This window comes from Podarcis melisellensis, assembly GCF_964234715.1.
Source record: "Podarcis melisellensis genome assembly, chromosome: 1".
Classification (NCBI taxonomy): domain Eukaryota; kingdom Metazoa; phylum Chordata; class Lepidosauria; order Squamata; family Lacertidae; genus Podarcis; species Podarcis melisellensis.
In genome coordinates, this window is record NC_138528.1 from 81,511,821 (window position 1) to 81,565,442 (window position 53,622).

The 53,622-nt window shown below is 45.2% G+C and overlaps 2 protein-coding genes across 7 annotated transcripts; both read left to right on the plus strand.

Annotated features, from left to right (window-relative positions):
- Nucleotides 1-740: 740 nt before the first annotated feature.
- Nucleotides 741-28,380, plus strand: TNKS1BP1 (tankyrase 1 binding protein 1). Of its 6 annotated transcripts, none has more exons than XM_081904907.1 (12): nt 741-834; nt 7,271-7,412; nt 8,258-9,023; nt 9,850-9,922; nt 11,151-12,599; nt 14,333-16,122; nt 20,647-21,055; nt 22,287-22,428; nt 23,007-23,140; nt 24,070-24,221; nt 26,465-26,540; nt 28,246-28,380. In XM_081904907.1, the coding sequence occupies exons 2-11, from the start codon at nt 7,283-7,285 to the stop codon at nt 26,523-26,525; spliced, it is 5,106 nt and encodes a 1,701-aa protein (XP_081761033.1). In that variant the 5' UTR covers nt 741-834; nt 7,271-7,282; the 3' UTR covers nt 26,526-26,540; nt 28,246-28,380. The 6 variants fall into 6 exon arrangements, 5 of the variants coding, with proteins under 5 accessions (XP_081761033.1, XP_081761034.1, XP_081761030.1 ...); XM_081904908.1 differs by having other exon boundaries at nt 784-900; XM_081904904.1 differs by lacking the exon at nt 741-834 and adding an exon at nt 1,286-1,305.
- Nucleotides 28,381-38,837: 10,457 nt separating this feature from the next.
- Nucleotides 38,838-44,322, plus strand: APLNR (apelin receptor). Its single transcript, XM_081920141.1, has one exon. The coding sequence runs from the start codon at nt 40,521-40,523 to the stop codon at nt 41,628-41,630; it is 1,110 nt and encodes a 369-aa protein (XP_081776267.1). The 5' UTR covers nt 38,838-40,520; the 3' UTR covers nt 41,631-44,322.
- Nucleotides 44,323-53,622: the final 9,300 nt, after the last annotated feature.

Here is a 53,622-nt window from a genome sequence, read left to right on the forward strand (position 1 = left end):
GTTGCCATAATCTGATCTAGCAGTATCTCCCTAGTAAGAAGGCGTGATGATACTGCTGATCGTTTTATGTGTAACACAGCAGCCGCGCGGCTCAGCCCTTCCCTGCAAAGCTTCCCTCGGGGTGGGGCTTCAGTTTCGGAGTACATTACAGGCACAGGGGTCGAGAGGCTCACTTCGACTCCGGAGTTGTTTGTTGTTTAGTCGTTTACTCGTGTCCGACTCTTCGTGACCGGAGTAGTGCTGTTAGTTAGCCCATCACTTGCAACACGTGGGAAAAGTGAGAGAAAGTTAAGGGAGGTGCGGATCCCGCGCCTGTAGGGACTTCTTTAAAGTTTTGATCCTCGGCCAAACCCAAAACAAAGGAAACCAACAACAAGAATGAAAAGCAATTGTTTATTGTGTGTACATAAAAACCACATGACTCCAAGCTCCTTGTGAGTCCGTGATGGGTTGCAGAAAAAAAAATAAAAATTAACAATGGAGAAATATTTCACATGCCAGTGGGGGGGCTGTGAGCTGGAGAGTGGGGTGGGGTTTCTCCAAAGCCCCGCCCTTTGGCCGTGCTCGTAAACCTCCTTTTTCCCCCTTAAAAAGGCGGAGGCAGCGAGGTTCTCATAAAATGTGTAAGCCGAAGCTTCCTTGCAAGCCCTGCCTCGTTGGAGTCCCTGCAAGTCTCGGGAATGTGACACGTGGGGGTGGGTGGCTCTGCATTTGCATGCCTCATGAATATGCATCGAAGTGGGCGGGGCGAGCCTGGCCTTGATTCGAACGTCATGAATATGCACAGTGCGAAGATCTGCTGCGCCTACGTCGGGCCGTAGATCGCCGAGCTTGGTAAGGGAGCCTACGCAGAAGCCCCCGCCAGCGGGGAGGGCTGTGCATTTTCGCCCACATCCCGAGGTGGGGCTGGCAGGAGATCCTCCTGGGGGTCGCTGGTGGGGGGGGGGAGATGCGTGCGGGGGGGAGGCGTGCGAAGGGAACGGACCGCGAGGATAAGGAGGTGGCTTCGGAGGGCCCTGGGGAAAAGAGCTTAGGGGGAGGAGGGCCAGGTGCCCCCCCTCGCCCCCCAAATCGGTAGATCGGGGGAGCTGTGGATCCGCGTGCGGGTGGGTCGTCTTCGGCTCAGCCCCTTGCCCGGGATTGAGTCGAGGCGAGTCATGGTGGCCGGGGCAGCAATTGTTCTTTGTAGCCCCTTCGCTGCTGCAGGGATTGTGGAAGGCCTGGCCTGGAGACCCGACTGCAGGATGGTCTAAGGAGCGGGGATGGCGGATTGGTCGTAGAGGGAAGGCCAATTAGGACCATATGGTATGCCCATATGCTCTTAAAGGTAGCTTGTATGCCTTCTCTGCTGTAAGCGGGGCTGTCATTTACACTGGCCAGGGGTAACTGTCCTCGGGCCGTCTCCCTGCTTCCTCGCTTCTGCTAACTGGCACCCCTGCTCGCCGCCTTTGTATGCTTTCTGCTTAATGCGTCCTGAAGCTGCTCTCCACCCCCTTTTGGCTGGAGTTTCCCGCAGTTCTGCCTCTCACCACTCCCTCCCTTTCTTGGCTGTGATTCCAAGAACACCCAACTTAGAAATACTTAGCTCCCTTTAAATCTTGCTGAAAACCAGTTACTGCACACAGACTTTATGAACCTGAAGTACACCCTGTGACCTCTCCTTGTACCCATTTCTGCACCAACCTAAAACACTGCCTCATGCTTGCTGAACTCCCATCTTCTTTCATGATATTTCCTTGTTGCTTGTGAAAATAGTGGTCTGAACTGGGCTATGAGGACTGTCTAAACTGGCTTTTAAAATTCTGCCATTTGTGAGTGTTGGTTGTTGCTTATTGTTTACAATGAAACTTATTCTCTGTTGGGAGAAATCCACCCCTCTCTTGTACTTTAATCACGTGTCAACATTCTCCCACATGCCTTCTGTTTCCTGTATTTCTGCACAATTCTTCCCCCTAATAGAATTATGAGTTTCTTAGCCCATTAACTACTAATCTAGTGGCCCCCTTTCCAATTGCTGTGATAACCTCTTTCCTATCTGCCCTGGTTTCTATTTAGGATTCTTTCTTTGATCTTCTCTGTTTCGAAATAGGAAGCAATACATTTTTAGAATAAATTCATAATCTGTGCCTTGTAATAAGCCAGTTTTGTTTCACAAAGGGCCAAGTTTACCTAAATACATCGGTTCCTGGTGCCGTTCTTTTCTACCGCTGCTCCTTGAGGAAGAGCCTCCTTTTTATTATCCTTCTGTGACTGTTTCCTATCCATTATTTTTTATTAACATGGTATGTGTGCATTCTATGGACATGCTGAGATTAATGTCCCCTTCATATGTGGACTGTGCAGACAAAGTGGCAGACAATGATTTGCTGCAAGGGTCTTACAGGCTGAAAAGGCAGGGTGGCATGGGAAACAATAGCCCAAAGATGGCAAGGGATTTGTCTGGATGCATTTAGTAGATCACTATGGCAGCTGGGATCCCTTGAATTACATTGTAGTAAGCGTGTGCTGTCTTTTTACTTATTCATTCCTTCGACTGCAAACTATCAGAATGCAAGTGCTGATGAAAAGCTGTGCAAGTAGTAGTCTGATTCAGTGCTAATTGCATAATAGGTAGTCCCTGCACAATGCAGCACCTTCAGAAGAGCGGGTGGGGAAAGTTGCACCCATATTACTCTCCACCCCCCACTAGAGCACCTACCATTGCTTCTTAGATACCTTTACTTGCTTAGCTCTTTTCCCATAACAGCTCCCTTGACACCATTGTTTCTGATGTTCTATGGCGGAAGAAAGCAGTTTAACTGATTTTTGTTGTTGTTGCCAAGTTTCACCTTCTTGTAAATGCAATTCAAAGGCTTTACCATCTTCACCTCCGCAGTCCTATTGCATCAGTGCTGGGAATCTGGTTATCCATATGAGGAAATAGTGCTACTTCAACTGAAACATGAAACATTTGTGCTTACAGTTGAAGTTGTTGAAGCTTTAAAAAATGACTACAAACCAGCATTTTAAGAAAGTAGTATGATCCTGGCATGGGCTGGGAATGGGAATGCAGCCATTTGGGAGACTTGCTGTCTGGATTCTAAAGAACAAATAAGTAAGCAACTTTTATTTATACTGGGTAGAGGGGCTAATGTAGAGAAGAATCTTATTGAGGTCCCAGATCTAAACCCACCTGTGGCATTAGAGACTCTTTTGTTCATGATGCACAGTTCTAGAGGAACAAAGTTATAGCCCAACTTGATTTGAATTCATAGTATGTTGGGAGAGTAGTCATTGATGCGTAGTCCAGCCATGCAGTGTTAGAAACTGAGATATGAAAGTTAGAAGCTAAATGGCACCTTAAACCCAGGTTATGGTGCAACAACGGAATGTCTAGGCATGCTTTTTTATAACAAGAATACAAAGCTGAAAATGAATGAACTGCAGCTAAAATATTATGTTCATTTTTCACATGGTCTAGTCCTTCCTCTGCCCACCCCCCTAATATTCTTAAGAGGGTCTCTTCTCCAGTCTTCAGAGAGTAGCTGGAAGTGGGGAGGCAGAAAAGGTCCTCCTTTCCTTCCACTCTGCAGTTTTAATCTGAAATCTTAGGCACAGTACTGCGCCCAGAACTCAGAAACTGCTCTCCCTAATGAAATTCCCTGTTGCAAAATGCGCCTAGAACAATGGGAGTTTTGAACATTGCAGCCATGGTGTGAGTTGTATAGTTTCCTCTTCTTCATATACCTTCTTCTGGAGAAGTTTTGTATAATGTCTTGGAGGTATAAATGCTTCACAATAAGAGCCTCTGTAGCTATCAAGCCATCGCCTTTAGGTATTTTCTCAGTTCTACTTTCTTGGCTCAGCTTTTGTACTTTCTTCTTTTTACCTACACCTATTGGTGCCTTTTTCTCCCACGTCGTATCTGCTGTTTGTTCATCCTCTGGTTTTACCTTAACCAAATCCTTATTATAGTCTTTCTGAGTGGTTTCCTTCCTGTGGCATTCCAGTTGAAAATCCCTGGGTTCCAGCAGGAGTGGATTCTGTTGCAAGTTGTACTCATTTAGAAGTCTGTGCCTTCTTCATCCTATGTCATAGGGTTGTGGAGGTGCAACTATATACATGACAAAAACAACTATTTTGCTTTAGATATTCCTTTCTATTCTTTACACTGTGAACTTGCCTGTCTTCTCTGCCTTCTATTGCCTCACTCTTGATCTTTAAGAATTGCCTTTCTGCATATCTCTGTTTCATCACGGTAGCCCAAAGCTCAGCTGTAATATTATGTTCTTCATTCTTCCTAAGCGGTTTCTAATTCTGATCTCTCTGTTCCTTTCTTGAAACAATTATGGATTGTCTTTAATAATGCATCACTATTAAAGTTAAAGTCTGGTTGGCATCCGTGTGTCTCAGGAGACAATGGAGGAGTGTGCCTCAGGGGGTGAGGTCAAGTTGTTGGAAGGTTGCATCGCCTGCTGTGGCTGTGGAGACCCATGTGGGAAAGATACGTTTTGTTGCAGCTGGGGCAGAAAGTACCATTTGGGTATATATGCCCCTTTCTGTTAGTAGTAGTAGTAGTAATAATAAATTTATTATTTATACCCCGCCCATCTGGCTGAGTAGAAAGTCCAGGTGCTGAAACTAGATTTTGCAACTATCTGAAAAGATCATAAATGGAATGTCACTTTATCTTATGGGTCTTGCAAGTTAATTTTTTTGATCAAGTGTGAAAGAATTCTCTCCTCAGGAGTCTCTCATAACATGAGATACACTCTTGGGAAAATAGAAATTGTACTGTGATAATTTCCATTTCAAGACTGAGGCTGTAATCTTATACCTGCTTACCTGAGAGTGAGCCCCATTCAACTCTAGGAGTTGCTTCTGAGTAGACATGTATATAGGATGGGTTGTCAGTCAGTGTCTAAATATAAAACAGTTTTTTCCTTAATATTCTTCCCCCCCCCTCACTTAAGAAGCCAAAAGTAACCACCCTCGCTTATCTTTCTTTTTGGTTTTTGTTTACTAGCTTATTGTGTGTATGCATATGTGTTTTACCAAGGCACTTCCTCTTTGAAGGCTGCTTTACTCTTGATGATTTTCCTTCATTGACATTGTTGTTTCTTTAGTACAGGAACAAGCATATACCATCTAATCTGACACATGTTTCTTTATATGTACCCATGGCAAAATGACCATGCATTCATTTCCCCACATAGAAATAATGTTTGTGTAGATAACAAAACAGCATGTTTGGCAGTTTTAACTGCTTGATGAAATATAGTTTGTGTACTTCCTTGTATTTTGTAGAAAGGACTTGTCTGTTTCAGGAGCCTCTTTGCCTGACAGGTTAAAACCCATACTTCATCTATGAAGAAAAGTAAGAGAGCTGAGGAAATAGGATTGGACTGTTTCTCTGCCTTTTTTTATTCTACCTTTATTTAGTTATACTAGTTCTGAATTTGGAGAGAGTCTCATCTTGTCTTGCGTATTTTATTGTGTGTCAGGTATTCACTGCCTTAATAGATTTTGGATGGGGTTCTGGGTACCTTAATGTGTTGCTGGTTTTCAATGTCCACTCAGGTTTCATCGACTCTCCTTCAGCTATCTTCTCCACTAAATGAACTCTTTCCCCCTTGCAGGGGATTCTGTATTCAGAAGCAATAGTTCACTCAGGAAGTTCTTGCTGAGTAGGATAAACAGAATGGTACCTCAGACACAGGGGTGTGCAAAGTTGCAATAAAGATTTAAGTTAAGGCAAATGAATATGAGGAGAGAGAGGTTATATGAACAAGTAGCTTAGGCAAAAATAAGGTCTGGGGCTTTGCAAATGTTGGGCTTAGGTGCTACCAGGCTAGAAGTAGGGGATGGGACTAAGGCGCTGTATCCTTGTAGAAATGAGACAGGGCCTTTTTGTGGCAGCAGCCTGTCTGTAGAGAGACTAGTCCCATTCTGACGACATTTCGACTGGCAGGGGAAACATTCTTATTCTGCATGGCTTTTAATGGTTTTCAGTATATGATTGAAGCTTTTAGCTCTGTTCCTTTTAAGTTTTCAGGTTTTGTTTGGCATGTTCTTTTATGTAAAACTGCCTCGGGGGACCTTGTTAGGGCTGAAAAATGATGTTAAAAACATCTTTTATAAATCAGGATTAAACTAGTCAAAGGAGGGGCCTAAGCAGAAAGAGCAGAGGCGGCTGATCTGCCTTCCCTCATCTAAGGCACTGTGCCTTTAAATCATCCTCGCTTTGGAAGGAGAGGCTTGATGGTCCTATTTTGGCATAATGTATAGATGGAGGCTGAGGAGGGGGCTGTTTACAATCTTGTGGCTATGCCTTAAATTCAGCTGTATGCGTGTTGTTCCAGCTCTTTCTGTCATACTGAGGGAGGGGGGAGTTACTGGTAGGCCCCTCTCCTCCTCCTGCCTCATTATGGGGATCAGTTCTGTTAGAACAATCTCTTGAGGCACACACTCCTTGTAACCAAGATGCTGGCTTTTCTTTTCTTTTTTAGCCAGGGTTTGGCCCTCTCCTGAAATCTAGCGGGAGGCCGTTGCCGTAGTGACAGGAGCAGGCCCCAGCTTTACCTCATTGAATTCCAGGGGCTGTGCCAAACGATTGAGAAATCTGGAGGGGGGTGGGAGGGGGAAGTACTCCAGATGTTTGCTCCCTGCTCAGTATATCCGGGTTGGGAGTGTATACAGCTGGGATTGGGTTGAGCAGAAACTCGGCTTTGCTGCGAAGGGGTGGGAGCAGAAAGGGACTTGGGAAGAGAAAAGGAGATTCTGACTGGAAAAGCAGCCAAATGTTCTGGCAAAGTGACTGGACCTGGCAAGAGAAAGGCAGGGAAGGAGTGATAGTGAATTGGCTGGGAAGGACAGGGCGTGACAGAAAGGTGGAGCAGGGGTGGCCCTGTGGAGAGTGGAGCAAGTCAGCTAGAAAGCCAAAGTTTTATAAGTTTGAGATTCCCATCCTTTAGCATGACTCATGGCCTGGATATTTGTGGGAGACTTGCTTCCTTCACCCTTGTTCCAGCCTGCCCTGGGAGTGGCATAACATGATACATTCTCTCTTTCTATGTGTGCGTGTGTGTGTGTGTGTGTGTGTGTGAGAGAGAGAGAGAGAGAGAGAGAGAGAGAGAGAGAGAGAGAGAAATTCCTCTCTCAAAGGAACAAAGGAGGATATTGGAAAACTTGCATTCTGGGAGGAAGCATCTACGGTCTGATGTTGCATTGAAGGTCTTTGCTATCTTTACAAGTTTTGCAGACTGCCTAACCTCCTTTTCCTGTATCCTAGGGGCTGACATTTATGCTGAGTTCAGAGTCCCAGCCCGGTGATGTGATGGACTCTAATCCTCAGTCGCTTTGCTCCCCATTTCCCTGTACTGCTGCTAATGGCCGGAGAGGACCCAAACAACTGGCAAGCAGTCCGGAGATAGGTATGCCTTGCATTGTGAGCCTTCAGCTCAGCAGAACTGAGTTGATTGTTTGAGAGAGCTAAATATGGGAGATGGTGTGCCAAGTTGCTAGGTATTTAATTTTTTCTGTTTATGTTGGGTGGTGGTGCACCAGAGAATGAAGAATGGAATCAAATAGCAAGCAGAAGAATCACTTAATGCAGCTCTTGAGGGATTGTAGCTCTTCATTCTGAAAGTAGGGGACAACATATTTGAATGTGTGAAAAACAAAACATGGAGGCTATTGTGTCCAGGAGAAGGCTAACCTGTGTGCATGGGGGATTCCTCTTTGCCCCAGGAGGCAGCCCTGCACCTATAATTGAAGTGGTGTCGTCCCTAAAAGTTGCACCACACGGTTCTGCTAATCATGTAAAGGCTCTGATCCCACTGCCGGACCTGAGAACAACGGGTGGTATGCAACTACGTTATATTCAGAGCAGAGCTGTTGAAAGTAATAGAGCTAACTTAGTAATGCTATTACTTTCAGTGGGTCTACTCTGAATACTACCATTTGCAATTTAAATGCATTCCAAAAGCATTTTCATGGCTTCTGTTGGTAATCTTTATTACCGCTATTTCTGGTTTAATGGACTAGAAGATCCTCTAGCCTGACCTGTGTCCAAAGCTGCATGCAGTTTTAGTGGCTTCTCTGTTTCCTGCAAAGTAGTTTGGAAATTTAGCAAGGATTATTAGTAGAGCTCATTTTATTTTTATTTTTTGTCTACTTAGGCAATGGATTATCATTTTGATCCATATAATTTAGTTGCCCTGTGTTCTGACTGAGCTCTGTATAAAATGCATCTTTCCCTACATCCTTTTTTCCTCAGGGGATGCCCGTCCAAAGCCACCCGTGAAGCCCAAGCCCTGTGTGTTGCCAAAGCCAGCCATGCCAGTGAAGCCTGTTCCTGGGCAGCGTCAGGCTCTCTCTGAGGTGCCCTCTGCTGAAAAGATCAACTTGTTGGCTGGGCCCAAGCCATATAGTGGTGGGGCTGGCAATGCTGTTAAGCGTCTTTCTTTTGGTCTAAAGACCTCTCCAAGAGAAGCTACCAATGGGAAGGAGGTTTTGTATCCATTTTCCACTACAGCCAAACCAGCTGGAGATGGAGAAGGAACTGGGTCTGCAAATAAATCAAGTGCAGTGGAGGGAGCAACCGGAGAGGAGTGTGGAGAGTCCTCCAGTGTTCGCAAGGGTGCTGTTCCCTTCAAAGTAATACCGGTGCCAGTAGCAGCCAAACCAGAGCGTTTTCCTGGGACCACAGTGGAGGAGATTTTGGCCAAGATGGAGAAGCCCAACAAAGAAGGGGCAAGCAGCCCTGACAGGCCTCGGCTGGTACGCTCCTTCTTCAGCCAGGATAGTAGCACAGCTGTCCACCTGGGGCCTAAGGGTTATGCTGCATTCCGGAGATATTCCAGTGGAGAAGGGGGTGAAACAGAGTCGGAGGGTCCTGCTTGCAGAGCCTCCTGTGAAGTTGAGGACAGCATATTGTCAAGGAACAAGGAGGAAATCACAAGCTCAAACGGTCAGCATCTGCCTGAATCTGAGCTACCAGCAAGAGCAACGGAGAGAAACTTAGATTTACTCTCTAAGGACAGGTGAGGTTCAGATTCATTCCACATAATCTTAGAAGATCAGCTTTGCAATACATCACAGAGTGCCCTCTGTCAAGGACTGAGATGGGATGCAGGTCAGCAACTATAGAACAGTGCTAGGAAAATGAAAGCAATACAGTAAATGTGTCTAGAAGGTGACCTGCTGGCAGTTCTTTCTTTGTTCTTTCACATTTGGCTCTAGCAGAGCTAAATTATTCTTGTGATTTAAGAATGAAAACTCAGGGTTGGCACAACTGAAGGCTACATTCCTGGGCATTACATACATGGCAATAAATACCATTGAATTAATTACAACTTGAATTCAATGGATAGAATTGGGCATGCTTCTCCCAACTATAGTTTCTGTGAAATCTCAGTAATCTTAAATCCTACAATGATGTCATGAGTGGTAGCAACTCTTGGGATTTATTTGTAGGTGAGCGGTTGATCAGGCACAGGTAACTGATTTTAGAAGAACTCTGATGATGCTTGGAGCATTTCTTCATTGTGGGGGTTGAATTAGATGATCCTTGGGGTTCCCCATCTCCCGTTCGTTATGTGATACCTAGTGTCAGGCAGAAAACCCTTTTGTGACAAAAGTAGCACACAATTCTGTTGAGCAGGCTTTGGGGAAACTGGATCTTCAGATGTTGTTGGACTTGCAGCTCCAATCAACAACTAGCTAACGTGGCTAATGGTTGGATATTATAGGATTTGTAGCCCAGCAACATCTGGAGGGCCACAGGTTTTCCATCCCTGCCTTAGAAATACATTTTTTCCCATCAGTAATCAGGCTTGTTTCCTAATGGTGATGTAATCTTTCTCTCAGCAGCTCCAGTCAACCTAGCATGAGCTGTGATGGAGGCCAACCTGGATATAGCAGTCTACTGTCTCCTCCTGGCGTGAGTTATCTGCAGCACGGCAATTCCTCCGCTGGGCTCTCTCCTTCCTGGCTCTCCTCTGTCTCAGGGGTATCTGCCACCTCTCTCCTTCCGGGCTCCCTCTCTGTAGGGTGCGTGTCTCCTTTCTCTACTAATGCTTCTCTTCAAGAAGAGATTGGTAGCCCAAGCAAACGATGCACTATCTTGCACTGCTATGGGGTGTCCCAGGCCATATTTGTTGCTTTTTCAGTAACTGGGTATGTCCTTGTCAAAATCCCATGGGTTGGCTTACCTAGGTGCCTTCAGTTTGAAAGATTCAGCCCCTAACCTCATGTGCAAGACATGGTGACATTGACTCTGAGGAAGTCTTCATTTTTCTACCTTGCATGGTACAGTTTTGAAAAATCCAGAGCATAATCTTGGCATTTGGTATAGCACATAGCACTCCCACATACAGTCCCAATACTGCCTTATGCTTTTGGAAGAGTTAGAAAATAAATGAGAAAAATGGATCTGTGACTCTTCAGCTCTTTAGAGAGCAAACTCTGGCCTAGGCTAGCTAGCTAGCCTGAGCCTAGCCCAGGCAAAGTGTGGAAGCCTAATGCAGAATACCAGGCCCTTAGCTGGAGGGAAGGGAGCAGCTGTGACTCAGTGAATACAATTTGGTGACCTACAAGGTATGTATGAAGCAGATCCCAGCAGCTGGGCCTGTGGCCAAATAATCTAGCAGTGAAAGCACTATAACCTCTTGCTGCTTGTTCAGGGATGGGCGATGGTAATGATTAACTCCTTTTGCCTCTCCCAGAGGAGGAGGAGGAGGAGGAGGGGGGCAGGAAGGTCACCAGCCTATTGTGTGATCTACTTAGCTTAGTTCTTCACTTTTCTGAAGGCCTAGTTGGAGAGGAGGCAAGGTCCTGGGTGGGGCATACAGCCTTGTTACTGCAACACTTTGAACGATTTCTTCAGCCTCTCTTTTCCCCTTCCTCCATTCTTTGAATTTCCTTTCCTTCTGGCTTCCTTCGGGCAGAAATATTGTTGGGGAGGGTCTCGTGGGGTCTTGTAGCGAAACCAGAACTTCCAAGACATGAAGGACAATCTCTAAGGTCTAAAAAAAGAGGGAAGAGGTTAGGATTGGAGGAGACATCCTGCATTCTTTGGGGCTGGAGGGGACAGATTAGGATGCTCGGGAAGGTTCCAGGGAGGGAAGAATCATATTTTTAAAACCCATTCTTCCCTTGTTTCTCTCCAGGTCTCTCTCCCCAAGACCTATCAACTCCTCACGAAGCTTTCTTCTCGAGTCACTCCTGGGTCCCCTGATGCCCCTGCTGAATCAGCCCAGTCCCCAGAGAGCCCACATTTTCCAGCAGATGTCCCAAGTGCTGAAGCTCAGCTTCCCCCAGGCTCTCCTGATGCACCTACTGAACCCCTCAGATCTCTTGTTAAGGTCTCCCTTGGTCATGCCCAGGCTCCAGGTTCCCCTCTTGCCCTATCTGATCCCTGCCCCCCAGGATCCCCCAGTGGTTTCCTAGGACACTCCTTGTCTTCAGGTCTTGGGGACCTTTCTGCAAGATGTGCTGGGCCATCTGCCAGTTTGACTCATCCTGCTGCTGAGCACAGCCTGGCACCCCCCTGTGGTCTCCGAGGAGTGTCGGAGTCCCCTGGCTCCCCAAGCACTCCTTCTGAGTACCTTGCTAGTTCTGATAAACCTCCTGGCTCTCCCTCTCATGCACAAGCCTCCCCCTTACTCTCCAGGGATAATGATTCCCTCGACAATCAAGCACCAACATTACCATTTGAGGGTAAAGACCCCCAATTATCTCAACTGGTTCTACGGCGTGCCTCAGAAGGGGTGTTGCAACCACGGGGTAAAAAAATGGACAAGGAGGAGCTGGGAGGGTCTTTGGCTGTCTTGCCAAGAGGAGGGGACCCAGCTTTAGAGCAGGCTGCAGGGGGAGAGTCCAACTGGAGCTTGTCACAGTCCTTTGAATGGTCGTTCCCTAACCGGGCTCTTGAGTTTGGTGGAAGGAGACTGGGGTCTCCTCCAAGGTCTCCCATTGCGGAGGCTGATGATACTGGTCTCTTGGAGTCAGAATTGGATAGAGAGAGCCTCAGCCCCAAAGGGTCTTATAAGGAAAGAGGTTCAGAGGGCCAGAGAGGAGAGGAGACCGAGGCTTATGGGCGCTTGTTCTGCCACAGCAATTCCAGGAGTTCCCCAGGGATCAGGAGAAAGGCTGAGGACCAGCTGGAGTCCCCTTCAGCCCTTGAGATATCAGCACCTGGAGGTCCCTCAACTCTGAGGGAGCCTATTAGCCCCAAGCTCAAGGGCCCTATAGCAGCAGCAGAGGTTGGTTGTCAAGAGGAGCATGATGGTTTCTTACCCTTTGTCCCAACCCCTGAGGAAGGGGCTTTAAGGGCAATGGAGCCGTTGCCAAGTGTAGAGCAGGCTGCCCCTCCTGCAGAGCCTTGCATCTTATTCTCTGAAGATGTCCAGGTGCAGACAGCTGCTTCCTGCCAAGAAGATGATGGTGCTGTAGGTCTGGCACGTGAAGGCAAGTTGGGGGTTGCTGACCCCGAAAGGAGGGCTGACCCTGATCCAGGCTCACACTGGCTTGATGAACTGCTGGCATCTCCTCCGCCTAGTGCTGATGACATAAAGAAGAGAAGTACGCCCAAGTCAGAAGACCCTACAGGACCGGAGGTAAAGGAACTGTATTTAGTGCGGGGATGGGTGGTTGGCTGAAGACCACAAAACGGGTTGCAAGGAGACAGTTCTACTGGCTTCCTATTTCTAGTGCTTTTAGAACCTGGTAAGGCATTAAATGGGCACAAGCATGGCTAGGTGAATGTGCATTCCTGCCCAGTTAAATAACAGAGACTGAACTTGTCTTTGGGAAGGGCGGGTCTTGGTTTTTAAGTAAGCCGCAAAAGTGGCTGAACAGGTTAGATGGCTGCAGAGCGTGCAAAAGAGGAGGCTGAGCCAAAAGGTGCTGCTGCGTGGGTAATCCTCCAGTCATCCTGGGTGGAGCAGCTTCCCTCACCTCCCTGAATCCAGCCTGCCCATACACATCAAAGTTACTTTTGTCTGTTTGGTTGGCCCTCTTTGCCACCAAGAAATTGTGCCTTGAGCTCCAGCAGACTCAGCCTAAGAATGAATTGGTGCTCCTTAGTTTGGTAGGGCTCCATAGCTATGTAGCTACAAGCCACGTCACTTAATGTACTGGGTTGTATACCAAAACTAATGTGCATACCTTGGTAGGCTCATGTGCTCTAGCGAACAAGAATTAACTGTTCATTAGGTGGTTATAATAGGGGGTGTTTCTGAAAGCCCAAAAGTCTCACAGTCTGATCAGGCTTGCAAGGGGGTTCTTTGCCAGTGAACAATTCAGTACCAGTGGCTACTAGTTTATTTTCCTGGCCATATAAGTACCTCTTTAATCTTCCTTGCATTCTACCAATATGGAACTTGCCAAAATTCCAAATTATTTTTGAAAACTAATTTTTAACAGGCACGTTTCACGCTATAATTTCCTTACATAGAAAACACTTCTGTGTAGGAAACTGAGCAAGCATGAAAGACCAAAGAAAGAATTGCCACCAGATCCCCCTCCATACACATTTACGTAAATAATTGTTTCTATACTAAATGCATGTAACTTGCTTCATTTACACATGAGTGGATGATTACCGAGTGCAGGCTTATCACTCTATGTATGGTCAATTTTTTAAAAAATTGTATATAGCCAAAGGCCTTTACAATGGATGACAGAGAATAAAAGGAAAACTTTCCTCTAAAATCATACATGTGGGTTTGATATATTTTTCCATTTGGAGGAACTTTCTAAATGGAAGATTGCAGTGTTAGGAACATAGGAATCTGCCTTAGACTGAACCAAGACCATTGATCCCTCTAGTTCATGTCTAGTTTAGACCTGGGACCCATTTTTAGTTCAAACATGCTTTTGGGCATAAGCATCTGAATTTTTTAACTACATATTTATAAGGTTGTGATGTAGTTGTTGTGCCCACCTTAAGTCATGTTGATCTGGTAGTAGATCTGGCCCATTTTTGAAGATATAATGGTCTACACTGACCAGCTGCTCTCCAAGGTTTTGGACAGGGATCTTTACCAGCCCAGTCTGTGGATGGCAGGGATTGAACCTGGCACTTTTACATGCAAAACGTGCTGCTACCCACTAATGGCCCTTTCCTAAATTGTGCATGTTAAGTGAAATATATTCAAACAGGTTTAAAAAAAATAATACAGGAAGGGCTTAGTGAATTTACATTTTCAGTTTCTGTCTCTTTAATGTATTTCTCATATTGGACTGTTGGGAGAAGGGACATCTTTACTAGATCAGATCCCCACTAAATTTGGCTCACTGTCCCATGCCTTTCTAATGTTGCTTTATTTTCCTCGCCTTTCTTTATTAGGATCTTCTGGGATGGTCAAGGAAGGATCTTCACAGCGAGTTTGGCTTTGTAGAAGTTGATCGGTCTGCTACCTTTGGCATGGGTTGGGCTGCTGGTGTTGGCAAGGTAGTTTGGCCTGGTGAGACAGAGCAGGATCGAGAATTTGGCACTGGCCCACAGGAGTGGCTGAGCTCATACAGTGATGCCAAAAGGCAGGATATGGAATTTGGTTCCAGCCAGAAAGTCTGGACCAGAGGAACACCATTGCAGGACAGTTCTAATCCAGGGCAAGAAGATTGGATCACTGCCTATGGCAGCAGCTGTGGTGACCAGAAGATTGAGGAGCCAGATTGGAGCAGCACATATAGCATCAGCACTGCTGAGTGTCAAGACCGAGAGCCATACGTGAGAAAACCAGGCTGGCCCAGACTCTGCAGTAATGAAGATGATCAGGAGAGCAGCAGGTCTGCTGCTGAGAAAATGGGTTGGAGCAGCCCCTATCACGTTGGTGCTACTGAAAGAACTGACTGGCCCAATAAATACAGTGAAGAAAAGGATAGCTGTCCAGAATTGGAGGTTAACACAAAATCATCAGATGCGTTTAGCAAATACGGTACTCACAGCCACCAGGATGCAGAGCTCAGTGCCAGGCATTTAGAGGGGCCCAGTGATCACAGTGCTGTCAATGTTGGCTCTCAGGATGCCACATCCAGTGCCAGCCAGTCAGGCTGGCCTAGTGATTCCAATGTTGACAGCAGGGCTAGCCCAGTGCAGTCAGAGTCCCATGCCAACCAGGTGGAGCAACCTAGTGAATATAGTGCCAATCATCCAGAATCCCAGGTTAGCATCCAACAGCGACTACGACCCAATACATATGGCTTTGATGATGGCAGCTGTCAGGAGTCTGAACTGAGTGTCAAACAGTCTGATTGGCCCAGCAGATATGACATGAGTATTCCCCAAAGCCATGATGGTGTGTTCAGTGCTGAAAAACCAGATGGAGCCAGTGAATATGATGATAATCAAACACGCTGGGAAAGAGAACTCAGTATTGCAAGCAGAAGCAGCACCACTGAATTTGAGGCTGGTGATCTGGAGTACTGTGCCCGGAAGCCAGTCTGGGCTGATGATTACAACCTTAGGGAATCTGATCTACAAGATAGTGATTTCCCCATTGCCACAAGAGAATGGGTCAGAGACACTGATTTCTCAGCAGCTAAACAAAATAACCAGTTAGGTGCTATAGGGAAGGACCGAGCTGGTAGTTTTGGTCCAATAGAGTTACCAAGTCTAAGTGTGACCGTGGATTTGGAGGAGACAGCTGGCAGCCTGGTAGGTCAGTCTGGAGACTTAATAGCAGTTGCTATGGATGAGCCTAGAGGAGTTGGAGAGGGGCAGCCTGAGTGGACTCAAGATCTTGGCCTCAGAGGTATGGATCTCTCAAAAGACTTGAAAGTTGGGAGCCCAGATGCATCTGAAAAACCTACAGAGAAGCAGCTTCATTGGTTTCCTTCCTTGGGTCTGGAAACCTTGTCTGCTTCATCAGATGTAAGGACTGTGAATCCAGAGGAGACCAGAGAACCTGGTGTGGGACAAGCAGATTTGGCCTACAGATCTGGCACTGGAAGCATGGAAGTGTCTGATTTGAGGCCCAAGGCTTTGGATGGGGCTGAGGAAGTAGATCTAATACAGATGGACTGGACTGGCGCAACTGGGATAAAGCATAAGGACAGCAGCTATCATTTTGGAGCGACACCTTTGGATGGTGATGAGATGGAGCATCCAAGAGCAGCTGGAGTCTCTGGAGAAAGGTAAAGGCTGTATCCTAATGTATTATAAAAAGGTTCAGATGTTTTCATGCTTCAGTTCACTTGGTCTCCAACAGGTGCACTTCAGTGTGACAACAGACCTATGAGAGCTTTCACAGTGGTATTAGAGGAGGATGAGAAGATGAAGGCAGGTGGGTAGGTTGCCCAGGCGATCTGCAGAGGAATTTCCAGGACATTTTCTGAGCAGCTGTGCTGCTGCTTCCGCCATATCCATTGCTATTCACCTCACACCAGTGATGCCATTTCAGCCTCGGTGTCAGACAACAAAGGAAGTGAAGCAGGTGACCTGCCCAAGTGAGTCATAGAGGAACAGTTGGGACCCCTTGAGCAGCTCCCCAACATCTGCTGTGTTCTCTGCTTCCCCTCCTTCTTGCTTTGTACCACTGAGGCTTATACTGCATCATTAATGTGGGTCAGACAGTGGAAGGGGGTTGGTGAGTGAAGCAAGTGATGGCACAGCCCCACGTCTCAAGAAAGTTAGAATGGAAGTGGAAGGCTAAATGAATACAAGTGGACAATGGAATTGAAGGACTGATTTTGTTTTTGCATTGATTTCCTTTTGTAAATTCCTTTTGTAAAGTCAAAAGCACAGTTGCACACTTTTAATCGGTTTGCAACCATTCCCTTTCATCCCTCCATGTTACCCATTGTTAGTACAGCCAGTACCACATATTACTTTGTGTCTGTGGTGCACAGCTGCTGAGGTAGACCTTACAGCTACCTCTTGAAATCAGAAATCTTTGTGGGAACCAGGATAGGCAACTTCTACGGCGCTGCAGTGTAGAAACACTGCCCAGGCAATGGAACTTCTTTCCCTCACTCCGTGTGTGGCCCCTAAATCTACTATGGGTTCCCCCCTAGTTCTCCGTGGCAGATTTGGGGATGGCATGGGTCACATTTGGTGGTGTGGGGGAGAGAAGAAGAGAGGGAGAAGGTTCCATCTAACAAGTAAAATCCTTGTGGTGATGTAACTTTAGCTCAACATATTAGTTGAATATGGCCCTGAGGTTTAGAAGCGACAATCATAGTGTGTAACTCTTGTTTCTTTGGTGAGAAAATCCAGGGATGCTCCACTGCTACCCTCCATCTGGTCATGACAGCAACTGCACACCCAGTAGCCATGATGTGCACTGTTTTGTTTTCCTAACTGTGGAAACACAGTAGAGTACTGTGGCTGTTGCAGAATGAAATCAGGCAGGTGTGTGTGTGTGTGGGGGGGGCTGCAGCAGGTTACCTGGAGGTATATTTTTACTTTCTTTAGCTGACCAGGCAATGCCTAATGATACAGCTGCTGTTCTGCAAGAGCTGTCACCTTTGCTGTCGTATGATCAGTTCCACTGTCTTGTCTTGGGTTGGTGCCATGTTCAGCAGGAATGAGGAGAAGAGGACGGATTCTTTTATGAATTGCTTCTAGTGTTTGGCTTTCAATTAGCTGTCTTGCTTCAGCAACATCCTGTACCAGCAGGTCCCATGTCTTATGCACATAATTAGCACTCTCATTCAGTATGCTCTGAAGTCACGACCTCTTTGTTATGGGTGAAAATGAGTGACAGTATCTATAATTCTCTTTCCTATATTGTATTCTGTAAACATCTCTCTTCGTCACCACTTGTTTCTCTTCAGCCTTGGATTTGCTGACTAGTATTTTCTAAAAAATGTTTCACTTCCCTCTGTGCCCCCCATGCCTCTTGCTGTGGTCCCTCATTTACGCAGTTTTCTCCTGTGGCCCCCTTGGAATATCCTGGGCCCCAGCATATGGCCCCTGGTTGTGAAACACTGCTCTAGACTGGAGTAGGAGTGCTTTGTCAGGATGTGAGGTGGCATTGCTCCCTCCTTTGAACATGTGCTTTTGAGCACCTCTTTTTTGGCAATACATTCTTCACAACTAGGTACTTGAGAGACCAGCAGCAAGTATGGCTTAAGGATTGTGCTGATGTGGAAGTGGCACACTATTTCAGAGGTAGGAACAGGTCCCATAACTGAAGTAGGTCAGAAGGGGTTGGACCAGGCCCTTGCGGTCTCTTCCTGGAATGAAGTGGTAGCTATCCCCCCCCCCCGCCAGCCCTCAAATACAGGATCCATACCTGTATTGCTTTCATTGGGGAAATAATATTTTTTATGACTGTCCAGCTTTTTTGAAATGCAAAACAGAGTAGGAGTAGCAGACCGCACAAACCCCTGTCGCCTTTCTCCCACTTTCCTAAATGTGAAACAATTTTATTTTTATACAGCTAATGCTGTTGTCATGTTTCTATCACTTTCTGTGGGTTATAACCAGCATCTTTCTGTTCTATCATTTGAGGAACTCATGTCACTGCTTGGAATAAGGCTTCCAGATTGTGAGCTCTTTTAAATGCGAAGTCATCAAATTGGATTGTGATTATGGAAAGCAAAAGGGACAAGAAAGATAGTTTGCAGTGCTGCACTTTTTAAGCTAACCATGAAACAGGGGCAAACTATTATTTATTAGTTGCCATTATGCTGGAGCCCCAAGTGGCCAACAGTGAAAATTAAATATATTAAATTTAATCAAGTACAGCAGCAAAAATGAACCATAACAAACAGTCTAAATGCTAAACTCCTCTTGAGCATAAGCCTCATTGTCATCAAGTTTATCAAAACAAAACAAAATAATGTTAAAAGCACTGATTGGTAACATATGTTGAAAATGTTGAAAGGCCTGGGGAAAGAACTGAAGTCTTCTCATCGTACCCTCCATATATGTGTAGAAATTGGGAAGAACTGGGTCAGTTTTAATCTCAAATAACTGATTGCCATCATCTCGTCCTTTTAACCTAATGAGAAAATGGATAGTTATAGAGATGGCCTTGGCAACTGTAGAGAGAATTCAAGGAGAACAACAGGGTGTGACTTTCAATGTCATGCACACAGCCATTTTAAAAGGTGCAGGTTTCACTCAAGGACTCTTCTTAGCTAAATGATGTGCCTTCTGATTTGGCTAAAATGGGGGATGGAGAGAATAGACGGTACAGCCAAGGTCACCCAGTGAACATCATGGCTGAGCATGGATATTAATTTGGGGCTCCCTAGTCCAAGCCTAGCATGCTGCCTTTATCTGATGTGGAGAAAGTGTGCATGCCTAGTCATACTCTTTGTTTTGAAACTGCCTCTGCCTGTTTTGGTTGCTGCGTAACTTCCAAACAAAAGCTTTCTTGTATATTGGGTAATTTTGTACACTTGACACCCTTAAGCCATGCATGGAGTGATTGAATCTCTCTGCTAATCCCTGCAACTCAAAATGAGAAACCAGGAAGTATCACCATCCAAACCAGTGTAAATTGAATGAAAATTAATTAATGTGTCGTGTCTTGGGTACTCCCCCTCTTCATACTTACATTCTTCAGGCCACAGAGGGAACAGAATGCAGCGGTGCCTAGCAGCCCACTGAAGTTGATTAAGGCTATAATCCTATTGTCCAGTTTGCATGTAGCAGCCATGCTCTGAAATGAACTATAGCTTATCTTAAACAAGCAGTATACTTGTACATGGTGGTCGGATTGTGACCTCTGTGTTTGTCCTTTTTCAGAAGCAAATCATTGCTGGCTTAGCATTGCATGCAAACCGGTACTCATGGTTTGTTTCCCACTAAACAAACCGCAAGTGGCAAACCAAAGACAAACCTTGATTTCTTACTCATGGTTTGTTTGAAAACGCTCCAAAAACATGGGGTCATGGTAAACCGTAATTTTAGGCGATGGTTTACCATTCCATGCTAACCAGGACTATGTGTGTTATGTGAGATTAAGCCTCATTGAACAGAATGGGACTTAATTCTCAGTAAGCATGCATAGGATTGTTCTTTTAGAGTTGCCCTTAAGGAAATGTAAAACCAGGGAGCTTGTCAAGCCAGGGTTTTTGCAGGCTGTGGGTTGTAAATTGGGCAGACATGTCATAACGGCAGCCTTTGGCCTGAGGAATCTGTAGTCTGTGGGGTAGCTATAGTTACATATCCCACACTCCTCATTACAGTCCAGCCTTTTGAAATGGTCATATAGTATAGCCTGTATTTATTTTGGCAGTCAGGAAATGTGCAGGTTTATCTTTCCTCCTGTCTTCTCTAATGCAAACTGTTGCTGCCTTGGATCACATGAGCTTCCACCTGCGTTGTGAAGTGGATATCCCTACGATGATTCTACCATGTGGCTTAAGCGTAGGGTCATGATTTGAGTTCTCTTTGAGGTATTTGTACTCTTTGACCATTGGCAATTGTAGGTTTGAATCCTCTGTTGTGGGTTTGTCCATCTCTGATGCCTCCTTAGGCCTGCATCATGTTTGTAAAGTATTCATTCTCCCTTTGGCTGTCGAGTCCAGACTTTCACATACCATCATTTCTTTTGTACAGTGAGGAGAAAAACGGCTTTGGGATGATTAGGAGATATGGGGATGCTTGGAGTTGGGGAGGGGGAATTTTGCTAGGATAGTGAGAGCCCTGTTGATAAGAATTAAGAAGAACCTTACCCTAACGTTCATTATCTGACATCCAAGCAGAAAATTCCGTAGTGAGCGACTCTCCAGCCCCAGCTGCCTGCAGGAAGACATGGTTTCCAATAGTGCTGTCAAAGAGGTGGCCCAGCAGAAGAGACCTGCCTCCTTCCACAGCTGCCATTCAGAAGAAGAGAGGATACTGCGCAGCTTGCGTAATAACCAGGGGGCTCTTGCTGAAAGGGCTGAAGGACTGCCTTTCTCAGCAAAGGAGGATGGAAAAGCTTTGTCTGCTGCAGATGGTGGGGACAGCCAGTTAGACAGTGGAAATGGGAGTCAGCTACCTGTGGACCTGAGAGTGTTGAATCATCCAGAGCAAAATGGAAGTCAAGCTGCACAGCCCATATCACAGAAGGCTCCTGCTTCAGAGGGAGCTGTTGCTCCTGAAGGGGAGAACTTCATCTTCTTAGAGGTAAGTAGTACTTAAGATGTTTCTGAGGTACCTGCTTGACCCCTGAGCCTTCTCTGCAAGATAAGGGTTTATATGTGCACAGCAATTCTAAGGTTTGAGGGGCTTTTACATTACATTTAAATGCGTAGCTGATATAGAAACATGGGTTCCTAATGCTTTCTTTCAGGCAAATGCTCCATTTCAGACCTGCTTTACAAAGGGTTTTGTCATCTTCTATAATTGCTTCTGGATTGAGAGGGATGGCTAAGTCAGTAGAGCGTCAGGCTGTTTATCTCAGGGCCATGGGTTTGAGCCCCACGTTGGGCAAAAGATGTTGCATTGCAGGGGGTTGGACTAAATGACCCTCATGGTCCCTTCCAATGACAATTCCATGATTCTGTGATTCTATGTATAAAGAATAGCTCATAACCTTGCCTTTTTTGGCTGTATTTTGGTGGCTGACTCCAGATAATATTTCAGGCTTCACAAGTTGAATCATGAGTCCTCCAACAAACAGCTTATGTCTTGCTGCTGAAGTAGAAATAAGCTGGAAGACTAGAGAGTGAGAAGAGAAATCTAAATCCTTTTTCTAATATTGCCATTTCAGTTGGGCAACTTTGAACCAAAGTTATTTTCGTCCCTTGATTTTCATGCAAGCTGTAAATCATTTGTAGGAAAGGTTTCAGCCAACCACCCATGCCAGTCTGCCCAGAAGCCTTCCCACACAGCCTGATGATGCCCTTGTGTTGTGCTACATGGGCAGAGCTAGTGTGTCCAGGCTTTTGGTAACCAGCCTCATCCCACACTTTAGACTTGAGTGACATCCCAGGGCAATGTAAGCAGCCTGATGCAGTGCAATCTGGTTGGAAAAATTCATAAGCAGTTCTCCCTGCCTTCCTCTACTCATAGCTGTCAGTCGTTCACCTAAAATTTAGAAGGTGAGCCAACCATAGAAGAGTATTTGGGGCAGGAAATAGAAGAAAACTGACACATATTAACAGTTTTTAATGAAAGGACAAGTTGTTAATGGTTGAGCTCAGGCTTTGTGGGAATATGTGGATGCTTTGCTAGCTGTGGTCCTGCAAGCTGTGCATGTCGCTGGAAAGTGTATGAAGTACTCTTCAGTTTCTGCTCCTTGGAGGAACTGAAGCTGAGAAGGATCTATGGGGACACTCTGGGTGTTGCTGTGCATTCATTGAGGGAGAAATGTGTCTCTCTGATCCCTTTGTTCTCCTCTTCTGTATGCTTTCAGGATACAGAGGTTCTTGACAACACTGTGTATCGCGACCGTGTTAATTTGGGCCGTAAGCGAGGTCATCGTGCACCAGCCACCCGGTCTGGAGGGGCTCTTTCCGAGAACGACGGAGACAATTGGATGTTCAGAGATTCCACAGGTAGCATGGAGCGTTGCATGCTGGGCCTGGCATATAGCCTTCATTGGTGTATTCCCAACACCTGTTACTGAAGTGGTTTTGGATGTGTTATCTCTTTGTGTCTTTCTTGGTTATGTCATTTTGTGCATGGCTTATTTTGTTAACTTACATTCTTGCCTTTCTTCACAAAAAGCTCTAGGCAGCTTGCATATGATTCCCAGGCAGCGTTCACTACAGAGGCACTGCTTAGGGTTAGGCCATCTTAAGGTAGTTTATATTATGCTACAATCTAGAGCTTGCAGTCCAGAATTTGACAGAGCGAAGAGGGGATAACCAAAGCAGCAGGATGTGGTTGCTTCAGTTACATGTGCTTAGGCTTTGTTAATAGGCTTAGCAGATGTGCCACATACAGCATGACTTGGTGTGACAAAGGTTTCCAACAGGAGTGTCCTAGGTTGCCTGTCATTGCTGCTTTCTAGGCACTGCACTTTAGATTATGTCATTTTTTCCCTCCTGTTGGGGCATGGATTTAAATGGGTCACATGGTGTCATCATGGGTTCTTCTGCATTATGGTATTGCCATTTTCTTCCCTGTTTAGAGCCTCGAATAGTTTCTGCGGTCTCTGATGAAGAAGCCCCAGAGGAACCAAGGAGCAGGAAGTCACGAACATCTCCACTGTCAAAGGGGGTAAAGGTCCCTCTCTTCCCAGGGCTGAACCCATCGGCATTGAAGGTAGTACCTGGAAAGGGGTTAGGGACAGGATAAAGAATGACACAATGTTAACAAATAAGGGTTGGCTCTTAGAAACTGAGTGGCCTTTGCTATCGGATAGTGGAATGTTCTATGTTAGAATTCCAAGCTGAAATCAAAGTACTGAATGAAAGGAGGGGGGAGAAAAACTCATGGAGAATGAGACAGTCAATGCTTCCAAGTCATGGTGGATAAACATTACTTCCATCATGCCACTGAACATCATTTGCTGAGGATCACCAATGGTAGAATGCTATTGCACTCATATTTGATTGGCAGCTGGTTAGCTACTATGACAAACCAGGATGCTGGACTAAATAGCTGATAAACCTCTGGCCTATTGGCGGCCAGGGGTTTCAGGGGTTCAGGAAGGGGTTTGCATTGAAATCCTACTAAAATGGGGGGGGGAATTGTTTTAGCAGGAGTTTCAATGTGAACCCATTGTGATAAGGAAGGGAAGTGTATGCATTGAAACCCCTGCTAAAATGAAAGGACGAAAAACCTTTGCTTTAGCAGTAGGTTCAGTGCAAATCTCCTGTTATAAAAAGGTGTTGGCATTGAAAGCCCTGCTAAAACAAAACGTTTTTCACTGTTTTAGTGAGGTGATTGACAAATGGGTGGCCTTGCAAGGCTTGTTTTGGCCCACAGGGCTAGTTGTGTCCAATTTGGCTTGCAAGGCAATCCTGGCCCATGGAGCCAAAAGCTTCCACACACTTGAGATAGGTCTTTGCTTTGTCAGAGGAGATTACTATCTAACCTGCAGCCCCTGATGGTAAAGAAAGTGCAGGGGGCAGTTGTGAGAAAAAAACAGAAAATTGCCAATGAAAGATCAGGGATTAGGACAATTCTAAGCAAATGTTAGGTGTTTTGCTAAATGCCTGCTTTTGCAAATCTGTTGTCCTCAATTCTAGGCCAAGTTGCGAGGCCGAAACCGTTCTGCTGAGGAAGGGGATCCACAAAGTGAGACCAAGGAAACCCATGTTCAGCGCTCTAAATCGTGCAAGATTGCCAACATCACTGGGAAGCCTCTGGTGCTGCCACCCAAACCAGAGAAATCCTCAGGGTAGGTGTGTGGTGGTGGAAAATAACATATGTTGGTATGTCGGTGGTGGTTATCCTGCTTGTTGCAGAACACGAGTGTGCTGCAACTCTTTCTGGCAACTACAGTGGTGCCTCGCAAGACGAAATTAATCCGTTCCGTGAGGCTCTTCGTATAGCGGTTTTTTCGTCTTGCGAAGCAAGCCCATTGACAGCTTAGCGGATTAGCGCTATTAGCGGTTTAGCGGCTTTTAGCGATCAGCTGTTAAGCGGCTTAGCGGCTTAGGAAAAGGGAGGGGAAAGGGAAAAAACCCCGCAGGAACTCCAAAGACATTTTCGTCTTGTGAAGCAAGCCCATAGGGAAATTCGTTTTGCGAAGTGCCTCCAAAACGGAAAACCCTTTCGTCTAGCGGGTTTTCCGTCTTGCGAGGCGTTCGTCTTGCGGGGCACCACTGTATAGCAGAAGAAAGGCAGCAGCCAACAATACACAGGAAATTAGGATAAAGATCATATATACTATCAGTGTTCTCAATTCTCCAAGTGCCATTGCTTATGTAGTCAGAACATCACCACCCATGCACAAGAGGCAGCACCCCAGGTTTGCAGAAGTACAAAAAATCATGAAGGAAGAAACCTTTTTGAGGGGAATGCCTCCTTATCCAAAAAATATCCCATTGAGAACTAAGTGTATATATAGAATGTTCCTTGACTAGGGAAAACCAGGGATGGTGAAGAATGAAATGGAACAGCTGGAATCCCTAATGGAGGGCATTTGTTCAATCATATGGACTTTGTTGGCCTATTGTTGGTCAGTTACAGGTGTCTGTATACCATTTGCCCCTCTAAGTCATGGTCCTCTGTATGTTATCAGACTGAAACTCCCATTGTCCCTGACTGCTGGTCATGTTGGCTGGGGCTGTGGAGAGTTGCAGTCCATTCACATCCGGAAGACCACAAGTTCTACTCCCCCCCCCCCTTCTCTGCTCTGAACAATGCATAGTCATTCTTAGTTGGTGGAATGTTTTGTCTTTTTAGTGCTGGCATCGAATGAGACTCTGGCATGCCAACTAGTCTTAGTGGTTGGCATGCAGCTAGAGGGAAAGGGACAAAGGCATTTTGCGTTAAGACTCTTACCTGATGCAGACTCATGGCCTTTCCCTCCTCTTCTCTCTCTCCCCACTGTTGCTTTTTGAACATCCAGCCTGATAAAGAGTTCTGGGCAACTTGAAAGCTTGTCTGCTGTTTTGTGACATTTTTGGTTGGCCTAATAAAAGTATTGTCCTAAAACAGATTTTGGAGTTCAGTGATGTGTTCCCAGCAAATGACCTCATGGGATTTTCTCATTTTTAAAATAAACTTTGCAGTTGTTTTGCCCCTCTTTGAGCATTCAAAAACTAATGTTACAAAAACTTTGAAACTGGATGTACTCTTACTTTTGGAATTGCCTTTCTCCCGTGTGAACCTGCGCAGGAATGCTGTTCCGCTACAGAGGCCCTCTACTATATTCACTTGCTGTTAGAGATACAACTAACGGGCTGGTGTGTGTGTGTGTGTGTGTGTGTGAGAGAGAGAGAGAGAGAGAGAGAGAGAGAGAGCGAGCGCGCGAGCCTTCTCTGTTGTGGTGTCCACATTAAGGAACAGCCTGCCTAGGGAGATGCACTTGACTTCCTCATTGCTTGCCCTTCAGCAAGCAGTGAAGAACATCTTATTCCAGCAGGTGCTCACTTAACCTGGCCTCTCTCCATGATGTTTTAATTGTTGTTTTCAGCTGTTGTCTTACTGGTTTGTATTTATGATTTGTATTTTATGACTGTAGCCGTGGTCTTGTTGTAAGCTGCCTTAGTCCACTTCTGTGAGCAAAGGCAGGTAGAAGTAACTGAAATAAATAAGAAACATAATAAATATATTATTTTGGGGCAAACTTTGTTACTTAGTGTTGTGATTTTGGGTTCTGCCATGGGTCACAGCGCTACCTGCTCCTTCAGGCTTCCTGCTCACAACTTATGAGACATATTAGATGGGGGGGATTAGTGGTGCAGGGCTCTTAGATCTTGTTCTCTGCACTCTGCCTCCTTGCCTGTGTAGTGTTGGAGGGGTTGGAAAATTGTATATAGTGGCATGTCTGTGTGGCTGCATGCTGAGCGTTGGTATTCAAACTATTTCTTAGCATCCAGGTCCATCATTTTGCCTCTGGAATGTGGGTAACCCATTTTTTTTTTTCTATCGTAGTTCCACCTTTTGCTTTTAACCATTTCCTGACTCCCCTAGGTCAGAAACATCCTCACCCAATTGGCTGCAAGTTCTGAAGTTGAAAAAGAAGAAGTCTTGAAATAAAAACATTCAGGCAAGTTTTCTAGGGCTTAAGTCTAGCTTTCCAAATGGGCATCTGATCCCTAATATTTGTGCAAGTGGGATCATCATTGCTTTCCAAGTGCACTACATTCAGCACAGCTGGCCATTTTTGTTCTGCAGCTGCAAGAAAAGTTTGTTGGAATTTTGGCAGTTTGTCAAGCATGCTCACAGAAAAATGTCTGTGGCTGTTGTACATCAAGCATTAAGACCTCTGAATTGTTATCTGAGAGAAGAGGATGAGGCATTTAGGCCTCCTGGAAGTTGAAGCACTCTTCATAGTGGATGTCAGTTGGACAGAGTTATAAGAGTGGCCATTAAATCTCTTCCCTGCTAGTATCCATATACCCCAAAGTCTCTTCCGTGAGCTCTCACTGAAGTCTTGTCCAGATTGCACTCAGCAGCTTCAGGCTGCTTGTGTTAGCACATAAGTGTGATTTCAAATACAATGCTTTTCAGTACACATTTGTTTTTGTTGTGTTTGTGTGGGTGGGGATAGGGAGCTTGGGGGATCCTCCTGTCCTTTTTGACCTTTCCATTTACCACTCTGGTAATGTATACTGTGTCCTGGTACTATAAGGACAAAGCTATAGTTAGTAGAACTGCATGAGCCCAGAAGGCTGCACTAGTGGATTACCTGTGCTTGCATTGTGGTAATTGGCACTCTGGAATCCTACATATGTGAATTATCATGCATGTTCATGATAACATGCTCTTGCCTAGCTGTTTGTAATCCCAAAGCCAGCTGCAGTAAAGGAGCCTAAAACATTTGCCATCTGTCAGAGGTCCATTGCAGTTAATGTAAAGTGACATGACCATCACAGGATGATTCATGTGCTTTGATTCCTGTGTAAATGGTATGTGCATATTGTAGGTGAGGAAACTAGCTGCCAGGCTGAAGAAGTGTGACTGGTATAGGGCAATTCCCAATGAGTGCTGCACTGGTTGACCTGGGAATTGTTGCAAAAACAACAGTCTTCCGTCACCTTCAAGACTTACATGTTTATCAAGGCACAAATGTTTGTAGACTAGACTCCATTTCGTCAGATGCATGACATATTGTCCTAAGTAGGTGCATGCACGCAATATATGCACATGTGCCCTTTTGGGCTGTGTGGGTGTATGAGGATAGAAGCAAATGAAATGCAAAAAGTACAGGTCGTGTATTGCAAAATGTACTTCCATGTATTGCACAGAATGAATGGTAGTCTACAAAAGTTTAGGTCATAATACATTTGTTACTCTTTGGGCTGTCTTTGCTGCACCAGACTACCATTATTCCAGGAACTAGAGTAGCATTCTAGCAGCTGGAACTGCATGTGGCGGGAAACATCCTGTGTCTGCAACTTGCAGGTTATTCTAGGAACTTTTTGCCACCTAGTGGGCAATGCTGCACATGACTTCCCGTTTATTTTGGTTGGGGAAATGGAAGATTGGTTCCTTGGGAATTCTAATTGAAAGAGAACTGAAGACGGAATTTGGCATACTAAATAACTATGCAGTTACAAAAGGTCACCTTGATTTGAACGTGCTGCTCCAAAGGGTGTGTAGGCTTGTGTGGGAGACTAAGCCTTTAACATGTTTTGCCCATGAGCCAAAGTTGGGCGGTGATGCATAAATCTGTAGGTGGGATTCCTGCACTATAGCAAATAAGCCTGCCAAGCTTTGTAATTCCTGTCATATTCTTCTTTTTGTTGCAGGTGTTGCTCTCCTGCTACTGGGGCCCTGACAGCTGAAGTTCCAGTGAGCTGTTCACGGGTGGGAGGCAGCATGTTGGGTCTGGAGCCAGAATCCCCACCTAACAACTTAGAGGGATTGGGGTGGGGTGGGGTGGGGGGAGGTGGGGAGGGGAGAGGGAGGACGAGGCACATTTATGCACTTTGTATCACATTCAGTCACTCATGCATATGGCGGTCAGATGCTCTCTGCCGCTGTCCTGGCTGTTTTCTCCTTTTTTTCCTCCTTCTTATACCACATACATTTTTATAAAGTATCTTTATTCTTTTTTTGTAACCAGTCAAGGAGCTTTTTGCTGGCCCCCTTTTCTTTCACCCCAAGGTAGGGAGGGAAGACAAAGAGGTGAGGCTTCTGCTTTCTCGGCTGCCATATAATGCATTTCAGACAAAAGAAGAATGGATTTCTCCCCCTTTGGCCACTTGAAACAAATAAATGTTTTATGGTTAAGGAGGCACTGTGGTTCCCGCGTGCTTGTGTGTGATCCTCTGAGCTGTATCCTGAGCCAGCCTTGTTACTTGGCAACCTATTCTTTGAGAGGGGCAGACAAACAGGGGTTATAATAAAATGCTGGTGGTGAAATAATGTTTTGCTTTTTAGTGGATAAAAACAGGGCGCTTTTTCAATATAGTTTTACCTTTTTTAAAAATTGATTTTCAGTTTTTACTACTCATTGGCTTAGTCCTGTTGGGAATTGTAGGATGAGTGTAAATATTAGAATATGAAACTTGGTTCATTAGCTAGTTTCAATATGAATCAATGTGGAGAATTTTAGTTCTGGGGAGAAACCCAACCGTACCTCTTGGTGGGTATCTTAAGGCTGAAGATGTGCATGAAAAGATTCTGAGCTCTGAAAGTACATTCCCCAGTCGTCCTGTCCTATGTACGTGTAGTGAGCTCATTCTTGGTGTATTGATCATTGTGTATCTAAACTACACACCACATATACGGGAACCACAAGCACAAAAAATCCTTAGAAAAAAAACTCGCAAGTCCCAAAATGTTCCAGTTAGAACTGAGTATCTTCAGTGTGCTCAGGATGCTGGTTAGTGGGTGGGTGTGGGGAGGAAAACCAGAAAGGGAGATGGAATGGAGTACATTTTAAGAGGGCAACGCAGGCTGAGCTGGACCTCTGAGCAGGAGCACTCCATCCACAATGCAACTTTTTTTGTTGCAAGTCCTACTTATACATACGTAATCCTCTCCAGGACTGAGGTAGCAAATAAACTCTTGGAGTGCTTAGATGTACAAGTGATGGTTTTAAATATATATATTTTAAAAGTCAGATAGCTTACATTACCCACGGCAGGAGGGGCAAGATCTGTGGCTGATTCAGTCATGTAATCCCTAGTAAGTATGTGTGCTGATGGCACTGTAGGGGGAGATGAATCCAGGTTTGCTCTGCAAGGGGAAAAGCTTACACCAGATCTCCCCCCTCCCTCTTTTATATACATCAGCACACATCCTCACTCCTCTTTAACTGGCTTTGTCTCGTACCTCCTGAATCCCCAAAGAGCAGTTGGGGTGGAGGGAATCTCCAACCTGTAAGTAGGCCTGTGAGGTTGTTTTAGGTGATCCTCTCCCATCTGTCCAACTCCTGACACCATTGTTCCTTTGCAGCCACATCTTGAATTCAACACCATCTCAATTAGGTGCTTTTTCTCCTGTTTTGCTACTTATAGTAGAGGCTGAAAGCACTTGCTCACTGCAGCTACATCAGAGCCATGATGAAAGTAGCGCTATGGGGAAATATGCCGTGTTCAGACACCACCAAATTCAAGCCACAGCTGCAAAGGCACAATCGAGAACTCACTTGAAGGCTTACAGCCTTCTCCTAATTGTTCTTTTGCAGGCATGGCTTTACCTTTCCTCTGCCTGATGTCTGGTGATGGGTAGGTGGGTGTGGCTTGCCCACTTCCACCTTTGGAACAACAAATTCGGTCCTTGAGCCAAAAGTGGTTCCCCAGCCCTGATTCAGAACAGGTATAAGTCAGGTCACAGTCACGATACAGCATGGGGTATTTAATGCAGTTAATTTCATTAGGAAGTACAACAACCCCATTTTACACCTGGCACTGTTACACAGAGACTTTTCACATGTTGCCTGTGCCAGAAGTGGATTGGCCACTCTCCAGTTTCATAGTAGCCTCAGTTATGCAAGACAAGTATTTCTCAATCTTAAATGAGTCTGGGGTTCCTTTTGGACACATACTAGCTGGCCTTAACATGTAGTTGTGCAAACACCCTCCTCTTCCTCCTAGATGACAGCTATGCAGGTGTGCATACAGCCAGTCTTCAAATTTAAATTGGTACCCCCTTCTCGGAACTCTTGTGTGTCTCCCCACTCCCACCCGGTGGGATCTGCAAGCAACGAGGTGAGAATGACAGAAGCCATTCTTGAAGCAGGGGTCCTATAGTTTTCTTCTGGTCTGGCTGTTGCACCATTGCTCACTATGGCCGGCAAATCAGCCAGCTTTACTAGTGGAACAGAGTATTGAACGTGAGCCCACAGTAGATTAGCAGCTTAGCTACAATATTTTCTGAAAAGAGGATTTATTCATTCTTGGACACAGGTTTACCAGGGAAGCACACTTTTGATTTTACACACCTCGATTTAACTACAGCACAATCTCGAAGTGCCTTTAACTTGATCCCATTTTCAAATGTTATAGTGTAATTATTATTATTATTTTGCTTTTCTAACATGCCATTGCACATGCGGGATTTGCCTGAAACTATTGTGCCTTTCACCCACCAGAGGGCACTGTGGCACCTTGTAAACTGGCAGCAGACATGTCTTGTTGCTTTGTGCATTCAGTTGCTACAGATGGACAGGAGAAGCGAAGGCAGTAAGAAACAGCAAGAGAGTAAAAGCAGTTCTACCACAGATGGAAAAATAATAATTATCTCACCACATGCATCCTGAACTGGGTTAAAATTGAGTGGGGCCACCAACATAATTCCATCTGTATGCAGAGTGGTCCAGCTCTATCCATGTGCACACTTGAATATGGTCAAAACACGATAACTTGCAGTGGAAAAAGAAGAATTGCAGTACTGAAGTGCCAGTAAGGAAAACAATAAGATTGGGCTCTCTTGGCCTCTACAAGATTTATGGCTGAAGAGAATGAGATGTTTGGTCACTTCGAAATCTACATCATTTTTATTGAAGTATTTGGGAAAGCACATGCAATGTTTGCAAAAATTCAAATTTATATAAGTTTCCAGTATTCCTGCTTATGGATATGGTTAGTTGCAAGGGTTTCAGAAAAATGAGTGTTAAGTCTTAAATTGCCGTATTTTAAAATGAATGTTATCGCCTTAATAAAGCTTGAAAAATATTTTAAATACTTCACTTTCTTCCCCCTTGCCATCTTTTGAACAGACCTGGGTAAGCATGAAAATGCCCGAGAATATTCCCCTGCTTTCCCCATCACTACAGATGTTGCAGATGCTCCTAAATCTTTCGGCTTGCACAAACATTCCACATTTTCAGTATTTGTTCTATGTAAAGTATGTGTTCTGTGTTTGGCAAGGAGTGGGGGGTGAAGAGGAGAGAGACGTGATGTGATGTCATGGTGTTTGTCTCATTTCAGTGTGGATTTGTGACTTGGATGCTGCCAAGCCCACTGTTGCTTTGCAATTGTCACACTACTCACCCACTCTTTACAGGGTATTTATACGATGCCATTAAATCATAGTCCTGTGTTCCCTCCTCTCCATGTTCTCCCCTCCCCCTGCCCAACAGCAGAAAATCTGGCTTTTTTGTTAAAAGAATGGAACAAAAGTTTGTTAAGAGCTCAGTTTTTATACGTGCAGTGTCATATGAAATGTGCAAGCTCAAGACCACACATATATATCCCCACACATTGTCACTATTATGTTTCTGGTCAGCATTGTGTTAGCTGCATTTCTAAAACTTTTTTTGGCTATTATATTTAATTGCTGAAATATTTGCAGAAGAGCGCTTAAACGAAAAACCATGTCTGTGCTAATAAAAACAAACAATTAAAAAAACAAGTTTCCAATCAGCGTCATTTCATCGTGTCTCATTCTCCCCTCCCGCTTCATATGGACATAAGCATACAATTGTGCATAAATTTGTTTTAGTGCAAATTAAAAACATGTTTGTTAAACTGGCAGGGAGGAAAATCTTGGAATTGCATGTTGAGATGATTCCCCCCCCCTTTCCTGCCCATAAGGCTACGCTACACTAAAGAACACTTAGCACATTCATTTATATTATGATTATGGTGTAGATAATCTTACACTGTTATTGGACTCCAGCTCCCATCAGCCTCAGCCAGCACGGCCAGTGGCCAGGGATGATGGGAACTGCAGTCCAACAACATCTGGAGGGTCAATGGTTCCTTGTTCCTGGTGGACAATGTCTGTTGCATCAGAGTCATAACTGCTTAATGATTTTTGTGTGCAAAATGGCTGAGAAGCAGCAAGCTTCCCTTGCCTATGCTAAGTTGAGACCCTTTTCATTTAGCTTTCAAAATTATTTAGAGACTACACTATAGCAATCTAGTGGAGAACGCAAACTGGCAAAATAGGGAAGAGTGATGTATCTCAGTTTTTGAGGGCTGTGCACAAATCCTTACCTGTGCTTGGGAGTGCAGAGCATCCCCTCACAATAGCAAGACCACATACCTTTGGAATTTCACTTCCCATTCTGTCCTGCATGCTTTGGCTGAGATTCCTGCATTGCAGGGGCCTGGACTGGATGACCCTATGAAATTCTGTTATTCTATCTGTGGTGCCGAGAAGGTCTATGGCACTCCAAGGATAATGAGCTTGGGGCCTTATTTACTTCGTGCTGCAATGCCTACAGTGGATGGTCATTCAGCTCTGGATGGGAGGAAAGAGTTCTGTTATCTCCTTAAGCTGATCTGCATCCAAGCAGAGATTCTCCACTGCTCACATCCCCTCATTGTTACAGTGAGACACGCTATAAATACTTTGCTTACTGTATGCTGGCCCCAGCTCTCCTGTCCTTTCCTTCCTGTCTCCCTTCCATTTCCTGCCCCCCCCCTCCCAATCTCAGCCAGGCATCTTCTCCAACATCCAGGAGCACTTGCAGCACTGAGGGAAAAGTGACGGAAATAGACAGGCGAGTGGCAGCCGGCGCTTTGGAGGGAGGCCCCTGCAGCTGTTGCTACACATCTCAATCCATCGAAAGGAGCCTGGCTGACGTTTCCAGGCCTGACTGCAGAGAAAGGAACGTTCCAGCTAAACTGGTTGGCATTGTACCTCTGTGCCAGTAGCACATGCTTGTTGGCTCACTACCTAGCCCAGCGCATCAAAACACAGCAATCGAAGAAAGATATTTATTTGACACAACATACATTTCTATTTATTTCGAGGAGTTCAAGGTAGTGGATAGGTGGTAGGTGAGACTGGGGTGACTGGCCCCAGGCTCCCCAAATAGCTTCATGGCTGAGTGGGGACTTGAACCTCTACATCACACTTGCTGTCATTTAAAGCCCAATGGCTTCCCCCATAGAATCCTGGGAACGATATTTTGCTAAGGGTGCTGGGAGCTGTAGCCCTATGAGGAGTAAATTTGAGTTTCCAGGAGTCTTGGTGCTTTAAATGCATGGTATGAGGGTAGGACTGTAGCTGTGTACCCAACAAAGATGGAAGAGAGTTGTTTTTACAAAAGGCCAAGTCTCTTAGAAGTTGAATCTTCCTTTGCATTTATTATGGACCAGCCTTCCCCCAACCAGGTACCACCCTCTTTTGATGTTGAACCAAACACTTGTTCCCATTATCCCTCAATATTGGCCATGCAGACTGCTGCTAACAGTTGTGATCCAAAATGCCTGGGGGCATCATGTTGGAGAAGGCTGCTTTAAACAGGTGAAGTTTTCAAATATGATACCCCCAGGTACTTCTAGCCTCCCCCCCCCTTCTGAGGAAAACTGAGGGCAGTTACTTGGTCGTACTTGCTTGTATGTAATAATAAGGCAATTGACCAGGGTATGGCGGGGGAGATTAGGCAGCATGGAATCAAAGGGAACACCAGAGACTGGAGATGCTGCTGTCTGAGTTTATTTATTGCATAGTCACGTCTAACCCCCTTTTGCTGTGTCTGTTCCTCACTCTTTCATCTGGGCCACTTTCAAATTCACAATCCTTCCTCTCTGAGCTTGATTTGTAACGCCAGTTTCTAGACTAGACCTGGCTGGAATTTGCAATTTAAAATACGAGTTGCTTTTCCCAAAGCTGTCTAACATCTGACATCGTGTCAATACCAGACCCATATTAAATAGTAATGATAAAGTCACATCATGCACACCTTTTGTTTTCCTAGAAAAGCTCCTACTCTCATCCATCGACTTAATTTAAAAGATATTTCAGAGTCTGGGAGTACGTGCAGTACTATGAGATTGAGCTAGATGAACCAGGACCAATCTTGCACTCTGCCACAAGCTCTCTAGGTGACCTTAATCAAGCCCCTGGCTCTCTCCACACTTCCATTTCCCCCCCTTCCATTTGTCCCATGATTTCTAGCCATGGGTCTGAGAGGTTTTTCTTTTGCCTTGCTGCTTTCACCTGGAAAACCCAATCTTTGCTATTGAATCAAAACAAATGTCAATCTGCAGAAAATGCAATGGATATTTGTTCAGATTTAGCAGTAAACAGCAGGTTTTCTCAGGGAAAGTGGTGGGACAAAAGAAAAATCTCTTGAAAGCATGGGGCAAACAGAAGTGTGGACCAGCCCTAACATAAGGAAAGCCCTGCAGAATCAGGCACAGTGGCCGATCCAGTCTAGAATCCTGTTCTCACCGTGGCCAACCAGATGCCTTTGGGAACCCTGCAAGCAGGACCTGAGCACAAGAGCATCCTCTCTGGTTTCCAGCAACTGGTATTCAGAAACTTGTGGCCTCCTTTAGTCGAGGTAGAACATTGCCACCATGGCTAGTAGCCCTTGTTAGCCTTTTAAAGCCATCCAAGTTGGTAGCCACCATTACTTGTCCTGGGTCTTCCAATATTCAGCTCCAAACTACACGTGATGTGGCAGCAACAGTTTTAGTCCTCTCCATTCATTATTGTTTTTAAAAACCAAACTTGGTCTGGGCAGGCTACAAGGTGGGGTGTGAAAAAGACAGATGGAAGGGTGCTTAACCATTTTTATTCTGGCAATTTCCCAGCTCAGAATATCACCCCCAATATGCTTTTTAATCTTGGAGGTGGAAAGAAAGATGTCCCTTGCTGGGATGGGGAACCAGTGATTGTCCAGATGTTTTTAGATTCCATCTCCCATCAGTGATCAGGAATGATGGGAATTTTATTCCAGCAACATTCTGGAGGGCCATAGGTTCCTCATCGCTGGCCTAAATAGCTGATTTGAGGATTTTTCACATAGCATATATGTAAATGACTGATAATTCAGTCATATTCTATTTTTTTTAGCTGAAGTTCTTGTGTTTTTAAAATTAAGCAATTGGGTTAAAGAAAGATCTGCTGGAGTCTATTTAGACTGTAATGTTGTAATGACTCAGGAGGTTTCTGAAATTTTGGCATCTTTACAAAACTGCTCTTTGCTGATCAAATTGCTGTTCTACCCTACCTGTTTATCACAGGCTTAAAATAGCAATTTAGGGGTGAAAAAATCCTGTTTGTAAGATTCTCAGAATAATCCTGTTTCTGGTACAGGAACTGAAGTCAAGGTCTGTTCCACGTGTCTCTTTGAATAACTCAAGCGTCAGACGTGATTATGACACATCTTTAACCTCTTTAAAATAGGATGGGATTGTTTTCACCTGCACAGCTCTTCCTCCAGCCTCCTTGACTCCCAAGACATGCCCTGACTAGTAGAAGCCTCTGAATTTCAGGAGATAAAAGTCCATTAGATTGTATGGAGTGACTCTGAGAAATGCTGGAACATGAAATCTCTCAATTTTTTTTAACTTTGAGGCTGGTGATGGAGCATAGCAGATTGTAGTCTTTATGTAGAACGCGTTTAGAACTTCCAAGGTCAAAATATACTTATTGAACTTAAGATGGTGGGCATGAATGGGAGATGGCTGTTGCTCTCGTGTCTTGCTTGGGGGCACAGAAGCATTTGATTGGCCACTGTGGAAATTGGGATGCTGGATTAAATAAACCCTCTGTCTGACCAGCAGGCACCTATGTTCTTATGCAATATGGAAGCAGTATAGACCCAGAAGCACTGGGATCAATGTCCTTTCCATCAAGAGACAGGCTACCCTGATGTGATCTATGTGCCACTTAAAACAAAATGTTCATGCTGACTGGGCTGGTGGTTGTAGTCCCAAACTGTTGGAAGGCTAGTGAAAACAGTGCTTTCAGTTAGTTGCCTGCGTGTTTTAAAACATTATATTGAGGGCTTTATCACCTAAACTGGCTTTCCTACACAAAGAATTTGGATGTGTGTACATGTGCAAGCCCATGTGTTTGTCACATGTGACCCGCTCCATGTGAGAGTTTCATAATGTCCTCCATGGAAATTCATTCATGGCTTAGCATTTCTGAAGAAGTATTTCACAATATATAGCTTGCCTGCCATAGAATTGTAGATCTTGGCTCGTGAAGCACACATACCGAGGTTTATTCTAAATCGTGTTCTCATTTCAAATGAGGCAAAAGAGAGGCTTGACATTTTTGGCTAGTTCCTCACATGAAGTGGATATGTTTTCTAGAAATGATGATGTTCCCAAGGGCTACCTAGTGATCTACAGTCACTGTGCCCACTTACCTGGGAATAAGCTTCATTGCACTCAATGAGGCTTCTTTTGATGATAGTATAGGATCACACCATAATATACTGATACCCAAGTTCATCTAGTGGTTTTGATAATGTTGGAAGGGGGCCGTGAACAGTGAACCAGGAAGTCTCTGGTTCAAATGTCACCTTTTGCTATGAACTCACTACTTAGTTAGCCTTAGGCAAACTGATAGGCTCAGCCACTTGGCCATCTGCCATACAGGGCTAATGATTCTGACCTACCTTGTATGCTTCGGAATTACTGAAAAAAGGTGTATGATTCAGTTGTGCTAAATAACTCTTAAATATTATTGCAGTAGGAGACTTGGATCTCCCACTAACCATGACATCATGCTTATTCCCTGGTATGTGAAGAGGAGAATGAGATGGGCTACCCATTGGCAAAAGGATCTAGACTGAATGTTTTCCAAAACAAGAATGGTATTTGATCATTTAATGATCATCAAAGCTGGCCTGCTACATCAGTACCACACAGGCTCACTATGATTTTCTACTTTTCAACAAATGGCTTGCATGATTTGGGGAAATTGCTCCCTTGACTAAGCCAGACATGCTTTCTTGTTTTTAATTTCCCATCTGTAGACCTGAGCAGATATCTGTTGTTAATCCTTCCAGAGTGAAACAATAAGAGGGGCAGTGTGTTGCATTGGTTGGATGAAGACTGGGGAGACCAAAGTTCAAATCCCCCACTTAGTTATGATGCTCACCTTAGACTGGTCACCATACCCTACCTTGCAGGATTGTTGTAAGAATAAAATGGAGGTGGGTGGGAGAAGATTTGTATACCACCCTGAAGTCCTTGAAGGCAGGCAAATCACAGTCAAGATAGTGTAAGCATTCTGGGTCTGTTTAACTAGATCAAAGTACACTTCTTTCCTAGTTTTCTTAAGCAATTGAGAAGTCCAGCATTTCAGGGAGGAAAACTTAAGCCTAAACAGCATAGAGGCTGTCTTGTTATACTGATGGTATCACAACGCATGCACTATAAACATAAGAGAACTGAGGCTGACTAGGACAGATATCAGTAGTTATCAGGCAGACCAGCAAAACACAAAGAGCAGATAAAATGATCAGAAAGAGATCAAACACCAAAGCCATACGTGACCATAAGGCATGGCATTCTGGTCAGCACAAAAGCCATTTTTTAGTACAATAAGCCAGATGTTCTTGGGAATGCAGATAAAATCCAATAAGAAATGGCACTACTGTAGACACTTCAAAGAAATTGATTGTAGCTGCTGTTGACTATTAGCAAAGAGGGTCTGGTCTTGTCCTGAGATCTCCTGTGACCTGGGTTCAAACTAGTCTTCAGAGTAGACTTTTTATATGACCTTTTGGCAAGACAGGTCAGAGGTACCATTTCAGGGGCTGAGTCTGATAGGGTTTCCTGCAACTCTTTCTCAGAGCTCTTCCAGATTCTCCATATTTGTATTCATCTCAATCAAAGGTTTGTAAGTCAGTTTGTTTTCAATCAACACATGGAATTTCTGTTTTGGTTTTTACCCTAAGTATGAGGTAAAAGGTAAAGGGACCCCTGACCATTAGGTCCAGTCATGGCCGATTCTGTGGTTGTAGCACTCATCTTGCTTTATTGGCTGAGTGAGCCGGCGTACAGCTTCTGGGTCATGAGGCCAGCATGGCTAAGTTGCTTCTGGCGAACCAGAGCAGCGCACGGAAATGCCGTTTACCTTCCCCCCGAAGTGGTACCTATTTATCTACCTGCACTGTGACGTGCTTTTGAACTGCTAGGTTGGCAGGAGCTGGGACTGTGCAATGGGAGCTCACCCCGTCATGGTGATTCGAACTGCCGACCTTCTGATCAGCAAGTCCTAGGCTCTGTGGTTTAACCCACAGTGCCACCCGCGTCCCTATAAGTATGAGGACATTGCCATTTTATGAGACTTGTGGTCCTACAAATATTTTACTCTGCAGCCTCATATTAGAAAGAGAGTTAGCAGGCTATAGAGACCATCGTTCTTTCTCCTGTGGGTAGTGGTAGTGTCTGGTTGGAGTCACCTTTTAGTTAACAAACTTCATTTTGGATTCCTTAGTAGCACATGCAACATACATATGCCACTCACAGCTGATGTGGTTGCTGTGGGAAAACTTTTACTGCATTAAATGACTGATGCAGGAGATGGCAAGGATTGATGCCCACATCAGTTACGGCCGATTTCAGATAAATTATTTTGTTTGGAAAAATAGAAAAGATCTGGATTTCAAAGTTCTAATTCAAGATTGCAGCAATATTTTTTTATAAAAAGCTATTTGGAGTTTGTTTAAAAATAAATAAATAAAACAATGCCATTGATCTCAGAGGTGCAGAACAAGTAAATCTGTTTAGTCCAGAGGAGTGGCAGCCAACCTCTGGTCATTTTGGCAAGGGTTCTTGGGAGATTGTGTTCAACAACATGGGCCAGCACAGGTTCCCTATCCTTGCCCTAGACTGTGGGGAGAGAGTTCCTAGATCAATGACGCTCTTCAAATGTTTGGACCCCCTGTAAATTCCACCCCTCCTTAAAGCTTGGAAATGCATCTCGTATACTCTGCACACACCAAGCCTTCTTTTTCTCATCTCTGGGACCAGTCACATAAGCTGCAGTTAGGCTTGAGATGTTGCTGGAAGGATAAGCAGCATCTGCATTTTGTCTCCAGCTTATCTCCATCCTTCCCAAGGACCAAGCAGAATCTATTTAAAATTCAGATTGGTTTTGCATCCGCCAAGCTCACTCGTGACACTATCCTCGACCCCACCAAACCTATTTGCATGAACAAATGCCACTCAAAATAAATACAGCATTACTGCATCTAAGTAGGATTGACGTAAGTTGATGCTTTCTTTGCTTTGGGCACTCTTTTGTTCCATGTTGCACTGCTCTTAAAACTAAGAGAGGCTCATGATGAAACTGACAGACAAATTAGATCAGGTTAGCAAGGCGTTTGTGAACTGGGGCAGTGAGCCTTCCTTCCACCCGCACCCACCAGCATCTCTGGTTGGACTTCAGCTGCATTCCACCCCCCCCTTCTTTCTTCCTTTTTTTTTTTTGCTCTGGAGAGTTTAGGATGAGAGGATGTGTATGGTTTGTTTGCAAGTGGGTGGATACAAATGACAGATGGAGCTGCCCAGCACTGCAGGGGGTCAAGTCCTCCAATTCACATAAGGATGTTGAGTGAAAGCAAAGGGAGGGGTGGGAAAGGGGGCTGGGTCGCCTGGATTTTAAGGCAAATCCCAAGGAAGGAACTGCAGCCTCCTGAGTGTGTGTGTGAGAGTGAGGAGGAGATGACACACAGGCTGAGCAAGCCCCTGGCCAGATCTGCCTAAAGCTGTGATAAGGAGGTGCAGGAGAGGCAAATGAGCTGAGACCCTGGGACTTTTTCCTCCTTGCAACAAGGAAGGAACTTGTACAGAGTGGATCCAAATTGGTGAAGGATTCTACAAGATTGGAAGAGAGGCCTCTTCCACCTTCTCCTTCTTGAGCAGGCATGGAGTCCAGCAATGATACCGACAGCTACCTGGAGTGTGACTACGAGGAGTGGAGTTCATCCAGGATCCTGATCCCCTCCATCTACTTGCTGGTTTTCTTCCTAGGCACCACCGGCAATGGCCTGGTGCTATGGACCATTTTCTGCGGAGGCCAGGAGAAACGGCGGTCTGCAGACACGTTCATTGCCAACCTGGCAGTGGCCGACCTCACCTTTGTGGTCACCTTGCCGCTTTGGGCTACCTATGTCATCCTGGACTACAACTGGCCCTTTGGCTCTTTTGCCTGCAAGCTCAGCAGCTACCTGGTCTTTGTCAACATGTACGCCAGTGTCTTCTGCCTCACAGGGCTCAGCTTTGACCGCTACCTGGCCATCGTCCGCCCCATCGCAAATGCCAAGCTGAGGTCCAAGGTCAGTGGGCTTTTGGTGACCCTAACCCTCTGGGCCATGGCAGTCCTCCTAGCCTTGCCAGCCATGATCTTCCGGAGCACCACCGTCTTCACCGGGACAGACAAAGTGACGTGTTACATGAATTTCTCCAGCGTGGCCACCGATGAGACCGAGCAGGTCTGGGAAGCAGGGCTGGGCTTGTCTTCCACCCTCCTGGGCTTTGTGCTTCCCTTTGCCATCATGCTGACCTGCTACTTCTTCATTGCCCGCACCATTGCCAGCCACTTCCGAAAGGAGCGCACCGAAGCGCTGAGGAAGCGGAAGCGCCTGCTGACCATCATCATCGTCCTGGTGGCCACCTTCGCCGTCTGCTGGCTGCCCTTCCACTTTGTGAAGACCATCTACATGCTGATGGACTGGGGGGTGATGCCCTTGTCTTGCGGCTTCCACGCCTTCCTCAGCAACCTCCACCCGTACAGCAGCTGCTTGGCCTACATCAACAGCTGCCTCAATCCTTTCCTCTACGCCTTCTTTGACCCCCGCTTCCGACAGGCCTGCGCCGCCGTCCTCTGCTGCAGCCCAGGGCATTTGGCAGGATCTGGCGGGGACAAGTCGGCCAGCTACTCCTCCGGCCACAGCCAGAACCATCTGGGGAAAGGAGCAGATGCACAGAGGGAGAAGCAGTGCCCTGACAGCCAGGAGACTCTGCTCCAGGGATAAAAGCTGGACTATGCCACACACACATGTAAAGGACTTTGGAGATAAGGGGCTCTGTTTTCCTCTCTTCCACCCTCTTCTGTGGGCCCTTCCTTTCTAATGCTATTTTCTTTTTCAGGGTTCCCTTACCGCTTCTGACTTAAACCCCATTCTGCCTTTCTTTGTCTTTCTCTGCCCACCACCTCGTCCCCTAAACCAGAGCTGGAAAAATTGGTGGTCTTCAATTGTTGCTGGACTCCACCTCCCATCATGGCCCAAAGGTCAGGGGTGATGGGAGATGTGGTCCAACATCCATGTTTAAGTTTGCCACTTGACCTCTTCTTAGGATGGAATATCCTGCAGTGATGGGATGAGCTAAGCTCCCAAGGAACAATTAGGAGCTCTGCCAGCTGTTCTGGAGCAAAAAATACAGGCCGTGCTGCTGAAACATAACTCTGCTAGGCACTGGCTCTGTCTCCTGCCCCATAGCACTTTCAATACAGTTTTGCTTCTGTCCCCCCCTCTGCACATCTGTGCTTTTTATTGGCACGGGGCTATGGTGCAAAGATAAATTTGCCTTAATTCGTGTTACTTGACATTCCAGTAGCACGGCAGCAGGAAAGAGGGAGCAGAGATGAGTTCCTTAAGAGGTGACCCACTGTCTTAGGAGGCTTGCAAAGTCTGCAATCCCACGCACACATAGTTGGGAACAAGTCCCCTTAACTCAGACTTCTGAGCAGGCATAACTGGGGTTGCACAGATTGTTTGATCACTGAGGAGTCAGCCTATAACTTCTAGGCAAATCCTGGGCATTCTAGAAAGGCAGCAATCCCATGCGCATGAAATTGACGGGACTCATTTCCAATTAAATCAGGACAGGATCATCCAGTGTGTCCCACTGGGTTCCACTGGGCTTACTTTCAAGTAAGCAGCATAGGATTTCAACCTTGGGTAAGGATTTTTAGCTTATGGTGAATCCCGCCCTCCCCTGGTTATAGAACCATAAAATTGTAGAGCTGGAAGGGACCCCAAGGGTCATCTAGTCCAACCCCCTGCAATGCAGCAATGTCAGAATTCATTCTGCCCCACACACCCTAAGTAACAACAAACCTGGGAGTAATAACTTATTATCTGTAGCTGGCTGTTGTTATTTTTTTATTTTTTATTTTTGCTGCTGCTGTTGTCTGAGCCAGCCTCTGGTCAGGATTCCCTGCCTCTGCTCAGGTCCCCCCCCCCACCCCAATTCATTCTTCTTGTCAGGAGACACTTGGGGATGTGATTGATTTACAGCTCCCAGTTGCTCTAGACCTCCGCTGGAGCAAAATGACCACAGCTCAAGGAATGTATCCTTTTAAAGATCCATCACCAGGACTGGCACCATGGACAGAGGTCTCTGGCCTGCTCCCTGTACAGTGGTACCTCAGGTTACATACGCTTCAGGTTACATAAGGTTCAGTTACTGAATCCGCTAACCCAGAAATATTACCCCGGGTTAAGAATTTTGCTTTAGGATAAGAACGGAAATCGTGCTCCGGCAGTGTGGCGGCAGCAGGAGACCCCATAAGCTAAAGTGGTGCTTCAGGTTAAGAACAGTTTCAGGTTAAGAACGGACCTCCGGAATGAATTAAGTACCGTACTTAAACCGAGGTACCACTGTAGTTGAAATGTGCCTTATAAGATGCACGGAGAACAGATACCAGGCTGCCCTTCCCTTTGTTCTTCTCCCTCTTTTCCTGTCCCTTAACACCCCCTCCCACTTTATTTCCTGCCACAAGATGTGAAGGAAAGATGTGAGGTGTGAGAAACTATCTCCCCTTCCTCACACACACAATTATGGATGGTTTAGTAGGAGTGACTTCTTGGGTTTTCAGTTTTTTATGGTATAATCCCCCACTTTCCCCACAACTCACTGGGAGCTGGTTTCTCCCAGAATGTGTACAGACCCCCCCCCCTTTGCAGGCAATATGAACAGAAATGGCAAAATGCAGTTACTATTGCATATGAGCTACCTTTTAAGGGGGTTGGGACCAAATGGCAACTTTCTGATAATTTCCTTCTGTTCATTCTCCAGTTTAATATATTGAGCCATGCATCAAAATGCTCCAGAACACTATTATAGGCATGTTCACATGTTGCATTCAAGGAGTGTGCAGTCTGTGTACCTGTCTACACATATAGTGGAGCTGTACATATCAGATAGTTACACTCTTTTGCACAAAGACTTGCAAGTGTGTAGAGAAAGCTTGTACCTGTGCTCTCTGCAAGCTATGAACAAACCTTGAGGAATTTGTCTGTTGGCAAAAGGTTTATGTATGAAATGACCTTAAAAATGCATTCTCTGTTCTTATTAATCTAGAGACCCGAGGACAAAATTGCAAAAAAAAAAAAGTTTGAATCTCTCACTTGCTATATTTTTTTATATCTGAATGATTATTTTAAAAACGACTCATGTTTAATTTCTAAAACTTTTTTTGTATAAGATTTCTGCTGACCTTTTAAAATTTTAGCAAGTGCTGCAGACTGGAAAGCGGCTTTTAGCAATCAAATATCTGCTTGAATAAAGAATAGCGAACTGGGAAATGCAAATGTTTTTGTATAGATCCTATTGAAACAAAAGTATTCATCATCATTATTTTTTTTATCCTGCCTAATCCAAATTCATTTCCCACCTGAGAATGTAATGTTCTGTTGTTGAATTAAAGAATCTTAAAATGTATGACATCTACATCTTTGCTGTCTTCCTGGGGCAGGGTGGGGGAGGGGAATCTCTCTCCCAGTGGTAAAAATAGATGTGCAGATGGCTCTCGTTCTGGAGAGGACGTGCTGCTGACTGAGGCTGTGATGCATTTAACAGAACCAAGCGATAGAACTTTCCCTGAATTGTACCATTTCAGGGTGCAGGTGGGAAGTTTCATGTTTAAAAAACTCCCCGGATATAGAAAGGTAGCATTTCAGGGAAAATATGAGGTTGAACAATTCTCCATGGTATGTTAGTTTTCAAGATGAAGAGAAAGTTTTAGATAGGTGGATTTAAACATGAAACCCCACCCCCAGCTGCAACCTGAAAAGCACGCAATCCAGAACAAGCTTGCCCACTTGATTTTGGCTAATGTCTAAAAGGGTTTTGTGTGTGTCAGCTTCTTTCTCCTTGGACAGAGAAAGTGCACACCCTAATTTGGATTATTTATGCATATGTGATGTGTTTCTGAGCTGTCAATGCCCTTGTCTTAAAGCCTTGAAAAGACTGTAGAAAGGAGAATAGGAGAGGGCAATCTGGTTAAAATTCCTCTTTGAATTTTATTATGATTGATCTCATGCTGCTATTAAGCTTTCTCACAAGCTTGATTGTAGCACTGGGGGGCAGGATGTAAAACTTTCCTCTTCCTGGGATGCTCCTTGTGCTGCTCAGCTGACTGGAGAACAGCTGAGAGTGGTGAAAAGGGGAATAGACTGCAGGAAAAAATGTCAATCATCTGGGATCTCACCCTTCTTCCTGTTCCTCAGCTGATCAGTGGGAGGGCATTTTGTGGGGGGTAAGAGGGCCAAAAGGTAACAGGGGTGGGTGGGTGCAGATAGCACAGTTCTGAACAAGAGATGGTGTGGGGGGAGGTTCTTGGAGATTATGCATATTGCCCAGAGAACATACAAAATGCAGTCAAGATATGGCCTGTTGGAGATTATCACCTAATTTCTGGAGAATATACAACATTCGGCTGAGATATGGACATTCCCTAAGGCTTGTTGGAGATTATGTACGTTGACTGGGAAATGTGCACAGTTGCCTTTTATGTGCATATTCTCCATAAGGCCTGGTAAATGTGCTTAATGTCTGGTTGTTATGTAAATTAATTGCTCAACTTACATATATAGTGAAGGCACTGGCTCTGGTGTTTAGTGCCTATGGATCATGTTGGTGCTTGCCTATTGTATCTGGAACCACCCAGGTGTCCATATGGACACCTCTCCTCTGGATGCTTTAGGGGAAGACTTGCCCATCCATGGTGGCATTGCCCTCTTTGCTTCCTCCCACTGCAGAAACATAGCAGAAAGCTTCAGAGAGCAATGTTCCCAGACAAAGCCCCAGCTCAAACAATCTAGTTTGCTCTGCTACCAGATTCCTTGCTGGAGCCAGATGCAAGAGAAACCAAACATTCAAAATGCAAAAAGAGATAAAAACTGATGCCTGAGAGCAAATAACTGCTAGACGCCCCAGTGTCTTCACCACAGAATTCTTGAACTTTCCACTTTCAGATTCCCAAAGAGTGTCACTCTCTCTTACTCTTCACCATTATGCTTTTCATCAGTCACAAACACCAATGATGTCTCCTAGGGCTCCCAGATGTCTGCTTATCCCACAGACTTCTCCAAGAAAACTCACTCTTTAGTGCTGAATCAAAGCAAACATCAACCGGTTTTCAGCAGATTGATGTTTCCTCTGATTTAACAGAGCGGGTTTTCCCTGGTAAAGCACTGGGACAAGCAGAAAACAATTTGGAATCGTGCCTAGAAAGCATGGGACAAGTGGAAGCCTTCTCATTCTTTCATTGCTGGGCTCTCCCCTATTCCCGCTGTCCAGCTAGCTGATGGAGTGGGCTGTGACCCTACATCTACTTACCTGGGAGTAAGTTACATCAAACTCTGTGGGGCTCTCTTCTGAGCAGAGATGCATGGAAATGCATTGTAACTGTATCTATCTGACTGCCACCATGCTCCCCCCTTTTCAGAACTTTGCTATCACAACTATTTTGAGTGTAAAACTTATTTTGGGAGTGAGATGTGTGCTAATTAAAGTGGGTATGTTGGTTAAATCTAAATCTAAAATGGTACTTTATGTGTCATAAGACACAATTAACAGAGCTTCTCAAAAATTCTTTGGAGCGGGCACACCAGTAGGTTAGATCGGTAGATTGGGGATGCAGCTCACAGCTTCAATCCTCAGCATCTCCAGGTAGGGTTGGGAGAGACACCTGCCTGAAATTCTGGAGAGCTGCTGCCACTCAGTGTCAATAGAACTGCTCTGGATAGACCAATGAACAGAGTCAGTATCAGGCAGCTTCCTATGCTTTGTGTTCAACTGATGATGAAGAATCTGACTTATTTGACTGCTTCACCATAACACTAAAGTGACCACATAATTGATACAGTGCACATGCTGTTTTATCAAGTTCCCCTGGCCTATGTGAATCCAAGCATCACAAGCTGCTTTTATACTATCCTGACATCCCACATGCCTTGGGCGCATCACCCTGACGGCAGCTTCTGCTATCTGTTGAGTATTAGGGCCAGGAAGGAATGTGCAGGCTGGGCTATATATTTCTTGGAGAAAGCACATGGATGCTCCTATGGGAAAGATTTATTCTTTATTATTTATGGCACGTCTATCCCACCTTTTTCTCCAATGAGCTCAAGGTGTTGCACAATGCACATGGCTCTCCAGTTCCACATTTAATCTCCACAACACCCCTGCGAGGTGGGTGAGGCTGAGAGGCAGGCCCAAGATCACCTGGTGAGTTACATGGTCTCCCAGACTTACTCTTTTCCCAAACTGGGAGCAAGGCGAACAGCAACGTGGACATACAAAATGACCGTAAGCAAATTACCAATGCCACTATCAAACGGTGGAGGATATGCAGCCGTTTCATTTCTATCTAGCCTGCACGACTTCACACAGGCATAATAACTGAATCCCCTGTTGATGCTCTGCTTGTGTGAAACAGCTGCATCAGGTCAGCCATCAATGGAAGAACTTTCCCACCACCTGAAGAGTGCTTGTTTCACCTATGGAAACAAGCAGTTGACACATTCAGCAGCCGCTCAGCCAGTGATGTGCATGTTTGTGTGAACTGGCTCTCAAAAGTCCTCTGCTGTTCCATCGGTTTCTTCTCACCCAACAAATCCACCTAATTATTTCAGCTCTTCCTTTGTAGTCTCCTTGTCCTGAAAATAAAGAGGGGCAAATGGTGCTAAACCACAGAGCTGGCAGCTCTGTGATACATTTGTCATCAGGACCCTATCAAGTCAACTACAGGTAGAGAAAAGCAGAGACAATTTTGAAGGGGGGGGGGAGGAGAGGGGCTTCGGCTGATGGAACTTGCTAAGTGAATTCTGACTGTGAATGGCTAGCTGCATCAAGAGCAAAAATAAGTGAATAAACTCCAGGTTTGGTGCACAAGTTAAATGAATAATGGTCGAGGGAAATGGATATGTTTAGTTTTGAAATGCTGTTATAGAAGAGGCAAGAGAGGTGGAGGTAATATTTACGAATGTCTAGGAAGAAGAAATGAAAGACTACAAAAGGTGCGGCATCCATTGATTTGAGGGTAAACCTGGCGTTCTCTTGCTACAGTGTAAGAGAAGTGAGAACAACAGTAATAATGAAGGAACAGCGTTGGGATGGCACAGTGACTCTTTCATCCCTCTCTTGCTGCTTCGGGAGAGGTGTGGATTCTGGGCTGCATCTTGAAATTTTAATGGGTACAAAGTTGCAGCCAAGCATTCCTTAAATGTACCAAAACTACCAACACGATCACTTTGAGTGGTGGATTAGTGAGTTTTTTTTAAAGGTTGATTTACTTCCCCATGTCCCTGAAATTGGATCTGTTTACTTTGCCTTCCTTCTGTTTAGTTTCCACTTCAAGTGTTGCAAAATGTTAATTTCTTCCTGGAGTTCTATTAACTGCGTCCCTGGCAATTAGATCAAAGCAGAGCCAGCATGTTGTATAATAGTCTCTCCTTAAAATAAAACAAAGGTTTTAAAATCTGAACTGCTAGATCAAGGCAGAGTTCCCGCCCAAAGCTTCAGCATTCGCAAATTAAATAAAATAGACTTTGTTAAACCTGAACTGCTAAGTAGTTAGGCAGTGGCTCCCAGTTCCCATCCCACCATCTCCCATCTTCAGTCCCAAATCCACAGAAATGTCAAGGACCACCTGAATGATGCTTGTGGCCCACACACCAGTTTGGGAATCCCTGGTGACAGAGTTTGTCAGAAAATTTCATGGCAAGGCCTTAATTCCCTTTTCTCTGACTGAAACAGATGCCAAGATCAGACTTCATGTGCAGAGTGGCCTTAAAACATGGCAATATGAAGTATCTTTAATGGCGGTGGTGGGTTTGGGGGGGAGGGAGGGGATACCACGTGAATCAGTGCAAAATAATAAAATGTTTATCCTGGTTTTCTCACTTTGATTTCAGTAATAAGAGACAGGGCTTATCCTAAAAGGCAGCGTACTAGCCAAAATAGCCACCCCTGGGATTTTCAGAAGACAACAAGTGCACTTGTGGGTACCAGGCCACATAATTCCACATTCTCTGGGTGACTGGGATTAAGCCAGACGACTGTTTATCAAAAAGGCAATTTACCTCAGTGCTTATGTGACCTCTTGAATTATAGATAACTATTTAACTACGTATTTACATCAAATAGTACATTTAATCCTTTTGTTTAGGGAGGCTAACCTTGCTGGTTGGTTTATGGCACTTTGCTGTGCAGTTCACTGCTGGGGGGGGGGGGCTTTTGGCTGAAAAGTAGTGTATAAGTTAACTGGGATTGGGGAAAACCAAACAAACAAACAAATAAAACTTTCCATTTGACAGTGATGACTAGTACTCTTTCCCCAATACTCTTTAACCTTTTTACATGCTCACCGCATATGAAAAATGGTTTCCTCCGTTTCTTTACAATTCCAACACAAATCTGATTCTACTTTATACATCTTAAGCAATCTACTCAGATTGCTTAATACCATCTATGGATCATTTTCATATGGTTCTCTTTCAGTGCGTCGCATGCAGTAAATTTCAAATCGTTCTTCCAGAGTTTCTCCCAAAGATTTAGATTTATGTTATGCCCTATATCCATTGCCCAGTGTGTCATTGAAGCTTTAACTTGCTCACCCTTTGTTTCCCATTCTAGCAGTAACTGATATATTTTAGACTATAGGTTGTCCTTGTTCTGTAATAACTGTCTTTCATACTGTGAACTTTGGTCCAAAACCCCATTTTTCTTCCCTAGTTTAAACATGTTGTATAACTGATTATACTTGGCTCCTCATATTTTCCATTGGTTTTAATCTGGGCTCACTCCCTGTGTCTTTGACTTACTTTGTGGTTCAGTGCCTATCATCTCCCCCCCACACCCCAATTTGGCAAATAGTCAGCTGCCTTCACTCTGTTTCCCATTTTAGAGTGGGAGTAGTTGAGGGACAGAGACTGGATAAGCCATTATCAATAAAACTCCTTCATAGGAACATGAGAAACCCCCTCTACATTATCAGACCGAAGACCTGCCTAGCCAATATTGTGTTTCCCAAAATGGTCTTTGACCAGATGTCTGTGAGAAGCCCACAGGCAAAACATGAGGGCAATAACCCTCTCCTGCTGCTCTGACTGGTAACCCAGGGCAGACTGCTTTTGATTCTGAAGGTAGCAGATAGTCCAATACCCATTGATAACCTTATCCTCCATGAGTCTGTCCGATCCTGTTTGAAAGCTGTCTAACATGGTGGCATCATCACATCTTGTGGTACCAAATTCCTGCTCTGTGTGATAAATCGCTTTGACTGACTGGTCGGCCACAGAAGACTAGCCCCATGCCCCATGTGAAAAGTGTAGAGCAAGTGGTCACCAACCTTATTGGGCCTGTGGTCAGATTTGCAAATATGAGAAACTTTTGTGGGGACCACCCACCACTGCAGCACAACAGCCTCTTCTATGTGTTACCACAGAATGATTCTTCCAAATTTCCAATTTCAGTGAGGGGAGGGGTGTACCCTGGGGACAGCAAAGATGGCCTCTGTGAGCACATGTGTCCCCATGGACACCACATTGACAACCCCTTAGAACTGCCCCATCCTCACTTCGCCCCCTTGTTGTGTGAAGTAGGAATGTGGGGCAAAAAGAATGACTGGTAAGGAACAAGAATAGATGCCAGTTCACCTGATCCTGCTTGCAAATATATGTTTAGATGAAACTTCAACATGCCCCCATGAGGCTAGTCAGGCAATTACTGCCCACACATATAAAAGCTGGGCTTGTGGGAGTGTTTGTTTGCTGTTTGCTTCTTATCTGAAGAAAAGTTTGAAGGCTACAGCTGGGTTAATTGAGGTACTGCTTTTTTTTTGGCACACAAGCAAAACAGCAAACACTTGACAGTTGCTTATGGAAATCATACTAAAGATAGCATTTGGCAAAAGGAAAAAACACATCCTACTGACACCTAATAAGGCAATTAAGAAGACCTCAGAAGTACCTCAGGCCAGGCTAATTGATCTAAGCAGGCCAACAGCACCGGGGGTGGGGGGTGGAAATAAAGACTGTTTTGAAGTCTATTTAGGCGTTGATGGACAATGCTCCGGGTCTAAGGTCTTCCGCTTACCAGCAGGGCAGCAGTCCACAGCAAAGAACCATTTTCTTCAGTCACCCCTCTCACGGCCATTGCTGACAGAAAAGAATAAGCTGACACTGAGGGAGTTGCATGCTCAAACAGCCGCCCACTTCACCCTCCCTGTGTTCCTGTGTGAGGCAGCCCTCGTGGGAGGGATAGTGTTGTTTCAGAGTGCAGCAGCTGTAAGTGCACTTGTCTCTGAGGGAAATGTCTCCTTCCCTCCCCCAAATTAAGCTAAAGAAACTTCGGCAGACTTCTTTTGACTCCTACATGGAGCTGCTTCCGAGGCTGGGTGTCTATTCCCAGCCTCTATGGTACTGATGGCAAGGAGAATCCTTCACCTAGCAGCCAAGGTGCTGAGGAGGACAGCAGCTGGGCCAAAGAAGCCTGCTTGCTAGTTCAATCTAAAACTGCTGACAACCCCCCACATGGGCTACCCAGAGGCCCAGTTGGCATCTCAGTCTGTGTCTCTTATGAGCTCAGTCCTATAGCCTGATCCTACTTGTGCATTGTTTACTGGGGAGTAAGCCCCACTGAATTCAATGGGATTTTCTCCCAAGTAATACAGCTGAGATCCTATGACCAAAAAAGCCACTCAACTCGGTCACTGTGGTACACAGCCTCCACCACCATTGTACCAGGTGGAACAGGCCAGAGAAGTGGTGATTTGAGGGCGAAGGTACAAGGGCAGCCTGCTTTGACCAAGTCATGGGAGCTATGATGGGCAAATACCAGAGTTCATTTGGGGGTCTCTGAGGCTTGCTGAATTTTACAGACGCGGGTGGCGCTGTGGGTTAAACCACAGAGCCTAGGACTTGCTGATCAGAAGGTCGACGGTTTGAATCCCCGCGACAGGATGAGCTCCCGTTGCTCGGTCCCTGCTCCTGCCAACCTAGAAGTTCAAAAGCACATCAAAGTGAAAGCAGATAAATAGGTACTGCTCCGGCGGGAAGGTAAACGGCATTTCCGTGCGCTGCTCTGGTTCGCCGGAAGTGGCTTAGTCATGCTGGCCACGTGCCCCGGAAGCTGTACACCGGCTCCCTCGGCCAATAAAGCGAGATGAGCGCCACAACCCCAGAGTTGGCCATGACTGGACCTAATGGTCAGGGGTCCCTTTACCTTTATCTACAGAGCTGAGCAATCACAATTTCCTGGGTGTTTTCAGAATAGATACTGCATGGCTCAACCAACCTAAATTCAATGCTGGCTAACACAGGTTTAAAGTAAGTTAGAGTAGACCAGGCTGCTTGCTGAGATAGATAGAAAAGCTTGGAAGTCAAGATTGTGTAGATATTCAGCCTGAGGCAAGTCCTAGGCCCTCCAGCTCTTTCAACTTCTCCGTGCATGGACTTGGAAAATGCCTGGAGTCTAGACTATCCCTTTGTTTGGAAATGAGACTTCCTTGCTACATTGGATGCCTTTTTTATTTTTGTCTTTTATGAGTAGGGTTAAAAGTGTCAGGCAATGGAGAAATGCTGGACTTGATCATAGCTGTGGTTTGGCAGCAGCGCATCATCCTGTGCTTCCATAGGAAACAAATGTCAAGGCAGGGACTGCATGCTTTTTCACATGCAGGTCTTATTGTGCAGGGGAAAAGGTTATTATTATTAAACACAGTAATCCATGCTAATGCCAATACAAGTACAGTCCATATTTGTGGTGAGTAGTGGTGGCTACCCAAGAGTAGCTTATTTTTAATTTTCATTTATTATTCCATTTACAGTATATTCTTACCTCTCCCCCCAAGAAACTCATTTCATCCCCGCAACAACCCTGTGTGGTAGGTTAGGTTAAGAGATTTGTGATTGGCCCATGTGCATGCAGTGAGCTTCAGGGCCCAGTGATGAAATGAATCCTGGTCTCCCAGGCACTACACCATACTGCCCCTTGTCTAGTATTATTATCCTCTCATTATACAGGGGGCTGAACTCTAAGCCTGCAGCTTGGTGTTATCTCCTTGGGTCATCCAGTGCTTCTTTTTCTGGGGAGACGCAGGGGTACACATACCCCTAAACCAGGGGCCAGCAAACTTTTTCAGCAGGGGTCTGTCCACTGCTCCTCAGACCTTGTGGGGGGCGGACTATATTTTGGAAAAAAAAATGAACGAATTCCTATGCCCCACAAATAACCTGGAGATGCATTTTAAATAAAAGCACACATTCTACTCATGTAAAAACATGCTGATTCCTGTACCGGATTTAGAAGGCGATTGGGCCGGATCCGCCCTTTGGGCCTTAATTTGCCTACCCATGCCCAAAACTTTTGTGAATCTTTGTACTTTTGTCCATTTACTGTGTTTATTTTTCCCCAATTTGAACTATAAAATGGTGATTTTCTTGAGTCAAAATGAGAGTACCTCTTAAACATATATGGGGTCATCTAATTTATCCTTGCTGCTCTTACTGCAATCTAGGTTCTTGAACAGCCCTCGGATGTACTGTAGTGAAAGCTCTTAACACCCACAATGTGCAGCTAGGGGCTATGTAGTTGTTGTTTTGGTTTTCCAGTAAGAACGATCGGACACCAACAAATTCTTCAGATTGTAGCCTCAAACTCAAAGCTGAACTCTGACATAATTGCACCCCATTCACTTTCATGCAGACGCACTGTGCATTCACTCCTCCTAACGCT

What these genes read in the sequence shown, in the direction of transcription:
- TNKS1BP1 (XM_081904904.1), top strand. An exon ending in GGCAAGCAGTCCGGAGATAG is followed by an intron (nt 7,413 to 8,257) that starts GTATGCCTTGCA and finishes TTTTTTCCTCAG; the next exon opens with GGGATGCCCGTCCAAAGCCA. An exon ending in AAGACCCTACAGGACCGGAG is followed by an intron (nt 12,600 to 14,332) that starts GTAAAGGAACTG and finishes TTTCTTTATTAG; the next exon opens with GATCTTCTGGGATGGTCAAG.
- APLNR (XM_081920141.1), top strand. Translation starts at nt 40,521, where the DNA reads ATGGAGTCCAGCAATGATACCGACAGCTACCTGGAGTGTGACTACGAG.